The 72,089-nt window shown below is 31.6% G+C and overlaps 1 protein-coding gene across 6 annotated transcripts; it reads left to right on the forward strand.

Moving 5' to 3' along the window:
- The first annotated feature begins 13,114 nt into the window (after nt 1–13,114).
- On the forward strand, nt 13,115–57,057 carry LOC18592805 (uncharacterized). Of its 6 annotated transcripts, XM_088808763.1 has the most exons (14): nt 13,115–13,863; nt 16,969–17,109; nt 18,165–18,308; nt 31,472–31,612; nt 32,413–32,556; nt 33,548–33,688; nt 35,723–35,866; nt 36,837–36,977; nt 37,751–37,894; nt 38,990–39,061; nt 40,649–40,792; nt 41,750–41,962; nt 55,852–55,892; nt 56,763–57,057. In XM_088808763.1, the coding sequence occupies exons 1-14, from the start codon at nt 13,146–13,148 to the stop codon at nt 56,775–56,777; spliced, it is 2,343 nt and encodes a 780-aa protein (XP_088664889.1). In that variant the 5' UTR covers nt 13,115–13,145; the 3' UTR covers nt 56,778–57,057. The 6 variants fall into 6 exon arrangements, with proteins under 6 accessions (XP_088664889.1, XP_088664893.1, XP_088664888.1 ...); XM_088808767.1 differs by lacking the exon at nt 41,750–41,962; XM_088808762.1 differs by lacking the exon at nt 56,763–57,057 and having other exon boundaries at nt 55,852–56,059.
- Nucleotides 57,058–72,089: the final 15,032 nt, after the last annotated feature.

Consider the following 72,089-nt stretch of genomic DNA (forward strand, 5'->3'; position numbering starts at 1 on the left):
ATATAACCAGTAATAATAATAATAATATTCTCTTTCAATTTTTTCTAACTTGTTTGCTTGCATGGCATAGTAGTAAGAGTATGGACTCAAAAGAGCAATCCAAGGTGAAGAAACCAACACAGAAGGCACAATGAACTCTGGAATAGAGCAAGATAAAAAGGCTTTCTCCATAATAGAACAATTGAAAAGGTACCTCAAGTAAAGGGTGAAGTAATTCAAAGAAAGGAAGAGCTAAGCATAAAAATATGACACCAACCATTAAGGTAGGTTCGACTGATAATAAGAAGAGAAGAACCAAGAAACATGCCAAAGAATATTTGAAGGTGCGAAATAGAGAATATGAACTGGTGGGGTAAGATTCAATGCCAAATATGGATATCATAAAAGGAAATTTAGTCATTAGGAGGGAAGCGGAAGAAATATGGGTTCTGACAAAGAAACTAGGTTTAAGATTTTGCGAAGACAAGGAAAATGTGATCAAAAAGATTTTAGAACTAGAGGCAGCTGATTGAGGAGTCAAGTGGCAAGAGACATCGAATTAAGTGTGAAAGTTTTCTAAGTGGATACTTTAGGTTTGGAAATTGAGGGCGATGGTCACTATTGGTGGTAGGAGTTGACATTTAAATGGTTGAGGTCAAGGAGTAGATATTGAGTTTTTGTGCTAGCAACTACTTGGATAGGATTGATATCGGGTTGTGGATGTTTCTAAATGAATACTGAAATTAGTTACAAAGAAGGGTCACGTCAAGTTAAAAGGTAGAGCTACAACCTTTGTGTGATTCTTTCATTACAGAAGTCCAATTGATGTGATTCTTGAACCATTGGAAAGCTAAGAGGCAGAGCTACAACTTTCATGTTACTTTGCCTAATTTAGCTTATAAAAAGTAACAATTGCATCAGAAGTCAAAGTAGTGTAGTAGAGCCTAATATTTCAAGACAAAACAAAGAAGGCCACGGCCATGGAAGGAAGTGGTGTTGTGGTGCCCTGACACTCAAGTTTGCTTCTAGCATGCAAAAGAGTCGGTGCCTTGGCCACCAAAGAGGCAATGTTGCGACACTCAACAGGAAAAAATAAATAAATAAGGCTCGACACTGCAGCGCCCATATGAGGAGTAGACTTTTAGTGCATTATGAGTTCTACTTCGACACAAATTCGAGCCCTATTTAATTCTCTTTTAGAAGCATCTTTAAACAATAATTAAGTTAGGTTTTTCTAAAGAACAGAAGGCATTCAAGCTAGTAAAGAAGATTGTAGATTGAAGGGTTTTTTGTTATCTTTATAGTTTCTTGTTTAGTTTTGATGGTTAAATTTCTTTATTGGATGATATTTTTATACATTATGTTGAACTAAGTTTTTAATCTAGAATCATGATTGAATCCAATGCGTAGTCTGAATTTTTAATATTCTTTTTTGCTTATGATTGATAGTGTTCAAGTGGTTTATTTCAATACTATTCTTAATGTGTCTAAATGCCTGATCACCTATTAAATTGAATTGGAAACCTAAATAGAACTGGAAAAGGGAGTTTAGAGTAAGACATGAATGAAATAACATATGGTCAATATCAATTGAATGAGATGATTGATTTGATTCATATTAAGGTAAGAATACACTTACATATCATATGTAGCCATAATTAGAGTCTAGCTTAATAAATCTTTCTTGATTTAAATTTGCATAGGAATATAGTAAATTGGTTAAGGAAGATACTTTTATAAGAAAATTGAAAAAGAATTATAAATAAATTAGAACTCTAGGTTAACAACTTAAGCCAATCTTATCAAACCCTGTTCTATAAAATAATTACGACGTCATTTACATACTCAATAGAATGGTTACATATTTAGGAAGTTTGAGAAATCGTTAAAAGATGATATTGCCCCTAATGGTATCATTAAGTCGATTAAGTCTCAACTAGTTCAAATAGGAATTTTAAGGTGAAATTAAGAGTGTCACAGTTCAGGAATAACTCAAAATGGTAATTCGGAGTTCGATGATCAATTTGGAGTCAAACCGAAATTTTCACTATTTAAGGGCAAAATGGTCATTTGCCATTTGGGGACAAAATGAGAATTTTTAGAAAAGATTTTTTTTTGGCCCCATTTGACTTATTGGAGTGTGATTTGAGGTTTAGAAGTGAAAAATTTTAATTCTGATATAATTTGGAGTATATGGGTGAAATGGTAATTTTACCACCCCGGGGGTAAATCGGTAAATTTTCACCTCGACATTTGTCCAGACCAAGGGATTTTATTCATCATGGAAATGGATAAACATGAGAAATGTGTGGTGGAGAATTAAAGAATTAAAAGTCAAATATTTAAAATTTGAACCAATAAGGAAATGCCATGTGTCATGTTTTTATTATTTTATTATTTCTTTATAAAAAGGCAAAAAATCAGCCCATTTCTCCCATAGTGATCAGCCAAACCAGAAGAGAAGAGAAACCAAAGAAGAACAAACCCTAGGTGGGAAAAATCAAAGAGAAAATGTTGGAATTCAAGGATTTGATCAAGCAAAGGTAAAATTTCTTTGATTTTGCTAGTGATTTACCTTACCCATGCATTTTCCCTTAATTTCCATGGTTAAATTACATGTTTTCATGATGAATTCATGGCTGGTCAAAATGGGTATGGAGAGAGAATGATCTTGGATTGGTTTGATTTTTAGGTATGTTAGTGTTTTTAGGTGATTAATGATGTGTAGCATGAAAACAAGTGAAGAAAACCACCAAAGGTTTGGAACCCATCAATAGCCGAATTCTCTAAGTGAATAAAGAGGAAGAATGGGATGTTATTCTAGGTGATTTGATTAAGAAATAATAGTTTTTGGTGTAGGAATTAATGAATTATGGAGAGAAAATTAAGTAGGAAAAATTACGGAGTCAGTGTACCGTTATTGGCCGAATTTCTAGGGGAATATTAGCTGATGATCTTGATGTTTATTTGACGAATTATGATGAATAACGATGAATTATGAGCCTAGAAAAAAAATGGGAATTTTTGGAGCAAAAATAAGAATTTTTACCCATTAGGGGTATTTTCGTAATTTGCTATTGAGACTGTTAAATTGAATCTCATTCACAGTCACTAAGGTAATTTAAGTATAATTGGAGTGTAGAAAGTGAGAAGAATTTATTCGGAGTTAAATTGGAGATAATAGGCCGAATTAGGTCAACACCGCATTTAAGCTGTAGTCGGATAAGTTGTATATCATATCATGCATATATACCGAGTCTGAATTGATTTTATAATGGTCAAGGATTGATGTGGTGAATTATGTATTGTACATTGTGGATAGGTGGTGAGCAAATTACACTGGTAAAAGAACAGAGATTGTGCTTGAAGACTGGGATTAGGAGTACATCGACTCCTAGAACTGTGAGTGGACAATTTATCGTCTTAAATATCTATAGTAATTATACTTGTTTGATGCTTTTATTGAATGGTGAGTTAAAATTATAAAATATTATGTTTTCCAATTAAAATGTTTTTAATAAAAATGAGATTTATACTGATTTTGAAATCAAATATTGTTTTGGGAAAATTGAGTATATGGAGACTGTGTTGAAATTTATTATTTTATATGTTATTGAAATTGTGGCTTATGACACTATGGTAGCATGATGGCTAAATTTTTGGGGTTGGCATGAAATATATGAATAGTTTTGGATTGGTCTCGGTAGACTGGATTACATTTTATTCGCCATATTATGCTACTGAAAATTTTATGGGTCTGGTGGTATATTAAACGGTCACTGCAGTGGTGGGGGTTTCCATGGACTGCCTATGAGAGGGGCACGGTAACCCAATTATATACTTACCTCCGAGGGGAGATGTTGGGTGAAGTATCTCCTGAGGTATGATTTGAGTGCACCTTACGTTCGGGCCACCACGTGAGAGTGAGACTCAGCCAACGCCAAGGAACGGCTGTGTGTTAGATGTGAAAACATGTTTATGGGTATGGGTCATTGAACAGCCTTGGCGGTCTTAGTGGGATACCTTGACAAAGGTACCAGCGAGAATGATTCTGGCAGGGGCCAAGTTTAAGAAATTCATAAGCCGGGAAATTTTGATGAAAATAAATTTTTTGGTATAGATTAAAACAAAATTTGTGTTATGAACATTATTGAGATGTAACATTTTTATATTGTCTCCATCTACTCGGCTTTAGATGCTTTTGATGGTAATTGTTTACTCACTGAGATTATGTAATCATAATCTCGCCCCTCTTCCTATCCATTTTTCAGGCTTAGGACAATTTGTTGATAGTTGATTAAGACAAGAATTAATTTCAAAGTTGCATCCTATAAAGTAAGGGTTCGTAGCCCTACAGCTTCTTAGTCAGTTGGGGGCCCACGTGTCACTGTAAAAATAATTTTATTCTTCAGTTATTTGATTTAAAGTATGTATGAATATATTTAGCTTTTACACCATTTTTTGGCGAGTTTCGGTATTTTTGAAGAAAAATAAGGAAAATGCCCCTGTGAGCCAGAAAGTAATATTTTATTGTTTTGATTTGGAGATGACTTATGATTTTTTTGAAATGTGAGATTTAATAACTGTCACTCACTGGGGAGATGCGAAAGCTGATGCTAAGCCTTGCGGGGTTTCGATCCGCATTCGGGGTAATGAGTGCCTATCGGGACGTCGCGGCAGTTGTCACAAGCTCGATAGGAGTTTCGGGTCGTGACAAATCTAGTAAGTAAAAAGTTAATAGAAGAGATTCAGATGAAACATTGAGAGGATATTGTGGTTTTAGACTTTTAGTTGTTTGATTAATTAATTAAATTACTATTTTTACTTTAAGTTTCAATTTTAGTTTTAATTTTAGTTTATTTAATTTTTAATTAATTTTAAATTTGATCGTTTGAATAAGATTGAGTTATTTTAATTTTATATTTAGTAAAAAGATTTGATCAATTTTCCATGAGAACAAATTTTATTTTCATTATATTACTTGTTAATGATACATGAACTTACGTTGTAAATTTGGCAACAGTTATCTCCCACATTGCCTTCTACTTCTTCCTTGTTATTATATTGGGGTTCGCCAATTTCATTACCATTCCATTCCATTCTTCTCTCTGTCTGAATAATAAATAAGGTCAGAGACTACTAAGGGAAGAGGGAAACGATGATGGAAGAAATAGAAAAAAAAAGTTTATTGTTGAGTAAAAATAAATTAGCAATAAATTTTTTTGGCTTAAATAACAAAATAAGTCCTTGAAGTAGAAGGGGTTTTGCGATTGAACGTATATATTTTTATCATACCCAACTGAATCTTTCTTCTTTCTTTGTACCCAATTGAGTCTCATTCTTTTATTTTACCTAATGGAGTCCTTATCTCAATTATGGAAAATATTCTTTTGTTCAATTTATTTTACCCTACCAAAAAATTCACCTTCCTCTCTTCAACAATTATCATCAATACCAAATATGGAAGTTAATTTTATAATTTAATATTATTCTGCACTATTAATTAGAATTAATATTGCCAAGAATTCATGCCTTCTAGAATTTTCTTCAAAGTCAAATACAAAATTTAATTGTATACTAATTATTATATAAGATTTATGTATATTTCAAATCAAAAGATAAGTAAATTGTATAAGAAAATAAAGATATAATACATCTTAAACATTTAATCTCATGATAAATACATGTAATTCTTTACTCAAATTGTTAGATTCGAATTCTCTTTCTACAAATAATAAAAAAGGGTAATTATCATGAATATTTATTAAAAAATAATACAACCAAGTGATGAGCTCATTTTCCTAATAATAACATATTTAAGTTATATGCATCATGATCATGTCATAAAGGGTAGAAGATATCTATATAACATATATTAGAATTGTCCCTAAATAGGTGTGTTAATGACACTTGTCCAGGGATATAGAAGTCTTTTGAACTTATAATAACTGTCTTCCCATTATTTCTCGACTCCAAACCACCCATATAGAACCCACAAAAACGGAACCCCAGATGATGCCTCTATCATATGTTCAACTGGTTTAGAACCCATATACGCTAACACCAACACAAAAAACTTAAAGAGTAAAGACCAACAAGCGCTCTGGCTTGATTGAATTGAGTCTTAGTCCATTCTACTTTCCCATGCAACAAGAAGGATAAACATTCATAGATGCAGCAATCTCCTTCCTACAATCTTCGCAAGGAAGCAAAGTAAAAACCACTCCAAGAGAAAAACATAGTCTTTAAATCCCAATAACACATAAACCAATAATGTGAAACTAGAATCTATCTAATCCCTTTATAATCACTAATGATTACCACCCATTAAAACTAAATCTAACACCTTTTGGAAGAATTAAAAACACCCAGATCAAATATAACACATTAAATACAAAATAAATCAATTCCAGATTCAATTCAGCAAAGAATATTTATTTTTCAGAGCACTTGTCGCAGAAGAAAGAAACATGAATGCTAAAGAAAACAAACAAAACTTAAATTAAATGAGAATTATTGACTTAAAATTAATTGATTTAATGGATTATTAGAGAGAAAGTAAAATATGTTTTTTTTTTTTAGAGAAAGAGAGGTGGGTGATACAGACAGGATAGGTTCCGAGGTATTTATACAGTTTTAAGAGTGAAGGAGACCTTGCACCCCGAGAGGAAGAAAGAAAGGAAACTAGCGGCAGAAGGAAGGAAGAAGAGAAGAAAAGAAGAAAAGAGGAAAGGGAAGGAAAGAGGGTGCCGCCGTCAGAAAGGCCTAAGCTGGCGAATGCGATGGCGCCGAGCACCGAGGAAGGGAGATACGAGAAAGGGTAGGGCTAGTGGGAGAAAAAGAGAGCTAAAATGAAGAAAAGAGAAAACAGGTTGGCTGTTAGGGTTAGGTTAAGATTTTATATGAAGATCAAAACTACGTCATTTTGTTGGATTAAAAAAATGAAGAGATGGGTCGGGTCCACCTAAGCCCAACCCAGATCTGCTTTAGGCTTTGCAGATTGGGACCAACCCAACAACAATTGAGGTATGTCATAACTCACTATTTTACCTTGTAATTATTTATTTTATTTATGCAATTTCTATTTTTTATGCATGAATTAAATTTATGAAATTAATTTAAAAAATGGATAAGAATAAAAAATAAAACAATTTATTGAATAAAATTTAATAATCACTTACCAAAATTATTGGGGGATCCCAAGATTATTTTCACAAGGTGGGTTAATTCTAAATACTTATAAAAGCGTAAAATTAAAAAGTGGTAATTAAAATTTAAGATAATTTACAAAATTTCATCATTAAAATTAAGAAAATTTTAATAAGTGTAATTAATATTTTAATTTATTTTAATATTTTTTATCATATGAATTATGTAGATTATGAATAATTACTTTCTATATATTACATTTTCTCAATTTTAATTTTACTTTGTTATTCAGAATAATTATAATTAAAAAAATATTATTATTTTAATATTAGCATATATTAGGATATAAAAAGATTAAATATTTTCAAAAATTAAAATTTATTTAAATTAAAAATTTTGCTCTAACAACAAGGCATGAATAAAAAATTTTTAAAATGTTGATATTTTGAAATAATTATATTTAATTTATTATTACTACTATTATTTATAATATTTTTATTTTTTAAAAAGCCATAGTATTTTCAAGTTTAAAATTATTCTTTTTTACAATTATTACTTTTATTTATAATATTGTGCAATTTAAAATTATTTTTTAACATAAATATTTGGAAAAAAAAAAAAGAAAAGACACCCAAGTGAAGCGAGGGCACTCCTTTAGTTTCTAATAAAATGAAGTCAAAGTTGATAAAGTTTTAACCTTTAAAAGTTGAACTTAGATCATATTTATGGAACTGAGAGAGTATTTTTTTTCTTATACCCTTCACATGCATATAATTAAAGATTCTTAGTTAATTAAGTTTAAATATTCATGCTGAATTTGAGAAAGTTAAAATTTATTATGTTGAGATAATTGCTTTACATTTTATATTCTTTTTAAAGTTTATGCGATGAGTGTGATATGTCAAAATTTTTATAAGGTATTTTTATGAATAAATTGTATTAGATATTCATGATTTTATGTGATATTTTGTTTTTCATCTATGATTTTTAAAACTCAAATTTTCTATTTATTATTTTTCCAAAATATTTTAATTTTCTCAATTTCATTAATTGTCACTAAAATTTTGATAAAATCAAATTTTATATTTATAACTTTTTAAAAATATTTTAAATTTCTCAATTCTATAAATTGTCACTAAAATTCTAATAGAATCTGATACCTCAATATCATGGGAATACTTGAATATAAACATGATAAAAAAAAGTGAACTATTTTAATTTTTTGGACAAGGCAGCACGTTTGGCAGGGAAATAACCTGTTCCTAAGTACCAGTTTTTCCCTTTGATTTTTGGTGTGAAGAATAGCCATTCTTTCATTGCCCTTTCCCTCTAATGGTATCAGGTATTCAATTCCAAAGGGAATTTGGTTCAAATCCCTTTGGACTAAAATGGCCCTACCTATTTTAAAAAATTACTAATCTATCTAGTATAAGTACTTTGTTTTCTCTCATCTTCTCCCTTTTCTTTCTCTCTCTTCCCATTCTTACCTTTGTCCTCCTCTTTCTAAATTCCCTCCACCCCACCATTGGAGGGCGGTGACAGCAATGGCAATGGAAACAGTCATGGAAAGCATCAATCTAACACTTCTCGATTAGATCCAATTGAGGAGCTGATGGATTTAATGTCCATGGCCAAAATTGGCTGTAAGAAGCGTCAAATGAACATTACCCCTCAAATCCTTGTGATCATATTTCTCACTTTACAGTTAGATCTGATCACGAGAAATGCCAATCTAGCGCCATAATAGTCAAATTATGCCACATAGAGCATCGGATAAGTGTTCTATTACTACATCTTTGGTGGCTGACTAATGAAGAAGAAAAAAGAGTAAAAAGAAAAGAAAAAAAGAATTTAAAATAAATAAGTTTAAAGTTTTAATTAAAAATTATAAAAAATTAATATTTTAAATTTAAAAATTAAATTAAATTTTTATTAGAAAATATTAATAGTTTAATTATAATAATGTTTAAATTATAATAAAATATTAATATTTTAAAAATGTCAATATTTAATATTTAAAAATATTAATATTTAAATTATAAATTAATCATAATAATGTTTAAATTATAAACAAAATATTAATGTTTCAAATTAAATGAAATAGTCATATTAATGTTTAAATTATAAATCATAAATATTTTAAGTAAATTATAAATTATTAATATTTAAAAAAAAATAAAACAAAGATGAATAATTATGTTAAAGTTTTAAATTGAAATTTATTAGTATTTTTTATAAATTGTTAAAAATAAATATTTTAGATTAAAAATCAAATATTATAATAAAAGATAATATTGTGGTTTTATTATTTATTCATTGATTATTTTAAATTATTCTTACCAATCAAAATTATAATAATAATTTTTATCTTACTTTATTTCATGAATTAAATTACATAATAATAATTTTATGTTATTTTTATAAAATAATTATTTTATTTTTTTATTTCATTTCATAAATTAAAGTTGCCGCAAATGTTGGGTAGCGTTAAGTTGACTCGGTATTGCCCTCGCAAGACTTCAACGACTGCTGACAATAAAAAACGGTGCACCTGGGCTGGTATGTGGGTCCCTTGAACGTGAAATGCTGATCCCTGTTAAAGCAATGCTGCCATTCAGTCAAAGTTTATGTTCACCACTAGCTCAATGGTTTTTGTGTCTTGGATCTTTCAAGCGTGGGCCTTAGGGGAACTATTGCTGCACCTCTCTTTTCTATTTGCTCGGCTTTTGGCAACCCAAACAAAAGATACGTCATATATGTGGGTCCCTTGAATGTGAAAAAGTTGGAGCTTTAGTTTTACCTAAACAAAAAATATTTTTAGATATAATTTTTAATCACAAGTTAAAAAAAAAAATCTTTTGACTCGGTTATCAGTTGTCATTTTAATGTTGAAATAAAAAAACTAACGAAGATCTTTTAACTCAAACAATACGTTATAATTATAATGACATGATCACATTTTACCATGTATCCCAAAAAGCAAGTTTCAAGTTGCATTTTTGTTGATTCAATTGTTTTCAAGAGATTTCACAGTTAGACTTAGAAAAAGTCTTACTTGAGCTGTCTTCGTAATATAATTATATGGGCCATAGCTTTCTTTATATTGGTGAGGCTGCCAGGACATTGACAGTTCTCCCACTAGGGGACAGCTTTAACATATTGTTACTGTTGGTGAGAGGTATGGGTAGACTATCATCATCAAATTCTACCCTCTAATCCAAATAAGATATTTCGTAAATAGAAATCAACCAAATACTGATAAAAGGGCAATTCACTTAGTAATAATAAGCTAATAATTTCATGGAAAAATTTAAATACCAATAATCAAATAGACAAATTTTTATAAAATTAATAATACTATTTCTTTTTTGGATAGATGTTCATGGTAATACCATTGAGTTATTCTGGTCTCGATACAAAATTTATTAAAAGAGTATTTTATTTTCCTTTAGTAATGTGAAAAACATGTATACTAGTAAATAATTTTATAAAAAGTTTAATCTCACTTAAACTTGAACGACAATTAATTTTCATGTCTAAATCATGCATAAGTCTTCAGGTCTTTCTTTTATTATTTAATCACAAAGACGGGGTCTATGATTGGTACAGTCCACAAGAAAAATTTTGCACCTTACCGCAACAAATTCTATTTCCATCATAAAATAATGATAAATTTGAAATTTAGTGCAAAGATCAAAAAATTTCAAGTCAATAATGTAACCTTAAAATATAAAGAAACAAACAGAAAAGAAATTGTTACTTCGTGTGTACATCGTTTTCAATGATCATCTCAATTTCAACTGATTTTTTTCTTTTTTTTTTGCATTTTATGTAAAATAAAAAAAAGGAAGGGGAAAAATAAATATGAAATGCAAATATATAATTGATCATAATTAAAAAAATTATTTTTTACTTTGATTTATTTTGATTTCTTTTATTCCTCCTCTCTTTATCTTTCATTTCCTTTTTTAAATATTCAAAAAATTACGACTTTTAACAATTTATAAAAATTGAGTTGGGAAGCTTCATGGGAGTGCCATGAGGGAAATAAGAATAAATGACCCTGTTGCAAATTAAAATATTTTTCTCCTTTTAATTTTTTTAGATATATTTTTTAATTTATCAAGTAACTTTAATTTAATTTTAAAAACTATTATTTTTCATAAAAATTTTATAATAATTTTTAAATTAAGAAAACCAAACTAAATAGGCTCTTAGTGAAAAGAAATACGAAGAAAAGAACTTTAGCTTTTGCATTGATAAAAAAGCATATATCTTTGTCTAGATAGTTGAATCTTAATTTTTTTATTTAAATAAAAAATAAAAAAATTGTGAAATAAAACTTTTATGACGTTAGTGACATGTAATCTCATTTATTTTTCTTCTAGATAAACCCGTTGATTTGCCCAACCAAGCTTTTCTCTGTCTCTGTCCTTTGCTTCTTTCGTCCAACAGATTCCTACGCAAAATTGAAAAATACAGTACTACCGCGTCAGGGAGGAAAATGGACCGTCTAAAGCCTGCCCGTTCATTCCACCATCTTATATTGCCCGAGATAAATCGTTTCTGGCAAAGACTTAAATAAATCTTCAATACACAAAACGTGTCACATACACCAATCAAAAGTTTGTACTTTTGATGCTTTTACAAATTCAATGACTTAAACACACATTTGGACAAAATTTCATGAGTAAATTAAACATTATCTCTTTACTTTTCTAATTGAAAAGACGTTTGGACTGTGATCGATGCGGTCCACAAGGAGAAAATTATGCGCCACGTGGCAAGAAATTCTATCTCCCTACAAGTCTAGTGCGGAGACCAAGAACTTTAAATCAGCAAAATAATCTTAAAATTTAAAAACAAAAGTTTAAAACACGTTAAATGAATATGGAAAAAGATGGCAGAAAAAAATGATTATATTACATATTAAAATATTTTGCTTCTTTTTTAACTTTTATCTTGGTGTTTAGATATTACTTTAAAAATATTATGATTTCAAATAATTAAAAAGTTTTGATAACATTTCTCATTATAAATAATTTGTCACTCCATTTATATTACTTTTAACTTAAAAGAATATTGCGATTTGGCTAGCGGAGGATTCTCTAATGTGTGCGTGTATAAAAAAGAAGAGTCATGCATATTTGTTGGATCTCATTCTCCCAATGCACCTTGGACCTGGACATGTCCCCTGCAAAGAAGTAAACAATAACGAAATATATCAAAAGAATACTTAAAAAAGGGGATTATATGGTAAGAAATTATGCGCCACGTGGCAAGAAATTCTATCTCACTACAAGTCTTGTGCGGAGACCAAGAACTTTAAATCAGCAAAATAATCTTAAAATTTAAAAACAAAAGTTTAAAACACATTAAATGAATATGGAAAAGGATGGAAGAAAAAAAATGATTATATTACATATTAAAATATTTTGCTCCTTTTTTTACTTTTATCTTGGTTTTTAGATATTACTTTAAAAATATTATGATTTCAAATAATTACAAAGTTTTGATAACATTTTTCATTATAAATAATTTGTTACTCCATTTATATTACTTTTAAACTTAAAAGAAAATTGCGATTTGACTAACGGAGGATTCTCTAATTTGTCACTCCGTCTTGGACTTGGACATGTCCCCAGCAAAGAAGAAAAAACAATAACGAAATAAATCAAAAGAATACTTAAAAAAGTGGATTATATGGTTTGTTAGTAGTAATACTTGTGGAGTAGATAAGTGCTCAAAAAATATTAAAAAAAAACCAATAATTAAATATAAATATTTAAAGAAATGTTGATGTAATAATTAATCCATGATTTTTGTTACTGTTAAAAATTATGTCCTAAAGATCTGTCAATGTAAAATGAATATTAATGTCATATGTTAGAAAAGTCATACGTGTGGGTCCCTTAAATATGGAAAAGTTAGACTCTATTTAAGCAATGCTTAAGTTCCTAGTTAATTATTCCTCCCTTTCATCAAATTTAAGTTTCTTTTCTCTTACTCTTTGCCTGATGAGTAATCCCACGCTCATGGACAATATCAAATTTCATTTTTCTTTTATATTGCCAATACAATGTTTATTGATTTGCCTTACTATGAGTACGAGTACGAGTCTGAGTAATCTCACCACAGATCAAGCTACACTTCTTGAATTCAAAAACCAAATCCTTGATCCTCATGATGTCTTGGCCAATAATTGGTCCAAAACTAACTCAGTTTGTCATTGGGTGGGTATTTCTTGCACTGCGCGCTATGGAAGAGTCTCTGTCTTGGATCTTTCAGGCATGGGTCTTGAGGGAACTATTGCTCCACACCTAGGGAATCTCTCATTCCTAGTCTCACTTAACTTGAGTGGCAATAATTTCCATGGCTATCTACCCAAAGAATTGGCCAAGTTGCGTCGCTTGAAACTCATTGATTTGAGTTACAATGCTTTTAATGGGGAGATTCCTTCATGGTTTGGAGCTTTACATAAAGTTAAATACTTGATCCTCAGCAACAATACTTTCACAGGTACAATTCCTCCAACTCTTGCTAACATGTCAAACTTGGAGACCTTGGACTTGGGATACAATTTGATTCAAGGAGAAATTCCATATGAGATTGGTGATCTTCAAAAGCTGAAAATGTTTCGTGCACGAGACAATCAACTTTTTGGCTCTATACCTTCAAGTATCTTCAATCTATCCTCATTGAAGTTGATTTCTTTGGCAAATAATAATCTATCTGGTAATTTCTCTTCACTTAAGATTTTTCATTTTTTGGTTTTAAACTCCTACTACAAAAAGATATATACGTTAATTCTTATTACAATTCAAAAGTACTTTCTACTTCTAATTAATAAAAAAATGCAAAAAGAAAATATGAATAAGAATTAATAATAATAATAATAATAATAATAATAATAATAATAATAATAAAGGTATAGCATAATGGTATTAGGTAGTAAAATTTGTTATATAAAAGTTTTTTTGCGTGCATTTTTTTCAATATTTATCTTCACCAATACTTAAATGTTAAAAATAGTCAAATTTTAAATCAATTATTTTAAACATCATATTTTTTAATAGTTCTTAATATTAAAAATTAAAGGATAATGATACAAAAAAAATATTTAATAGATTTTTTTCCATTCACTCTTTGACTAGTAATAAAAATTTATGAAATTATTTAAAAATAATATTATTTTACATTCATCCTTTTTTGGTTCAATTTTTCACTTGACTTTATTTATTTATTTTTTATTTACGATTGACAAAAAGATTATATATTTTATTTATTTATTATTTTAAAAGTTATATTGTTAAGATTATATTTTGGTTTTCATTATTTTCTACTGAAGATCCAATTTTTTGTTTAAAATTCTTAGTACAAGAAGTTATACTAGTGTGATATTTAATGAAAAATTTATTTTTGTATTATTTTCAAAAAAGGAATAACTAAAAATTTATCTATGAGTCAAAAATTTTTTTGGTGGAAACATTCTAACTTGTATTTTTCTTTTCTCCTAAAGTAAATTACCATGCATGAGCTTGGATTCTAATCTTGAGGTACTTAACTTAGGGAGTAATTATCTTAATGGAAATATTCCTGATTGTATCTCAAATGCTTCGAAACTCAAAATTCTAAGTTTGAATCAAAACTCGTTCTCTGGCCTTGTTTCGAATATACTTGGCAATTTCAATTTCCTTAAGGAGCTACGCCTTTGGTCAAATCATTTAACCACAAAAACTCCAAATCATGAGTGGAGCTTCCTTTCTTCATTGGCAAACTGCAAGAATCTAAGTGTTTTACAAATTTCGCCAAATCCATTAAATGGCATTTTTCCAACTTCTATCTCGAATCTCCACATCACTACAAGATTTACGTGTCATGAATTACGAAATTAAAAGTACCATTCCTATGAAAATTGGTAGCTTAAGCAACACTAGAATTTTGGTGCTTGCTCAAAATGAATTGAGGGGATCTATTCTAAGAAGTATTGAAAATTTAACTAGACTTGAAGAGTTAGTTCTGGATTATAATAGTTTGGAAGGTAAGATTCTACAGAGAATTTGTAAACTTATATATTTGGTATCATTATTTGTTGCTTAAGATTGTCCATTTTTTATTTAAATTCTTACTACAAGAAGCTATATACAAATGTTAATTCTTATTATAACTGGAAAGTACTTTCTCAACGATTTTGACTTGGATACTTGGATATCCAAGTATCCAAGGGATATCTCCATTCAATACTTAAATGTTAAAATTAGTCAAATTTTAAATTATTTTACCTTTTAAAAAAATTTAAAAAAATGGTAATTATTTTTATAATATTTTAATCTTAAAAATTAAAAGATAACTATATAACAATAAATATTTAATAAATTTTTTACTTTCACACTTTATCCTCCAATAAATTCCGCCTTCCGTCTTCAACATTTCTTCATTGAAATATATTGGCGTCCAAAGCAATAGCCTATCTGGTAATTTGCTCAATAACATTTAATTACCATTTTAAACGTAATTTATGTTTGGAGTAGAAAATAAACTAGTTCTATTTATATGCACCCACTCACTGCATAGGTGAAAAATAAACTAGGTTTAATTTTTTAAAATGCACTAAGTTGCTATTAAAAATTAAATGTTAAAGATTTATTTCCTTCATTACTTAATTGTTAAAATTGGTTGAATTTTTAAATGCATTATTTTTAAATATCATAATTTTTTATAGTTTCTTAGTAGATTTAGCAACAGATATTTAATAGTTAGTTTTTATGTTCACAATTTTCATTTCAATAATTTGTGAAATTATTTAGAAAATTATATGATTTCGCCTTCATCTTTTTTTATTCAATTTTTTCACTTTAATACATTTAATAATATAGATATTGGTATGTAAATATTAAAAATTTGCTAGAACTTTATAAAATTTTATCAACAGTTTTAAATGAAATATTTCCTTGAGAATAACTATAAATGTTGTAACGATCCAAGTCCAACCACTAGTCCAGTAACTTTTTGGGCCTAAACCACAACGCCCCAGTCCGATGTGAGCTTTCACATTACTCTGGTGAGATCTTGGTCCTGTGGATGTGATGTGTGGCCTTGATGAAGATATCAAGGATTTGAGTGGGTGAAATTATGATACCCAACATCCCACATCTAATGTGAATGTGATTGTTAAAACCTATATAACAATCCAAGCCCACCACTACTAGCAACTTGAGCATAAGTTTTTAAGGGCCATGTGGTTTAGGCCCAAAAAGTTGCTGGGCTAGTGGTTGGACTTAGATCGTTACAAATGGTATCAGAGCTTGTGCTAGTTCGATGTGAGTTTTCACATTGCTCTGGTGATATCTTGATCTTGTGGATATGATGTGTGGTCTTGATGAGGACATCAAGGATTTGAGTGGGTGGGATTGTGATACCCAACATCCCACATCTGATGTGAATGTGATTGTTAAAACCTACATAACAATCCAAGCCCACCACTGCTAGCAACTTGAGCTTAAGTTTTTAAGGGTCATGTGGTTTAGGCCCAAAAAGTTGTTGGGCTAGTGGTTGGACTTGGATTGTTACAAAAGGTCTTAACAATCACATTTACATCAGATGTGAGATGTGAGAATCACAAATGTAACAACAAACTTCATATAATCTAATTTTGAATGGGCATAACTTTTTATTAGGTCTTGAATTAATCACAAAATATTTTAGTTTTACTTTATTTGTGCACTATTTAACTAAAAATTTAGGTGTGCATCTCTTTAAAAAAGGAAAAACAAAAATTTTATGTGTGCATCCTAATTTTTTTGTGGAATAATTCAAACTTGAATTTTCTATTCTTTTAAGGTAAATTACCATGTATGAGTTTGGATTCAAATCTTAAGGTGTTTCGGCTACAAGGGAATCATCTCAGTGGAAATATTCCAAGATGTATTGGAAATTTAACTAGACTTGAAGAATTAGATCTGGATTATAATAATTTGGAAGGTGAGATTCTAAATGGTATTTTTAAAGCTTATATATTTGGAATCATTATTTTCTGCTTAAGATTTCCCTTTCTTGGTTTAGAATTCCTACTACAAAAAGTTATAATTAATCAAAAAGTTACAAAAGAAAAATATGAATAAGAATTATTATTATTGTAGCATAATGGTATTATGTAGTAAAAATTTTTGATTATATACAATTTTTTTTGTAAAATGTTTTTTCGTGTACTTTTTTTAGGATCCATCAATACTCAAATGCTAAAATTAGTCAAAATTTTAAAACGTTTTTTTTTAAATATCATAATTTTTTTTTATAATTTCTCAGTGTTAAAAATTAAAGGATCATGATATAACAACAAATATTTAATAGATTTTTTTACATTCACTCTTTTTATGTTTCAATAATTTATGAAATTATTTAGAAAATTATATTGTTTCACATTCATTTTTTTGTTCAATTATTGCACCTGACTTTATTTTTTATTTTCAAATGACAAAAAGATTTTTAATTTTATTTATTCTGTATTTTAAAACATATAATTAGATTTAATAAAGTCATGTCTTTTATTTTATTTTATTTATTGAAAAGTTCCAAACGAGTCAAATAACCTCAATAATGATTTTACTCTTTGCAACTTTTTCTTTTTTTTTTCTTTCCTTTTCATATGTGCAAGTGCAAATAACATAACTCGAATCTAAGATCTTTACTCAAAATTTACGTAACACAACTAAACCAAAGTGACTTTTGCCATTATCATTTAGCAACTATTTGAAAAATAAAAACAAATGGTAAATATATAAAAAAGAAGATTGATCTAATTTTAACAAGGTAATATTATAGATGATATATATTACCCTCAAATATAGAAAAATATAGCAATCTTCAAATTTTACGTTATCATATAATGGAAATTTAACCAAGCTGAAGAAGTAAAATGTATTTATTCCTTTACATTCCTAAAACTTCAACAAAAGTAGAATTTTCATATGTAGGTGATTTTGATTGCAAATAGATTTTGATATTATTATTGCAATTTTCTTTTCCCACTTTTGCAGGTAAAATCCCAAGTGAGATTGGGAATCTTATTTTATTGGAGATATTTTATGCAGCTGAGATGCACTTAAGTGGGCAAATTCCACCTTCCATCTTCAACATTTCTTCATTGAAAAATATTGGTGTCCAAAACAATAGCTTGTCAGGTAATTTACTCGATAACATTTATTAAGGAAAATAATCTATACAATAAAGATGAATTGCCTAAATCAAGGTTAAGTCATATGATTAAGCTTATAATTAAGGAAAATTACAGCAAATTAGAATCACTAAGTCAAACCAAATCATATCAAATGAGATGGCCTTCATTACTCCCCCTCAAGTTAGAGCATGCAAATTAGAAATGCCTTACTTGATCAGTGAGTCATGGTACCGATTCCGTCTAAAGGTCTTAGTGAAAATGTCTACCAACTAAAACTGTGGTGAAATTGACCATGGAGCAAAAGTCTTAGACTGGATATGTTGTCTGATAAAATGACAATCTATCTCGATATGTTTGGTACACTCATGAAAGATCAAATTTACTGTAATATGGATTGCAGCTTGATTATCCCAAAATAATGGAACTTGTGTTGGATGTGAGACATGTAGATCTACCAATAGCCTGACAAGCCACACAATCTCACTTGCTATAGTAGCCATGGTTGTATACTCTGCTTTTGTGGAGGAACGAGAGATAACTAATTGTTTTTTGGACAGTCATGAGATAGGAAAGGAACCAAGGAAAATGATGTGTCCAATAGTGGACCTATGTGTCGTTGGGCAACTTGCCTAGTGTGCATCATAGTAAGCTCAAAGGGTTAACTGACTATGAGTAGAGAGCAATAAACCTTGGCCTAGAGACCTTTTCAAGTATTTAAGGACACACAAAGCTGCATCTAAATAAGGTTGACGCGGGTAGTGCACAAATTGACTTAACATGTGAACTGCAAAACTGATATTAGGTCGTGTAATTGTGAGATATAACTGTCGTCCAATCATCCTTTTGTACTGTCTTAGGTCTAAACAAAGAAGGCTTACATCAAGATCTAGCTTGATTTGTTGGTCCACGGGTGTTGATGCAGGCTTGCAACCAGTGAGTCCACTGTTTGCCAATATATCAACCATATATTTTCGTTGGCTTAAGACAATACCATACGGAGATCGTGCTGCCTCAATTCCCCAAAAAAATTTCATTTTGCACAAATCTTTAATACAAAACTCATGATCCAAGTGAGTTTTTAGTTGAGAAATCTTAAGTGCGTCAATCCCTGTTACTATAACATCATTAATGTAAATTAATACCACAACAAATGATTCCTTAGCTGAGCATGTAAATAAAAAGCGATCGACATGAGATTAGACAACACCAATGACCAGTAAAGAATTAGTGATTTTTTGGTACTAGTTTCGTGATGCTTGTCGAAGCCCATAGAGAGATTTCTTGAGATGACAAACTCATTGCTCCCCCTCTTTTGTAAAGCCCTGAGGTATTTTCATATAGATTTTTTCCTTTAAATCACCATGTAAAAAGGCATTGTTAACATCTAATTGGTGCAACTCCTAATTATGTATCGCGACAATCGCCAGAGACAACGTACCATGTCTAATTTCGCAACTGGAGTAAAGGTCTTATGAAAATCCACCTTTTCCATCTAAGTACATCCTTTGGCAACTAGTCATGCTTTATAATGTTCCACTATTCCATCTGGGTTGTATTTGATTTTGTACACCCATTTAGAATCAATGGCTTGCTTCCCTAGAGGCAGAGATGCCAAGATCTAAGTATTGTTTGCTTCTAATGCAGTTATCTCCTTAGCCATAGCATCACACTAGTGTTGAGATTTAATTGCCTGAAAAAATGACTTTAGCTCATTGATAGCAGAGATGACCACTAGAAATACATCGTGAGCTCTAGAAAATTTGGAATAAGAAATATTGTGAGATAAAGGATATATTGTCGAGTTTGTCGTAAAACGTGAAAAGTGCGAAGCAGGAGCAAGTAAGGGGGCAATGTATAATCATAACAAGAAAGTTTCTTTGAAACTTGTCATTGTCATTTGGCAAAAATAATGTTGTGTTGTTTTCCATGTGTTGAAGGGACATTAACGTCTTGAATATCTGTCCTTGGTTCAACCATAGGAGAAATTGGTTTATCAAGAATTTGATTGAAGTTATCTTCATTATGACTTAAAATGGGACTCTAGATTGGGATTGAAAGCTCGTGTCTTAGAGATGAATCATGTGGAGTCTTTGCCCTCAAGTCTGGGCTATTAACTTTGCAGCATATTAGTGTTTCTTAGGCATGTATCAGTGGTATAACATCATGTTGGGCCAGCCTAGGCTCTTGGGCTTGTTGTGGACTGGCTGGTGATGATGGGTTGTTAGCTTATTTTTGCTGTCTAATATTTTCAAGATCTAAGTGTCTTGGTGGTTCATCAAATGGACTAAGAGAAGTGATATGTGATGAGATGTCTATTTGACAGTCGAATTATTAACCTTTTCATCGATCTTGCCAAAGGGGAATATTTCTTCCCAAAACTGCACGTCTCATGAGACATAAATCCTTTTGCTTTCAAGATCATAGATGCGATATCTTTTATGTCCAAAAGGATAGGCTTTTTTGAAAACACTGTAACCACTCACTTGGATAAAGCATGCTTAAATCTCTAACACTTTTCAATGAACACTCAACCTCTCAATAGGCAACTTGTCCAACAACACTTATCCAAGATTAATCTATTGTTAATACCTTGATCTTTAGGCATAACTTTCATCATTAACCATAAATCCTTTTACTAACTTCTTCTCTCAACCTCAAATCCTTGAAAACTAACATTTGAAGTAAAAATAAAAACTTTAGAATTTTAGAGAGCTTTAAGATGAAAACTCATAAACTTTAATGCTGGAAAACCATTTCCTTACCCTAAAAATGTTGAAAATCAAGGTTAGATACTTGGAATCATGTTGGACTTGAAGAAAAATGGGTTTAGAGATTGAAAAAGAGTTGAGAGAGTGAAAAGGGGGTTTTTAGTGGCTCGAGAAGGGTAGAGACTATTAGGTCTTGAAGTTTTGGCCATATTTATAATGTGGGATATGAAAATACCTTTTTACCCCTTTTATTTTTGAAATTTAACGTTGACGTATTGATACTTTGGCCTAAGTCTTGATATGTTTGAAATAGAATGGTTTTGTTTGGGTATTTTGGCTAGACGTCTCGATGTTTTTTTGGGAATTTCATAAGTCTTGATGCTTTTGCATATGGTCTTGAGACTTTATTCATTAATATATTTCCAAGCAAAAAGTGTTGATACCTCCCAACAATGTCTTGATACCTTGGCTCTAAAATTCCCTTTTCAAGTAAAAACCAAGTCCTTTGACCTTTTCTAAGCTCCAACTTTAGGACAAACTCACTTGCCAACCAATTATAAATGTTTAAAAATGTCATTAGAACTCAAAGTTTACATGCTCACCAAACTAAGTTATGACTTTAACCTTATGGAAAGGTTGCGGTTACACATTCTCTCCCTTTTACAAAAATTCATCTTTGAATTTAAATCAATAGTTACTAACCTCAGTTTTGAAACAAATGTGGGTATTTTGTTCAATTCTCATATTTAGCTTCCCAAGTCACCTACACACTAGAGTGATTGGGCCATAAGACTTTCACCAAAGCTACTTTTTTTGAACAAAGTTTCTTGACTTGTCTATCCAAGGTCTTTATAGGTATTTCCTCGTATAACAAGTTGTTTTCTACTTGAATCTCCTCTTGTTGGATCACATAGGATGGGTCGGGGTTGTACTTGTTGGTGGCCACTTGAATCATCCTCGGTCAAAGGAGTTCCTGTTCACTGACCTTAAACTAAACAATGGGCAATCTACACTTATGCCCATGCAAAGCCTTATATGGTGCCATCTAGATATGAGCTTGATAACTATTATTTTAAGCAAATTCCACTAAAGGAAAATGTTGATTCCAAGTGATTCCAAAATCAACGACATAAGCTCGTAGCGTATTCTTTAAAGTCTATATAGTCCTCTTAGACTACCCATTTGTCTGAGGGTGGAATGTCGTGCTAAAGTTGAGCTTAGCTCCCAAAGCTTCTTGAAGCTTACCCTAAAATCAGTTAGTGAATTGTGTACCTCTATCAAAGACTATGATAACCAATACTTCATGCAATTGCACAATCTCAAAAATATATAGTCTCGTATATTGTGCTGCTCCATAGGTGGTTTTCATTAACAGGAAGTAAGAGGACTTAATCAATCTATCCACAATCACCATAATGGAATCACATCTCTTTCTCACGCAAGGTAATTTTGTCATGAAATCCATCGAATTTTGTTTGGGTACCGGTAAAGTTTGTAATTACCCTGTAGGTCTCTGATGCTTTGCTTTGACTTGTTGGCATACTAGACACTTAGCCACAAACTCGGCTACATCTCTCTTCAAGCCTTCCCACCAGTATGCCTTTCTCAAATTATGGTACATATGTTGGTCCCAAGGGAGTGTTAGAGGGAGATAAATAGCACTTAAAAAAATATTTTGAATGTAGCTCTTGAGCTTGGAAAATTTTTTGTATAATTTTGAAATAGAAGGTTCAAAACTTGTTGAAGTTAAAAGGCACCAAGTAAAGAAAAGGTAAAGAAAAGTGAACGAAACACAAATATTTATAGTGGTTCGGTCCCTTTGACCTACATTCACTACCTTGATCTCCCAATCAAGGATTTTCAACCCAACTTCACTAAACTAGTGGAATTAACAGTTTCTATTAAGCTTTTACAAAGTGAGCTTCTAACCCAAGCTTTAAACCATTACAAGAATCCCCAAGCCTTCCAAGCTTAGTCTACCCCTTAGAGTGCCTCGCACATTCTAAGTAAATAAGAAATGGAAAAAAGATGAAGTACAATTGATCACCTAGCTGATCTACGATGTACAAAATTTAGCTCAAACACTTTTACAAAAAATAGGAGTGAAATACAAATGTAAAAAAAAAGGTTTTTGTTATTCTATGGTCAAAATCACTCTTGGTAGCTTTTCTTACTCATTTTTGACCGTTTGAAACTCTATTTAGACTTGGAGGATGGTTTCTAGCCGTTAGAAACAGTTTTGGAGTAGAAATAGCCGTTCTTTTATCTTTCAGCGACTATTTTCAAATTTGTTGGCAGTGCCATGTTAACCGGTTAAAGGTGAACGTTAACTGATAGTGGTTTTTTTTCAAATTTGTTGTTAATTGGTTAAAGATGAGCATTAACTAGTTAAAGCTTTTTTGTCTAGTAGTCTACTTCATTGTGTTAACCAATTAAAGGGGGCTTTAACTAATTAAGAACTTTTTATCTTTAGACTCCATTAAGCACTGTTTTTCACCAACTTCCTTTTAATTGATTAATCCTCTATTTAATTGATTGAAGCTTCTTTTCCTCCAACTTTAACTAATTAAAATAAACTTCAATTAAAAATTCTTCGAATTTGAATATTTTCATTTTGGCGACCTTCAATGTTTAGCTTCATTTTGAATTTGAATTTTGATGCTTTTTAGGTAATTCAAGTTTGACCCTTAATCGATTAACCCCTTTGGTTAACTAATTAATAACCCTTTGTTTTGCGTCCAATACCCTTTTAACTAATTAAACTTTCTATTAACCAGTTAAAACCTTTCTGCTTGTCTTTAATGTAGCACCAAAAATTGCTTTGACTGATTAAAGATTTGTGTTAATCGGTTAAGACTGATTTGTCTTCATTAAAGCTCTTTTTTCTTTACTTGTTTAACCAGCTAACCCATTTTGTAACTGAATAGGCATCTTGACTTGCTTTCAAATAACAAATATATTAATGGATTTAAAAGTTTTTTTACACACTTAAATAATATGATTAGACACCAATAAATGAAAATGTTTTGTTATCATAAAAAACACATGGAGTCAACATTCTTTCTCTCATTGTTGATGATGACAAAACACTCATAGATTAAGAGTGCAATGCCTATGTTTATATTTTATATCTATGTGCATGTGAGGGATTACTCCCCCTTAATATGTGCACAAAAAACAATTTCAAGATTTTCCTTTAATCTTTAAATTAGACTTTAATGAATAAGGAATAATAAGCACTTATACAACTAAGTCATACAAGCTTATAGATATAGTTCAATAACTTCAAGATTCAAGCTTGTAACTATGTAAGAACAAATGTATGAGAGTTAAATCATTTCAAGAACTTGTCAAGGATCACTTAAATAATGTTTAAGCAAATTTGATCATTTTGTCATAATCAAAACTATAATAATTTTAAAGCTAACAACATCTTAGTGGTTCACGAGTGTACAACATAAGCAAATAAATTTTCCTCCTTTAGAATCTTTGTCTTGAGACCATCTAGGTTCGGCATATATATTCTCGCTCCATAGTGACGTAAACCATCGAATTCTCTAACAAAGTGTTCTCCTTTTCTCCCATGGGTATCTTCTACGGCCTTGGTCACCTATTCATCCTTATCATAGGCTTCTTTAATGTGGTCAATTAGCATTGACCTAACCCAAAATTGTGTTAATAAAGCATTGGTCTCATTGACTGTAAAATGCAATCCCATGTCTCTAAGATCATGGATATCTCTTACCAAAGGTCTTCTACTAATGGATGTATGGGCTAAGCTTCCTATGGAATTTTGGCTTAAAGCATTCATCACCACATTTACTTTGTCAGGATGATACAAGATAGTATGATAATAGCGCTTAAATAACTCCATCCATTGATGTTGCCTAAGGTTGAGATCTCTTTGCTCAAATATGTACTTAAGACTCTTATGATTTACATAGATCTCATATGTCTCTCCATAAAGATAGTGTCTCTAAATCTTAAGTGCAAATACAATAGTAGCCATCTCTAAATCATGGGTGGGATAGTTTTGCTTGTGCCTTTTCAATTGTCAAGAGGCATAAGCTATCACCTTGTCATGCTGCATCAACACGTATCCTAAACCCACATGTAAGGCATCATAATAGACTGTGTATTTGCCCATGCCTTACGATAGGCTAAGTACCAATGTTGGAGTAAGACAAGCCTTGAACTTTCCAAAACTCTCTTCACAAGCCTTGTTCCATTGAAACTTCACGTTTTTCTAAGTCAATCTAGTTATTGGTGCGGCAAGTTTAGAAAAGTCTTTGACAAATCATCGGTAGTATCCGACCAATCCGAGAAAGCTACAAATCTTTGTCACTGACGTTGGCCTTAGCCATTTCTTTATAGCCTTAATCTTCTTTGGGTCTACCTTAACTCCATCCTTGGAAACCACATGACCCAAGAAGCTAACACTATCAAGCCAAAGCTCACACTTAAAAAACTTGGCATGCAACTGGTGCTCTTTTAACACTTGTAATATAATTTTGAGATGTTGCTAGTGTTCCTCTTTACTCTTCGAGTACACCAAAATATCATCAATGAATACCACCACAAAGCTGTCAACGTATGGTTTGAGCCCCCGTTTCATCATATCCATGAAAGTTACCAAGGCATTCATAAGACCAAAGGACATAACTCAAGAACTCACAATGTTTGTACTTAGTTCGAAATGAAGTCTTAGGCAAGTCCTTTTGCCTAATCTTCAATTAGTGGTAGTTGGAGCTCCCTATAACTAGTCAAACAAGTCATCTATTTGTGGAAGGGGATATTTGTTCTTGATCATTACCTTATTTAGTTATCGACAATCAATACACAACCTGAGTGATCCATCATTCTTCTTTATGAATAAGACTAGTTTACTCCATGGTGACACACTAGGGCGTATGAAACCCCTATCTAGTAAATTCTTTAAATGATCCTTGAGCTCTTTGAGTTGTATCAGAGCCATATGATAGGTGGTATGTATATAGGTCTAGTATCCTGTATTAGATTGATACAAAACTTAACTGCACACTTTGGGGATAAATTTGGTAATTCTTTTAGAAACTCATCAGGGAACTTTACAACAATTGGCACATTTGCCATGTTACCTATCTCCATTTGGGTATCCATAACCAGAGCCAAGTACCCAGGCAACCTTGCCTTAATGACCTCCTTGCCACCATGGCGGATAACACATTGGTCGGTGCCACACTACGGTCACCTTGAATGGTAAAAGATGACTTTATTGGGAAATCAAATCTCACTGACTTATGATGGTAGTCCACACGAGCATAATTTGGAGAAAGCCAATCCAAATAAAAAATAACATCAAAATCCAATAAGTTTAACAAATTCAAAGTAGCTTAGGTGTCTTTATCCTTAATTCGGCCTATGTAAGCTACATACTCATGTTTTGCCGCAAACACCTCCTTTGAAGGTGTGGACACTGCAAGACACTATTCCATCCTAGTGCACTCTCTACCCATATGTAAAATATAGTGAAATAAATTAACGTGAAGCACCCGGATCATACAATGCTCTAGCATTAATAGAACAAATAGGTAGAATACCTACAAAAATTACGTTAAAGGTTTAAGCATCCTATAATTTCAGTGCAAAAACACTAGCCTACCTTTGGCTTGTAACGATTTGTTGTGTAGATCTAGATGGTCTACCTTGGGAAATATTGGCTACGCCTTTACCCCTAGCTGCCCTAGTCTCTTTAATGGCTTAAGTTACTATGGACAGAGTTGGTAAAACAAGCTAAACTATTCTGTGTGAAAACCCTTAAGACGAAATCCTTGAGCAATCCATCATCATGTGCCTTGACCGTGTACATTTAAATCAAAGTCCCGTAGCATGGTGACATGAACCTTTGTGGAACTTTTTGCACAAAGGGTGGGATGAAACAAAATAACCACCTTAGCTAGAGGCATGCTGCCTTGCTGATGTAGTAGTCCTTTTATCTTGTCTGTTTCTAGTACTAAAGGACTTACTCCTCTACTAGGAGCCTTGTGCTTGAGAAGTCCTCTATTGGTTATAACGGTCCACAAAAGCAGAACCTCTACTAGCACTACCCTCTTTCGTACCCTGCTAGCTCTTTCTTCTAGCTCTCTTAGTCCTATTTCGAACGACTTTCCATGTTCTTACGCTCCATCATCAACGCACACTCAACAGTAGAAGGATAGGTGCTAAATCTCTAGGGCACTACAACTTTATATAATGAGTCCAATAACACATTGACAAAATGCTTCACCTTCATCCTTTCAGTGACACAAGATATGGCATAAACCTTGACAACTATGTGAAGCATGCACCATGCTCAAACATCCTCAAAGTCCATACTAGATCCTCAAACTCTTGAGCTTTAGCATTTTATATCATCTCAAATAGAAATCTAGTCATGAAAGTTACACATAACTCATCCCAAGTAAATGATAACAACTTTTATGGTTTACCTTTAATATGAGACTGGAACCACTAGTGAGCTACACTCTACAATCTGAATCTAACTAGCTCTACTGATCTCTCACTAAAGCACTTTAAAGCTCTGCATATCTTTTCCATCTCATCCATGAACAATTGTGGATCCTCTATCACGTTTGATTTTATAAAAGATGGAGGCTTCAACTTAATAAAGTCATGAAGTGAAACCTTTCCCTTAATTTGTACCATCTTATTTTGTTAGTGATCCTCTTACTCATTAATGTTAGAGGGAGCATTTCAAACTTGATGCCTCTCAATCTATTTCTTCATTACATCCATCTGGTTAGCCATCATTTCCATGACTTTATTAACCCTTGTAGTCTTGTAGCCAAGTCCCCAATAGTAACGACCATAGTTGGGTGCTTACCCTCATCCACAATAGGTTGTACCTCTGAGTATGTGTCTTTAGATGTCTTTGCCCTCGCAGATCTAGTGGCCTTATCGTGCCTACCATGGCTTCTAGTAACAGGCACATGTGGCCTAACTAAAGTCTCAATAGAAGCATCCTGTTCTATCGTACCTCTAGCCATTGCTCTGGTCTGAGGTATCATCCTTACTTGGACAAAAGAAAATGTTATACTCAATTATCGACTCACGATCAATAAAAAAGGTTTCTAAATAATCATGGGACTCTATGTGGTCTCCTATTTATGAAATGTGTCACGGTTTACAAATCATAACCAAAATTTCACATAAGTACTTGACAATCTGCAAGACAGATAGAAACACTTAGGACTTAGACAAACTTAGAGCTTTGATACCAACTTTGTTATGACCCAATTCCAGAACCATGATTGATGCAAGGGTCTACATAGATATAGCCTACTAGACTTGAGTATGCCTTTTAGTGAATCATTTAGCGTATCACATAATCAAAACATGAGAGACGTATCTCCTCATGTACATGTTTATATTATAATTTATCCAATATCCCATGGATAACATAACATTTAATATTCAAAACAATCCAACTTGATTGTACTTAACTAACCACATAAATTTGTAATTATAGCATAACCAAGATCTTAAGCCATATAGTGGCCAATACTAAATACTATATTAAGTATAAACATTTAATAGTAGAAGACTCGACTAGCGGATTTACATAAAGTGGGAAACCTTAACCAAATTGGAATGTCGATGACCACCTATCAAGGGGGATGGAAGGACGGCTCTTCAACAATGCTAATCAAATGTTTACTGATCTGAAACAAAACATAATTTACGTGTGGTGAGATATAAAATCTCAATGAGTAGAAACGAAAAGGGGGAACAAACTAAACAGAGGAGTATTTAAAAAATATCATGTAAATAAAAATGTACATTTTCACAAATCTATGCTCAATCAACCATATATTCTATACCTTAAGACACCACAAAGTCCATCCAAAACCTCTCAAATTTTAAAAGAGATAAACTATTCATAATTTAGTTCAAAACCTCCACATAGGGTGAAAATTTCCAAGTCTGTAGCTAAGTATCGATAACTTTACTCAAGGAATCGAGACTTTTTGTCCAAAATGCTTTTCCTAAGCATTCTATTACACAAGTATTGATAATTTCTTAGTAAGTATCGATACTTTCTCACTTGTAGCCCATTTTCCAACTACTCTTAAGTAAATTTCAAAAAGGAATTCAACCCTTAACTTCCCAAGTCGGTTCCAAACATCATTCAACCAAAATACATGTTCAAACATTAGATCCGAACAATTCATATTAACCCATTAAAATGTAATATTCACATATCATACTCTATGTATTATGCAATACGTGGCATGCTCTTTTAATGATGTTTTCAAAACATGTTTCCAACATGTGATCCAAAACATGCAAATGCATGTACAAAGCATGACAAGGCACATAAGTTCAAAATATGGTGAGGCACATAATTTCAAAACATGTTAGGGATATGTAATCCATCAAAACGTGGCATGGTACCACACAAAACATGTTAGGGACATGTAACCCATGATGATGCTGATATTCAAAGTGAGTCATGGTGATGATGCACTCATGATATGCTAAACATTCAATCCACATGGTAGCCATTCAAAACATACGAAAAGTATGTGATTCCAATTACAATTCATGTAAATTATATTCTAGCTCGCAAGCTAAATATTTAACATACGAAACATGCGAAAAGAATGTGATCTCATTCATCATATTCTCGAAACATCCTAACGCATGTAGTTAAAACACCATCCATGATCCAAACTTAATTCGCATTGTCAAGAGTAAAAGCATTGAAAAGTTGCTCCCAACAAAACTTTTTTTTTAATCATATATAGGTACATTCACTTAGCATATATGAATTTCAAAACCATATTGAAAACATCGTAACAATCATCATTCAATCCACAAATTTGGATTTTTATCAAAAGCATTCCCAATGCTATTCCAAACATCAAAAGCATTCCAATGCTATTCCAAGCATGCTTACATATTTATATATGAAACTACTTTGAAAACGTCATGAGCACTCACTTAGACGAAGCGTGCTTAAATCTTTAGCACTTTTCGTCGAATGCTCAACCTCTCAATAGACAACTTCTCTAACAACACCTATCCAAGATTAATCCATTGTTAATATCTTGTTCTTTAGGCATAACTTTCATCATTAACCATAAATCCTTTTAGCAATTTTTTCTTTCAACCTCAAACCCAAAAATTAGTAACTCAAAGCCAACTTAATTATGAACTATGCTTCAACTAGTTAGAGGTTTAGGCAACTTTCTTACAAAGTTGGAAATCTATTGAAACTTAACATTTGAGGTAAAAATCAAAACTTTAGGATTTGACAAAACCTTAGGATGACAACCCATAAACTTTAATATTGGAAAATCATTTCCTTACCTCTAAAAATGTTGTAAATCAAGGTTAGATGCTTGGAATCATGTTAGACTTGAAGAAAAATGGATTTAAAGATTGAAATAGAGTTGAGAGAGTGAAAAGGGGTTGCTGGTAGCTCGAGAAGGATGAAAACTAATAGGTTTTGAAGTTTGGAACATATTTATATTGTGGGATGTGAAAATACCTTTTTACCCCTTTTATTTTTGAAATCTGATGCTAAAGATTTGATACTTTGACTTAAGTCTTGATACTTTTGAAACAGAATGGATTTGTTTGGGTATTTTGACCAGAAGTCTCAATACTTTTATGAGAATTTAGCAAGTCTCGATACTTTTGCATTTGGTCTTGAGACTTTATTCATCTATATTATTTCCCAGGAAAGAGTATCGATACCTCCCAACAAAGTCTCGATACCTTGGCTCCAGAATTCGATTTTCAAGTAAAATCCAAGCCCCTTGACCCTTTTCTAAGCTCCAACTGATTTGGCAACCAAAACACCCTTTTTCAAGTTGTAAATGTTCAAAAATGTCATTAGAAATCAAAGTTTACATACTCACCAAGCTAAGTTACGACTTTAACCTTATGAAAGGTTGGAGTTTCACATGCTTCTTGAAACTATTAATAACCCATTCTCATGTACTAATACGTCTTGGGTTTGCACCAAGCGGAATGCCAAGGTAAATGAAAAGAAAGAGCCCATTGCACAATTGAGAATGTTAGAAGATTCTTGGGCAATATCATTTGAAATACACACTAGATAAACATAAGACTTATGCAAATTGATGCTAAAACCAGACACCACCTCAAAACAACATAAAATGCGTCTAACATTAATAGCTCTCTGCAAGTTCGACTCAATAAATGAAATATTTTCTTATGAATAACCATAAATGTAACACCAAACTCCCTATAATCTAATATTTTATGGGCATATATTTTTATTTGGTCTCAAACTAATAACAAAGTATTTCAGTTTTACTTTATTTGTGCACTACTTAACTAAAAATTTATGTGTACATCATTTTCTAAAATAGAATAACTAAAATTTTATCTATGCATCATAAATTTTTTTGTGGAATAATTAAAACTTTTATTTTTCTTTTCTTTTAAGGTAAAGTACCATGCATGAGCTTGGATTCAAATCTTGAGGTGCTTCGACTATGGGGTAATCATCTCAGTGGAAATATTCCAAGAAGTATTGGGAATTTAACTAGACTTGAAGACTTAGAACTGGATTATAATAGTTTGGAAGGTGAGATTCTACATAGGATTTCTAAGCTTATATATTTGGTATCATTATTTTCTACTCAAGATTTCCCATTTTTAGTTTAAAATTCCTACTACAAGAAGTTATGTGTCTTAATTCTTATTGTAACAAAAAAGTACTTTCTACTTCTAGTAAATAAAGAAATACAAAAAAAAATGAATAAGAATTATTAATATTTATAAAGGTGTAGTATAATGGTATTATATAGAAAAGGTTTTTGATTATATACAACTTTTGCTTTTGTTTTTTGCTTTTCTTTTTTATATGTGTAAGAGGGAATAATGCAACTTAAATCTAAGAATCTTTATTGAAAATTTATTTAATCCGTAACACAAGTAAACCAAAGTGACTTTTGCCGTTATCTTTTAACAACTATTTGAGAAATAAAAACAAATGGTAAATATTTAAAAAGGAAGATTGATCTAACTTTAACAAAGTAATATTAAAGGTGATATATGTTACCCTCAAATAGAGAAAAAAGTAGCAATCTTCAAAACTTTGCGTTATCATATAATGAAAATTTAACCAAGCCCAAGAAGATTGGTCTGTGATATTTTTAATCTGTTTAAAAGGAGCTATTTTTAATCTTATTGATATATATATATATATATGTATATTGATTTTTGGAGTTCCATTTGCTTTTACTCTAACTTGTGACTGTGCAAAAAGTATTTATGTCTTTATAATCCAAAAATTTTGAGAAAAGTAGAGTTTCCTTGTGCAAGTGATTTTGATTGCAAATAGATTTTTATATTATTATTGAATTTTTTTTTATCATTTTGTAGGTGAAATCCCAAGCGAAATTGGGAATCTTATTACATTAGAAATATTTTATGCAGATGAAATGCACCTAAGTGGGCAGATTCCACCTTCCATCTTCAACATTTCTTCATTGAAATATATTGGTGTCCAAAATAATAGCCTATCTGGTAATCTGCTCAATAATATTTAATTGCATTTTTAAATGTATTTTATGTTAGGAGTAGAAAATAAACTAGTCCTACTCATATGCACACACCCACTGCATAGGTGAAACATAAATATAAAATAATATTTTATCGTGTAAACAAATAAAAAATTGTAAACAAAAAATTTTACGATTTTTATCATCGTGTTGTCTTATAAAAGAGAAATATATATATACACACACATAGGTGTATGTACTGTACTGTAAAACAATATATATGCTAGATAAAAAACTAATAGAAAAGAAGTAGAAATTGAATAAATAACTAACTAGGTTTAAGTTGTAAAACTATTTACATAAAAGAGCAATAAGAGTAAAAGAAGTATAAATGGAAAAAATATAATTACATGATAGAAAAATAAGAATAAAAGATATAAATGGAATAAATAACTAACTAGGTTTACTTTTTTAAAATGCACTAAGCTGGTGTTAAAAATTAAATGTTAAGGATCCATTTCCTTCATTACTTAAATGTTGAAATCAGTTGAATTTTTAATGAATTATTTTTAAATATCATAATTTTTTATAGTTTCTTAGTAGATTTAGCATTTCAATAACTTACGAAATTATTTAGAAAATTATATGATTACGCATTCATCAGTTTTTTATTCAATTTTTTCTCTTTACTGCATTTAATAATATAGATAATGGTATGTAATATTAAAAATTTGATAGAATTTTTTAAAATTTTATTAATAATTTTAAATGAAATATTTTCTAAAGAATAACCATAAATGTAACATCAAACTCCCTATAATCTAATTTTGAATTGGCATAACGTTTTATTAGGTCTTGAATTAGTAACAAAATATTTCAGTTTTACTTTATTTGTAAACTATTTAACTAAAAATTTATATGTGCATCTCATTAAAAAGGAATAACAAAAATTTTATCTGTACATCCAAATTTTTTTTGTGAAATAATTCAAATTTGTATTTTTCTTATTTTTTAAGGTAAATTACCATGCATGAGTTTGGATTCAAATCTTAAGGTGCTTCAGCTACGAGGTAATTATCTCAGTGGAAATATTCCAAGAAGTATTGGAAATTTAACTAGACTTGAAGAATTAGATCTGGATTATAATAATTTGGAAGGTGAGATTCTAAATGGTATTTTTAAAGCTTATATATTTGATATCATCATTTTCTGCTTAAGATTTCCCATTTTGATTTAAAATTCCTACTACAAAAGATTATAATTGATTAAATTCTTGCCTGCTCCTCTTTGACTTTGTCACTTGAGTGCTGTGATTAAGTCCCCTCGGGATCGGAGGTGTATAATGCATAAAGGGTTGCTCGAAGTGGACATTTTACTACACGATGTGGTTCATTGCATAATAAAAAAGATAGAGGAAGTCGTGATCTGAAGCCCTATGTTCTAGTTGTCCTTGGTTGAGGTGTATCCCTGATTTTGGCAAAAACTCAAAAAGTTTAAAATAATTTTTTTTTATTTTCTAAATGTTTTGGCAAAATTTGAGAAATTTTGAAACAAAAACTTTCTTAGTTTTCTCAATGTTTTGGCGAAAACAAAAAGAACTTTTTTTGAGCTTTACCAATGTTTTGGCCAAAATCTAAAATTTTTTTAAAAAAATACTTTTCATGATTTTCCCAACATTTTGACAAAAATCAATAGTGTTTTTAGGAAACTTTTTTCTAAGCTTTCCCAATGTTTTGACGAAAATCGAGAAATTTTTAAAGATAAATTTTCTTGATTTTCCCAATGTTTAATAAAAACACAAAAAGCTTTTAAATAACTTTTCCTCTAAATGATCTATCTTAAGTAGCTATAAATTTTTTATTTAAGATTTATTTTTCTTATGATTTAAACCTATTTGTTGTATTCTATTTTCATGATTTTGCTATTTTAGACTCTTAAAATTTATTTTCTTAATTAATATTCTACAAAATAACATAACTTTTAAAAAAAACCAAGAATAAAAAAACAAGTGAATAAACAAACAAGTAAATGAGTAACATAGACACAATTAAAGAACTTACTATTATATTTTTATTTTTCCTTGGTTTTTTAAGCTTTTAATATCTAAATTTATGTGCATATGTAAAGTAATTAACAACTAATTTTTAATAAATAAAAATATTAGAAAAAGGAAAATAATAAAAAAATAAAAGAAATGAAAAACCTTACCTCATTGGGTTTAAAAATACCCAAAACGAAAAGCCGAAACTACTGGGCTTTAGGACCACGCCAGACTGGCGCTCGGTTGCAAAGCTTCTTCCTCCTAGACTCAAATTGACATCATTTCGTGCTTGACGTATTAAACCCCCTCTTCCTCAATGAATTGGCTTCGTTTTCCAAGTTGTATAAAATGATAAAGTATCTCTCTTTCTTTACTCTCCACTTTCGCGTCTTTCTCTATAATGGCAGCTTTTCTCTCAAAACTCTTTATCCTCCCTCTCTATTAAGAACTTCGGTACCGGACCGTCCTGTGTCGTCAGCCGTCGACCACCTGTGTCAGAATCACATCAAACTTCACCTATAAACTCTCAAAAACTTCCTATTAATTGGAAGTTTTTCTCAAAAACCGCTCAGATTTTCCTTAATCTAAACTAGAAATCCCAAAAGTCCAAGAACTTATTTCTATCTGCTGATTGCTCTTTCTTGATCTTTTGCTTCTTGATTGTGTGTATGTGGCTGTTGATGGATGGGTCTCTATGTACCCATTGTGGTTGAATTTGTTTTAAACTTCTTTTCTTGAATTTTAGTTTAATTAGGTTTCTTTAGAGATGGATTAGGGAAGGATCGGTTTTCTTCTTTTCCTTCGTTTCTAATCATTATATCTTTTTTGTTTTTGGGTATTTTCTTGATCTTTTGATTTTTTTTAATTTACAAATTTTATTTTAATTATTAAGAAGACACTTTGAACAAAATGAGGGGTCTACGATATATGTCATCCTCAAATATAGAAGAATGCAGCAACCTTCAAAATTTCAAAATTTTGCATTATCATATAATGGAAATTTAACCGGAAGATTGATCCAAGTTATTTTCAATTATATATATATATATAAATGATTTTTTGCTTTTCATTTGTTTTTACTCAAATTTGACACTGCAAAAAGTATTTTTTTTATATTATTATTGAAATTTTTTTTTTTAGCATTTTGCAGGTGAAATCCCAAGCGAAATTGGGAATCTTATTACATTAGAGATATTTTATGCAGCTGATATGCACCTAAGTGGGCAAATTCCACCTTCCATCTTCAACATTTCTTCATTGAAATATATTGGTGTCCAAAATAATAGCCTATCTGGTAATCTGCTCAATAATATTTAATTGCATTTTTAAATGTATTTTATGTTAGGAGTAGAAAATAAACTAGTCCTACTCATATGCACACACCCACTGCATAGGTGAAACATAAATATACAATAATATTTTATCGTGTAAACAAAAAATTTTACGATTTTTATCATCGTGTTGTCTTATAACTTCTAAATATATACACACACACACGTGTATGTACTGTACTGTAAAACAATATAAATGCTAGATAAAAAAATAAGAGAAAGGAAGTAGAAATTGAATAAATAACTAACTAGGTTTAAGTTGTAAAACTATTTACATAAAAGAGCAATAAGAGTAAAAGAAGTATAAATGGAAAAAATATAATTACATGATAGAAAAATAAGAATAAAAGATATATAATGGAATAAATAACTAACTAGGTTTACTTTTTTAAAATGCACTAAGTTGGTGTTAAAAATTAAATGTTAAGGATCCATTTCCTTCATTACTTAAATGTTGAAATCAGTTGAATTTTTAATGAATTATTTTTAAATATCATAATTTTTTATAGTTTCTTAGTAGATTTAGCATTTCAATAACTTATGAAATTATTTAGAAAATTATATGATTACGCATTCATCAGTTTTTTATTTAATTTTTTCTCTTTACTGCATTTAATAATATAGATAATGGTATGTAATATTAAAAATTTGATAGAATTTTTTAAAATTTTATTAATAATTTTAAGTGAAATATTTCCTAAAGAATAACCATAAATGTAACATCAAACTTCCTATAATCTAATTTTGAATTGGCATAACGTTTTGTTAGGTCTTGAATTAGTAACAAAATATTTCAGTTTTACTTTATTTGTACACTATTTAACTAAAAATTTATATGTACATCTCATTAAAAAGGAATAACAAAAATTTTATCTGTACATCCAAATTTTTTTTGTGAAATAATTCAAACTTGTATTTTTCTTATTTTTTAAGGTAAATTACCATGCATGAGCTTGGATTCAAATCTTAAGGTGCTTCGGCTATGGGGTAATCATCTCAGTGGAAATATTCCAAGAAGTATTGGGAATTTAACTAGACTTGAAGACTTAGAACTGAATTATAATAGTTTGGAAGGTGAGATTCTAAACAGTATTTTTAAAGCATATATATTTGATATCATCATTTTCTGCTTAAGATTTTCCATTTTTGATTTAAAATTCCTACTACAAAAGGTTATAATTAATTAAATTCTTGCTTGCTCCTCTTTGACTTTGTCACTTGAGTGCTGTGATTAAGTCATCTTGGGATTGGAGGTATATAATGCATGAAGGGTTGCTGGAAGTGGACATTATACTACATGATGAGGTTCATTGCATAAGAAAAATGATAAAAGGAAGTCGTAATCTGAAGCCCTATGCTCTAGTTGTCTTCGGTTGAGGTGTATTTTTGATTTTGGCAAAAACTCAAAAATTTTAAAATAAATATTTTTTTTATTTTCTTAATGTTTTGGCAAAATTCAAAAAATTTTGAAAGAAAAACTTTCTTAGTTTTCTTCTTTTCCTTTTTTTCTAATCATTATTTCTTTTTTGTTTTCGGGTATTTTCTTGATCTTTTGATTTTTTTTTAATTTACAAATTTTATTTTAATTATTAAGAAGACACTTTGAACAAAATGAGGGGTCTACGATATATGTCATCCTCAAATATAGAAGAATGCAGCAACCCTCAAAATTTCAAGATTTTGCATTATCATATAATAAAAATTTAACCAGAAGATTGATCCAAGTTATTTTCAATTATATATATATATAAATGATTTTTGGCTTTTTATTTGTTTTTACTCAAATTTGACACTGCAACAAGTTTTTTTTTTATATTATTATTGTAATTATTTTATCACTTTTACAGGTGAAATACCAAGCGAGATTGGAAATCTTATTAAATTGGAGATATTTTATGCTGCTGATATGCACCTAAGTGGACAGATTCCACCTTCCATCTTCAACATTTCTTCATTGAAATATATTGGTGTCCAAAACAATAGCTTGTCTGGTAATTTGTTCAATAATATTTAATTGCATTTTTTAATGAAGTTTATTTCCAGTGCTACCACACACTCACTACATGGGTTATAAATAAATATAAAACAACATTTTATGGAGAAATTGATGAAGAATATTTATTAAATAAAATTTACAAAACCTTTAAAAAATAAATTTTACAAAAATTATAATTTTTCTCAATGTGTTTTCTTATAAAACAATATATATATATATATATATATATAAATAATATAAAACAATATAAATGTCAGGAAAAAAAAAGATTAAAAAGAAGTATAAATTGAATAAATAACTAAATAGGTTTAAACTGTTAAACTATTTACTTTACTGAAAAAAAGAGTTAAAAGATATCAATTGAATAAATAATTAACTAGGTTTGAATTTTTAAAATGCACTAAGTTGGTGTTAAAAATTAAATGCTAAAGTTCCATTTCCTTCAGTACTTAAATGTTAAAATTAGTTGAAATTTAATGAATTATTTTGAAATATCATAATTTTTTGTAGTTTCTTAGTATTAAAAATTAAAAGAAAACGATAGAGCAACAAATATTTAATAGATTTTTTTACATTCACACTTTACATTTCAATAATTTAAGCAATTATTTAAAAAATTATATTATTTCATATTCATCTTTTTTTTCGTTCAATTTATTGCATTTAATATGATATATGGTATATAAATATTAAAATTTAATAGAATTTTATAAAGTTTTATCCCCTTTTTAAATGAAATATTTTCTTAGGAATAACCATACATATGCAACGTCAAACTCCCAAAAATCTAACTTTTAAAGGTCATAACTTTTTGTTGGATCTCAAACTTATAACAAATTATTTCAATTTTACTTTCATTAATTAAATATTTATATATGCATTTATAAAATGGAATAACTAAAAATTTATTTATGCATTAAAATTCTTTTTCATGGAATAATTTTAATTTGTATTTTTTTAAAGTAAATTACCATGTTTGAGTTTGGATTCAAATCTTGAGGTGCTAATTATCTTAGTGGAAATATTCCTTATTGTATCTCTAATGCTTGGAAGCTCAAAAGTCTAAGCTTGGCTCAAAACTCGTTCTCAGGCCTTATTCCAAGAAGTATTGGAAATTTAACTAGACTTGAAGGATTAGATCTGGATTATAATAATTTAGAAGGTGAGATTCTAAATGGTATTTTTAAAGCTTATATATTTGATATCATCATTTTTTGCTTAAGATTTCCCATTTTTGATTTAAAATTCCTACTACAAAAGATTATAATTAATTAAATTCTTGCTTGCTCCTCTTTGACTTTGTCACTTGAGTGCTGTGATTAAGTCACCTTGGGATTGGAGGTATATAATGCATAAAGGGTTGCTCGAAATGGACATTATACTACACGATGAGGATCATAATAAAAAAGAGAGAGGAAGTTGTGATATGAAGCCCTATGTTCTAGTTGTCCTCGGTTGAGGTGTATCCCTGATTTTGGCAAAAACTAAAAAATTTTAAAATAAATTTTTTTAATGTTTTGGCAAAATTCGAAAAGTTTTGAAAGAAAAACTTTCTTAGTTTTCTCGGTGTTTTGGCGTAAACTAAAAATTCTTTTTTGAGCCCCAACGTTTTGGCAAAAATTTAAATTTTTTTTAAAAAATATCTTTCATGATTTTCCCAACATTTTGACAAAAATCAATAGTGTTTTTAGGAAATTTTTTTCTAAGCTTTCCCAATGTTTTGACGAAAATCAAGAAATTTTTAAAGATAAATTTTCTTGATTTTCCCAATGTTTAGGTAAAAACACAAAAAACTTTTAAATAATTTTTCCTCTAAATGATCTATCTTAAGTAGCTATAAATTTTTTATTTAAAATTTATTTTTCTTATGATTTAAACCTATTTGTTGTATTCTATTTTCATGATTTTGCTATTTTAGACTCTTAAAATTTATTTTCTTAATTAATATTCTACAAAATAATAGAAATAAAATAAAATAACATTAAAAAAACCAAGAATAAAAAAACAAGTGAATAAATAAACAAGTAAATGAGTAACATAAATGCAATTAAAGAACTTACTCTTATATTTATATTTTTCCTTGGTTTTTTAAGCTTTTAATATCTAAATTTATGTGCATATGTAAAGTAATTAACAACCAATTTTTAATAAATAAAAATGTTAGAAAAAGGAAAATAATAAAAAAAATAAAAGAAATGAAAAACCTTACCTCATTGGGTTTCGTTTGACTTGGGTATAGGGGCGAAAAAAGAAAAAAAAACCTTGATTGTGTGTATGTGGCTGTTGATGGATGGGTCTCTATGTACCCATTGTGGTTGAATTTGTTTTAAACTTCTTTTCTTGAATTTTAGTTTAATTAGGTTTTTTTAGAGATGGATTAGAAAAGGATCGGTTTTCTTCTTTTCCTTTTTTTTAATCGTTATTTCTTTTTTGTTTTTGGGTATTTTCTTGATCTTTTGATTTTTTTTAATTTACAAAATTTATTTTAATTATTAAGGAGACACTTTGAACAAAATGAGGGGTCTACGATATATGTCATCCTCAAATATAGAAGAATGCAGCAACCCTCAAAATTTCAAGATTTTGCATTATCATATAATGGAAATTTAACCAGAAGATTGATCCAAGTTATTTTCAATTATATATATATATAAATGATTTTTGGCTTTTTATTTGTTTTTACTCAAATTTGACACAGCAAAAAGTATTTTTTTATATTATTATTGTAATTATTTTATCACTTTTACAGGTGAAATACCAAGCGAGATTGGAAATCTTATTAAATTGGAGATATTTTATGCTGCTGATATGCACCTAAGTGGACAGATTCCACCTTCCATCTTCAACATTTCTTCATTGAAATATATTGGTGTCCAAAACAATAGCTTGTCTGGTAATTTGTTCAATAATATTTAATTGCATTTTTTAATGAAGTTTATTTCCAGTGCTACCACACACTCACTACATGGGTTATAAATAAATATAAAATAACATTTTATGGAGAAATTGATGAAGAATATTTATTAAATAAAATTTACAAAACCTTTAAAAAATAAATTTTACAAAAATTATAATTTTTATCAATGTGTTTTCTTATAAAACAATATATATATATATAAATAATGTAAAACAATATAAATGTCAGGGAAAAAAAAGATTAAAAAGAAGTATAAATTGAATAAATAACTAAATAGGTTTAAACTGTTAAACTATTTACTTTACTGAAAAAAAGAGTTAAAAGATATCAATTGAATAAATAATTAACTAGGTTTGAATTTTTAAAATGCACTAAGTTGGTGTTAAAAATTAAATGCTAAAGTTCCATTTCCTTCAGTACTTAAATGTTAAAATTAGTTGAAATTTAATGAATTATTTTGAAATATCATAATTTTTTGTAGTTTCTTAGTATTAAAAATTAAAAGAAAACGATAGAGCAACAAATATTTAATAGATTTTTTTACATTCACACTTTACATTTCAATAATTTAAGCAATTATTTAAAAAATTATATTATTTCATATTCATCTTTTTTTCCGTTCAATTTATTGCATTTAATATGATATATGGTATATAAATATTAAAATTTAATAGAATTTTATAAAGTTTTATCCCCTTTTTAAATGAAATATTTTCTTAGGAATAACCATACATATGCAACGTCAAACTCCCAATAATCTAACTTTTAAAGGTCATAACTTTTTATTGGATCTTGAACTTGTAACAAATTATTTCAATTTTACTTTCATTAATTAAATATTTATATATGCATTTCTAAAATGAAATAACTAAAAATTTATTTATGCATTAAAATTCTTTTTCATGGAATAATTTCAATTTGTATTTTTTAAAGGTAAATTACCATGTATGAGCTTCCATTCAAATCTTGAGGTGCTTCAACTATGGGGTAATTATCTTAGTGGAAATATTCCTGATTGTATCTCTAATGCTCGGAAGCTCAAAATTCTACACTTGAATCAAAACTTGTTCTCTGGCCTTCTTCCAAGAAGTATTGGAAATTTAACTAGGCTTAAAGAATTACTTTTGGGAGAAAATAGTTTGGAAGGTAAGATTCTACATTTCATTTTAAAGCTTATATTTTAGTTTTTATTATTTTTTACTAACCCAAATTTTGGTTTAAAAATTGCTTTGGATTTTATAATTACATGTAGAATTTAAAAGTAAAAAACCCCTTGTAGCTAAAAAACCTAGATTTAGGAATGTTTAGGTACATCAATGTATCATTGGTTCTTGCTCGAACTTTACGATCTTCCTTTTGGGCTTGTATTGTCCGAATCCTTGGAACACAATAATCTACATTTAACTTGCTAACCTTAGAGTCCACTTAGTTGAGGGTTTTCCATAATAGAGTCCTACCCCAACTTTGCTTTCTCAATTATATTCAAATTCAAATTCAAAATAGAGATAATTCCATATTATCTATTTACTTATTTAGATCCCACCATCCCCATGATTGTGTGTGTCAACTTCCTCATTAACTTCAAACTCCTTTTGACTCATATGATTAAAGTGTAATTGTGTTTCAGTGTCCAAATCAGGTCATGCAGTTTTCTTATCTAGATATATGTTGTCCGAATCCTACATGAACCTTACTTCCATAGATAAAGTTGCCACCATTAGAGACCAACTAGCTAATAGCATATTTGGTAGCAAGAATGATTAAGCTATTACCCCTTTATTCCCTTTTATTATTTTTTCAAATGTTTGGTTACCTTTTGGATGGAGAATAGCCATTTTTTGATAATGGCTATTCCCCAAAATCTTGGCTTAACCATTCCACACAATTCTTGTGATATTTTCTATTCCATACTTACTAAAGTTATAAAACCAAAATGCCTTTACTCATTTAGAAAATTACAATTAAAAGACCTTGAAGTAGTTTATTTCCTTCTCATTTTCCTTTTTCTTTCTCTCTTTAAATTTCCTCCACTTATCACTAGAGGGCAGTGGCAGTGACGACTTTAAGGCCAAATTTATATCTCCTTGGCCCGATTCGGTAAAGGAAACGCTGGATTTGGAGTCCATGGCCAAATCTGGTTGGGAAGTGTTAGATTGGCACTCCACAGACAAATACAGTCGCAAGAAGTACCGATCTAGCATCGTAAATATGCCCATAAGGAATGCCTATTGGCTAAGCGTTTCGTTACTTATGGCCGACCAGAGGAGAAGAAAAGAAGAGAAAAAAACAAAACAAGAATTTAAAATATGCCTCCATCAGCAACTCTATTCAAATATTTGGAGTAATTCAACTTCCCTTCCAACACCTTCTTTAGCTAGCTAATCAACTTCCATATTCCTTTCCTTTAAAACATATGTAACTTTCTAGTCTGTAATAATTTTTTGCAAGTTCTTTAACTAGACCAAACATTGTCTAAATCTCCATGGAGTTTCACGAGGCTTGTTAGTTCAATTTACAACATTCAAAGAGTCACTCTCCATTTAAAGATTAACATGTTCACGCCTAATAATTTCACTAAAAAGAATAAAAGCTTCTCTAATTGCTTGCACTTCAACATCGTTTGAGTCACTTTGCCTAATTGCTCTGGAAAATTTTAAATGGTGGACTCTACATTATCATGCAACGCACCCCCTATTCTTGCTAGTCCTTGCTTTTCTACTACCGCACTGTCGACTTTGAATTTCACCCAACCTTCTTGAGGAGCTTTCCATTCAATCTCCTACCTTGCAATGGTTGATTTCTGCACTATGCATACTAATTGTGGGCATTTAAACATATTTTCTACATTTTCTAACATCTTCAACCATTTTGCTTTACTCCATAAGGCAACCCGTAGCTTAATTAATCAAATAGCTTATTAGCATCCCAAGTTTTCCCTTAAAGACAACCTCATTGTGAGATAGTCATATGGATCATGTAATCACATAACATCATAACCTCCAAACCTTATGTTTCTCTCCATTTGAACACAACATTCTCTAAGATAAGAAAGATGACTTTGGATTTTCGTGAATTACCCAATTAACATCCCAATTTGTACACGACATCCCCTTATACACCCCAAGTCTCCACACATAACAAAAAAATAGGTGTTGCACTTAGGGGTGTGCAAACACAAACTGAATCAAAGAATCGAATTGAATTGAGTTCAATTTTTTTCATTCGGTTAGTTCAATTATTTTGAGTAATTAAGTTCGATTGAAACGGTTAAATCGGTTTGTTTTCAATTGGGAATTTTTCCAATTGAACTAACCAAATTTAAATATACTTATAAAAGGGAGTAATTTGGGGTTTTCCTACCGAAGGGAAATAAATCCCTAATTCCCTTTTTGCCGATAGGCCTCCTCTACTCTAAGTCCTTTTTACTTCTTCCCCTTTTGGTTTCCCTTCTCGCATCTCACTCTCACCATCACTTCTCTTTGACCTCATCTTGTAATTACCATGTCTTATTTCTTATATATTGGTCTCGTTTTGGCAATGTACTTAATCATCTCAATTTAGGATTTTGTTACGAGGAAATTTGATTTAGAACAAGTAGATTATTTGGCGCAAGTTGCAAATAGACTATCAATTAATCTTTCTTTTTCTAGTATATTTGTATTGGTTAAAGATTAGAATCCGTGCTTATCTTTGTTGTTCTATTTGAGAGCCTTCAAATGTTCTATCATAGGTTGTTGATCGTGAGTCTTGCTTTGTATCATTGAATGCAAATTGTAGTAGAGAACTACTTTTTGTACTCCTTAGATGTAGTTGATTGATTAAACAGGTTGCCTATTAGCTGTTATAGTTCATTTTGCCTTTGAAAATCAAAGATTAGATTATTGGAGTTATCTACTACTTAGGTGTTTCCCATTTGCTTGGTGTGAATGATGGAAAAACCTCAACCATGTTGCATAGGAGCTGAAATGTTATTAAATCTCCAACCCACCTTTTTAGTTTCTAATTATCGTTTGGTTTTCAATAACCGAGCTAAACTAACTAAATTACTTTGATTTTCAGTTTTTTGGTTATTATCATAACTTGGTTCAGTTTTGGTTTTTTTAAAGAATGAGTTCAGTTTTTTTGATTTTGAGAATTTTAAAACCAAAAAGACCGAACTAACTGTTTGGACACTTTTAGTTGCGCTGTTTCATGCTGTTGTTTTCAAAGCACACAATTTGCTTGGTTCTCCTTTATTAACTTTTTAACTACCGTCATTTTCACACCAATACATTCCCACATTAATTGCCAAATAAATAATTCTATTCTATATGGGGCATAGTTAAGCCAAATTTGCTTCCATAATTCCTTGCCTTTAGTCAATTGATTACTAACAAAATGACAGAAGGATTTGGATGAAAACTGACCACAAGTTATTGCTTTCCATATTAAGTCATCTTCGAATCCATCACCCAATGTGTATTCTCTTAGGAAGCTCCATAGCCTTGTCCACTGTTTAAACTCTCAACCAAAATGTTATCTTCCAAGCTCAATTTTCCATTGCCATCCATGGTTAGTCCACTCTCCAAACTCATAGTCTTCCTTGTTTATTGATTGTTAATGAAAATAGCTAAGGATCATATTTTCTAGCCACACATCATGCAAAAATTGTATTGGTTTACCATCACCTTCAATAACTCTCAAATTAACTGTTACCTGTAAGAAAAATTTATAAGTAGGGAATTGAGGAGAAATAATATTTTTCCATGTGTTTGGGCATTTACTAGTAACAACAGCTTTAGGTAAAAGGGCAAAAGGTTCATAGTCATTCTTAGCAGCCACAACTTGCATCCATAAGCCCTCTAGTTCATTCCCATAACACATAACCATTTTGTTAGAAAGCCCTGTTCATTACTTCTAGATCAACAATGCTCAACTTTCCATTATCTTTAGATTTGTAAATGTTTTCCCATTTCACATAATCCACCCCTTTATTATTGCTAGAACCCGCTTACAAAAATCTTATTTGAAGTCTTTCCAATTTTTTTTTTTAATTTTACTAGTCATTTTAAATAAGGACTTCAAAAAGATTGGCAAGCAATTAATTATAGACTTTGGTAAAGTTACCTTCCCTCCATGAGACAATAATTTAGTCTTCCAACTTTCTAATTTTGCTTCCACCCTTTTAATCAATAGTTTCTATATTATCAATGATGATTGATTAGTTCTAAGAGGTAAACCCCAATAGGTAGTTGGTAGAGTTTTAGTCTTGCAGTGAATCTTGGGTGCCTAATTCATCACCATCTCCTTATTACTTCTTTTTTTTTTTGAAAGTTACTAATGTATTCATATCAAAGGAAACCAAATTGGTTTATCTCTGGGAAAAACAAGCAATTCAAATCTGTTACTCTTCAGTTAAAAGGTAACCTCCTTGACTCAACACCTATGCCTTGTACCCAAAAATCCATACAAAAAAGAGAGGAATCCTTGCCTCCCTATATCTCTCCAGTAGCTTTCAAAAGCAATGAACATCAAAAACTTTCTGTACGCTTTCAAAAATAAGCATAACCTCTTAAGCCTAAGAATAAAGTAGGCAATTGACTATCCAGTACACATTATATTGATACTCTAAACAAAAAGGAAGTCGAAAAACATCAATCTCTACAAAACCCTAGATCACATTCAACCATTAAAAGGTCTTCCTATCACATTCATCCCAACATAAGGATGTGAAAACGAAAGAGCCACAGATCCTAAAAACATACAAAATCAAGAAAAAAACATCCCAAACCAGATAAAATCTGCCACTGTAGCATCATGAAAAAGTATCCAAACAAAACTTTCACATACTTATTCCCATTCACTCTAGTCTAGCACATTGATAAGTTCCTATACATGTTGAATCCCTACTTTGGCCAGTTTATCAGCCAACTGATTATTCTCTCTAAATGTATGATTAACCTGCTAGCTTATCACATCTCTCTTCAACCTCTCAATGTGAAGGATCCACTTCCATAACCTCTATGGCCCTTTGGTTTGCTGATTCACCCATTTGATTGCATTGCTTGAGTCGCTCTTAATAATCAACGACTTTGTTTTTCCCCATTTGGAAGCTATACAGAGAATGAACGCCTCCCTTATAGCTATGATTTCAGCCAAGTTAGCATCCACCACCTTTATAGATTTGGAAAACACAATTTTAATGTGTTCATGTTCATATCTCATCACACTCCTTATTCTAGACTCTCTAATGCTGCCTTTCGTCGCTCCATCAACATTAAATTTCATTTTCCCTAGAGCTGGTTTAGCCCATCTAATCACCTTTCTACCTTGTTTTAGTTGTGTTATTGCTACCCCTAGTGAAGGGTTTCGATACGTGTCTATTATCTAACCATACTTATGAGGCCATTTGGCTTTAGCCCATACCACAACTCTCAACTTGCTATTTTCTCAAACTTGGATACCATCCCAACTAGTTCCTCTAAAAACAACGTCTTTCCTTTGAAGCCGTACTGACCAAGAGATTGCATAAAACGCTATTGCCCACACTTGACTTTCACCTTCCCTAAGTGCAATGTTCCAGATTTCAAAGAACTCTCTCAATCTGTCAAGAACCACTCAACAAACTCCCCATTCAGCATTTCATCTCATCCATACTTGCCACATCACCTCATAGTGAAGAAATAAATAGTTGATCATCTTTAGGTCTTTTTTGTAGAGGACACAGCCAGCTGTTTCTTGATTAAGTAGCCCTCTTCTCAAAAGTTCGTTCTTAATTGCCACCATCTCATGCAACATCTGCCAACATAACATTTCAATCCAATGAGGTGCAAGATTAGACCATATTTACTTCCAAATATTGTCTCTGCTGCCTTGTCACATTAGTTAAGCTTGCAGAATGATTCGATAGTATGCTGGCTTGAAGGTGCTCCTTTCCAAGCGAGAGTATCTTCAAGCTTTCTACTCAAGTGATATTCCTCAGTTGCTTGCTTAAACCAAGACCACTGTTCCTCTTCCCATCCAAATGGCTGTCTTCTTAGTTGCACCTCCCATACCCACAACTCTTCATCCCATTTACCATAATCTTGAATGTACCCCTCTTTATTTATGGCTAGCGCATAGATTCTTGGGAACCTAACTTTCAAGGGTTGCCTTTCCATCCAGTTGTCTTCCCAAAAGAGAATTCGACTACCATCCTTAACAACCAATTGAACATTAGAATAATCTTGCAAGAAAAAAATCGTTAGTAAAAACCAAAGGCTTTAAGATATTAGTCCAAACTCTCGAGTTCCTCCTATTGGTATTAGCATTCGAGAGAAGATTGGTGGGATTCCCTCTTACTTTCACAACAATAACCTTTTTCCATAAGTTTTATCTCTCTCTCTTATATCTTCAAAGCCATTTATTTAGGAGTGCTCTATTTTTCAGCTCAAGATTGATAACTCCCAACCCTCCGTTTTCCTTAAGATCACACACTTTGTTCCACTCCATATAGTGAATCTTCCTTTTCACCTCGCTCCCACACCATAGGAATCTTTTTTCAATTTTTTCAAGCTTTTGTATAACTCCTTTAGGCATTTGGAAAATAGACATATAAAGGATCGAGAGACTATTGAGAACATACCTTAAGAGTGTCCCCCTACCCCTTATAGATAGAGTTTTTGCTTTCTATCCAGCAAGTCGGGCTTCAAACTTTTCGACAATGGGTCTCCACATTGTAATAACCTTTGGTTACCTCTCAATGGCATTCCCAATAAATTAAAGGAAGCTCGCCTACCATACAAGCGATTCTCTCAATTCCCTCTTTGGTAACTTACTAATCAGTCCTTACTCTTATCAAACTGTTTTTACAAAAATTAATTTTTAGCCTTGACATTGCTTGGAAACACCTTAAAATTCGCTTGGTGTTAATAAGACCCTGAACCTCCAATTTGCAGAATATCATCGTATCATTAGCGAACTGCAAATGTGATATCTAAAGCCCATTGGAACCAATAGAAATTCATTTGCACAACCCTAGTTCCACCCTTTTATCCATCATTAGGTTGATTGCCTCTACCACCATATTAAAAAGAAAAGGGGACAATGGGCGTCCTTGCCTCAATCCTTTACCCATTTTAAAGGGATCATTAGCCACTCCATTCACCAAGACAGAAGCTTTTGCATTTATCACACATCCCATAATCATTTTCTCCACTTTTCACCAAACCTCATTTTAGTCATTATAAAATGCAAAAATCCCCAACCACATAGTCATACGCTTTTTCAAAATCGACCTTTAGCATGAATCCTCCTTCGTATTTTTCAGTAGATCTAACACTTCATTGGTAATTAAAACACAGTTAGTGAGCTGTTTCCCTTTAACAAATGCAAATTGTTTTTCCACGATCACCTCCCCAACCACCAATCGAAGCCTATTTGCTAAAAGTTTTGAAATAAGCTTATGCACACTACCTACCAAGCTAATAGGTCTATCTTTGAAAAACCTATAGGGTTGGTTACCTTAGGGATGAAGGTAATAAAGGAATTTTTAGCCCCTTCCTTTATTATTCCGTCTATGAAGAATTTCCTCACACAGCCCATAATGTCATCTTTCATAACCATTAACTAATTTTTAAAAAACTCGAGATTATACCCATTAGGCCTCGAGGCCTTATTACCATAATAGCTGCATATCATATCCCAAACCTTTTCTTTTGTAATTTCTCTCTCAAGAATTATAACAGCTTCACAACTTAATTTTTTAAATGGACAATTAAACCTCTTTACCTTCATTACTTTTTTTTCCTTGTAAAAGGTGGTGAAGTGATTGACAATAGCCTCCTTAATTTTCCCAGGTTTGGTAATAACTTCATCCTCTACTTTCAGTTGATGGATGAGATTGTTCCTCATTCTCGCAGAAGCTAAAGCATGAAAATATTTGGTATTACGATCACCCTTAACAACCCATTTAGATCTTGACTTTTGCTGCTACTCTCTCTCTTACACCCTATACAGCTCTCAAAGCTTAACCCTTTTGCTGACTGCCTCACGGTTACACTCACTACCCCCTTCCCTTTATTGTATTTGCTCATTCAAAATCTGTAGTTCAGATTTCAGTTTGCTTATTCTCTCTTGCACACTACCAAAGACCCTTTTTTGCCACACTTTCAGTACAATTTTCAATCCTTTCAGCTTTGACCATAGCCTGTTAACATTTTGGCTGTCACTGTCACTTTGACCCCAAAAATCCTACACAACTAATTGGAAACTTATCTCCTCTATCCAAAAATTGAAGAGCTTGACAAGTGTAGGACCTCAATCCACTTTTCCTAGTTTTAACAATACTGGGTTATAATTTGATATCGATATTGGTAAGCATTTTTGGATCATGTCATTTCTTAGTTCCAATACCTCAACATCCACAAAAAAATAGTCAATAAGACTAAAAGTTATCCCTTTTCTATTATTACTCCACGTAAACCTCCCTCCCACCATAGAGAGGTCCATTAACCCCACCTCGTTTATAAACTCATCAAATCTTTTAGCTGTTCTGCTAATATTTCCCTTGCCAATTCTTTCCTCCTCCCTCTTGATTGCGTTGAAATCCCCTCTTAGCACCCATATGACCCTCGAACCTCCCATGATTTGCTTCACTTCCTTTTATACAACACACCTCTCCCCCTCATCATTAGGCGAGTACATATTGCCAAACCCACACCTAACATTACCATTTCTCAACTCACCAATCAACATAATATAATTTTTATGTAGAATACATTCCTCCAATTTGAAAAAGTTATCTTACCAGATACTAATCAGTCCTCCAAACTGACCTTTTGACTCCACTGCTTTAACACACACACACACACACACTCTCTTGGCCATAATTTCTCAAATATCTCATCGTTAACCTTGCTTAATTTAGTCTCTTGAATGAATACCATATTTGGTTTATTCAATTTAATTTGCCTTCTCATAGCTCTGTTCTTCTGCCTCCTTCCAATCCCCATAAAATTCCAAGTAAATAAAATCATGGAGAAAAAACACTCACTTGATTCCCTGAAACGTACCGCCATCACTCGCTCCTACTTGATGTTTCCTTCCATCTCTTGATCCATGAATGCTTTGATAATTGTCTTTCTCTCCTAGAAATTCCAAGCATAAGTTACTGCTTACATCCACCTATCTTCGGTCTTTCTTTCTGTTTCTGAATTAGTCTTTACGGCCTTTCTTTTACAATTGTTATCCATCCCACCTTCTTTGGTTTCCTTCAATAATCTCCTTAATTTCTTCTTCATTCTTTGCTTTCTTTTAGACTTCCCCTTTCTTTTGATTACCTCCCTTGGCTTTGAATCTTTACTCCCAATTACCCCATTATTCTGACAATACTTTTCACCGTGATTACTCTCTTGAGTCTTTACCACCTAAATCCCTTTCGTTGTGTTCTTTTGTACTTTTTATTTATCCCTGTTATCCCCTTGCTCTTCTATACCCTTAGCCGCTTGTTTGTTGCAGACTTTTTTAGTTGCACCTTGGTTTTCCACTTTGATTTTCTTTTCTTACTGCTGATAAATTCCTTGACAACCATATCGCTAGATATTAAGAGACCAGGATCTTTTAGCCTCCTTCTTAGTATGCTTCCCCCTTGTAATTCCACTTCATACACGAACCAATCTCCTTCCTCTTCAGACGTTAGAGTCTTCTCAATATCTCTGCATTGCCCATCATGAAAGTTCTGTCTCTCTTTTGTAATTTCGCACATTCCATCTTTCTTTCTATTTCCAAGTGCCCTAACTCTTCCCCCATTAGCCCATCTTTCTTTTTTCTTCTTTTAGTTACTACTCTCCCTTGGCCCTATGCTTGCGCTGTCCTCAAAATCTTTTATCCCTTTTTTTTTTCCCTGTTAAACCCCCTTTGCTTAGCCCAAGTAGCCAGTCCACTTGTTCCTTATTAATTCTAATACCAAATAAACTACTCTTCTAGAAGTTTATCTTCAACCCAAATACTATTTGGAAGGAATGTAACATTTTCTTCATGTTTATCAATTCGTCAAAATTTGGCTAGCATGTGTCATTTGTAAATTGTAAGCGTGTAATTTTTAACCCATTGTCCCTTATTAAGATGCCACTACAAATGTTCTCCTCCTTTGCATTTAGCATCATGCAGCTAAACATTTTAGCAACCATATTAAAAAGAATAAGAGATAAAAGACAACCTTGCCTTAACTCCTTTTATAGCTTAATTATCTGGGCAAGAGACTTATTTATTACACAGATACTGAGGCAGTAGTCACACATTTCATTTTGTGAACCAAACATGCTGTAAGAGTTTTCTGTGATGGAGTCATGTTTTAACTTTAATTTCTCTTTATTTGAATTAAGGAAAGTTCTGGCCTCACCCGCCCACAATAATATGCACTGAACCTTATTAAGTTAGAGCCCCTTTTACCTCATACGATTCTAAAAAAATCATATTTCACTTTTATCACATGTCCAATCAAAAATTTGTAAGAGTCTTAAACTCCTTTATACTCCCACCTTCATCTATATATTTGCTTCACTGTTTGCTTCCCTCGATACATGAGTTACCATCCAAGTCAGGATTGATTTTTACATGCTTTCTTTCTAATCAAACATTTTCTAAATCTCCAAGAGGCCTTTTAAGGTTTCTTTATCCATAACACTATATTCTTGGGATCACTTGCTATCCATAAATTAAACTGTTTGTGTTCCATTATATTAATGAAAATGCAAAACACGTCTTTGATTGCCTAAATTTTTGTAAGGTTCAAATCTCCTTCACCAATTGACTTTAAGTACTTGACTTTGATTGAACCTTTATGATCCCTTAGAAGTCCTCCAATACTTGCCTTTCTTGGATTGCCAAAAGATACACCATCAATGTTGAATTTGACCCATCCTTTTTGTGGAGCCATCCATTTAACTTTCAGTCTCACAACTCTAGTTTTGTCCAACATTTTCACCTTGTATGGACATTTCGATATATGCTTCGTCAATTATGTTAATTTGAGCCACTTTTTCTTTGCCCATACTACAACACGAAGTTTAATTAGACCATAAAGTTAAGACATATCCTTTATCTTCTTATTAAAAAATCACATCATTCTGAAACAACCATATTGGCCATGTAATTGCATAGAAAGCAAGCATCCAAACCTTTTGTCTATACCCACTATCAAACATTGTTCTCCATGACAAGAAAAACAATTTTGGATCGTTAAATATGATCAAATTTATGTTCCATTCTAAGCATCACTTACACCAAACCTTTCAAGCCTCACAACATGTAAAAACAAATGTCTAATAGTTTCCGAACTTTACTTACACAACACGTAAAAAGTCTGTTCAGCCCTAATTAAACTGTTTTTTCTAGTTTAGACTCAACTGCTATCTTTTTCCACATTAGTTGCCACACAAACCTTAACTTTGTAAGAAGCATACCCAAATCTTTTTCCACAGATCGTTGTTTGCATCATGGGAGTTTAATACAAGTTTACCAAAAGATTTTGAGGAGTACCTTCCACTAGTTGTAGCTTTCTAAATAAGCTCGCCATTTAAATAATCACTCAAGGTGTATTCTCAAAGGTAACTCCATAATCTTGTCCACGCATGAAATTCCCAATTGAATAATTGATGCTTGAGCTCAATTTTCCATTGTTAGCCATTATTTTTCCATGCCCTATAATCACAAAGCCTTTCTTCCTTGCAAAAAGAATTTGTTAATAGGCATTAAAGGAGATATGATATTTTTTTAAGTGTTTGAGCAATTACAAGTCACAGTAGCATTAGGTAACAAGGCACACAAATCATAGTCCTTCTTTGTTGCCATGATTTCTCTCTATAGACTTTTCGGTTCATTCTTATACCTCCACAACAATGTAGTAAGAAAGGCTTTATTTTTTTTCTAGATTAACCATCCCAAGTCCCTTTTCTTTGTAGTTATAGACATTATCCTATTTAACAAAGTGCACTACCCTTTTGATTATTGCCAACCCAAAGAAATTGTCTTTGTATTTTATTCAATTCATCCCTAATTCCTCAAGGCATCTAAATAAAATGACATAAAAAAAGATAGGTAAATTGCTAAGTACTAACTTCAACAGTGTAACTCAACCTTCATAAGATAACAGCTTTGATTTCCACCTTTCTAATTTTGCCTCCACACACGCCACCACTGGTAAACCTAACATTGATTATGACCTCTAAATTTTCATCGAAGCTTGACTAGCCCTTAATGGTAAATCCTAATACGTAAATGGTAGGACACTTACCTTACAATGAACTTTAGTAGCCCAAGTTCCTAAGATTTCAATGTTAACCCTAACACACATAAAGCTACATTTTTAAAAATTTATCTTTAATCCTCACATAATTTGAAAGCATTGCAGTACTCTTTTCATATTTATTAACCACTCAAGTTTAGGTTGACAAAACGATAAGGTATCCTTAGAATATTGCAAATGAGACAACTGCAAACCTCTAGCACCAAAATAGATTTTGCTACAAATGTCCTCTTCTTTGGCTTTACCCATTAGACAACTGAAGACCTCTACAACCATGTTAAACAAAAAAGGAGACAATGGACACCCTTGCCACAATCCCTTTTGCAATTTAATTGGTTTCGTGGGTGTCGCATTTACAAGAACATAAATTGAGATAGTTGAAACACATTCCATAATCCACTTTCATCATCTCCTCCCAAACCCCATATTTTCCATTATCAACTTTAAGAACTCCCAACACATACTATCATAAGCTATCATCTCATTAGCTATAAAGGCTAAATCTAGCAATTGCCTAGCTTGTACAAAGGCAAATTAAAGTATCATAAATCTTTTTATAGTTTCTTCATATTAAAATACAACAATATAACATCAAATATCTAATAGATATTTTTTACATTCACACTTTACCTTTCAATAATTCATGAAATTATACAAAAAATTATATTATTTCACATTGTTTTTTTCTTTGTTGAATTTTTTCACTTGACTTTATTTATTTTTATTTGATTTCTTTATTTTCAATTAACGAAAAGATTTTTACTTTAAAATTTGTAATTTGGTTTAACAAAGTTATATATTTTATTTTATTTATTTAAAGCACTTTTAAAAAGAACTCTTCCCAACAATTCTTTTGTAAGAAATTCCAACTGAATAACTCAATTATGATTTTACTCTTTACAATCTGCTTTTGTTTTTCTTTTCTTTTTCATTTGCTCAAAAAGGAACAATGCAGCTCAAACTTCATATCTCTACTCAAAACTTATGCCACTTTTACCACTTAAGTTAAGTCCAAGTGGCATTTGCTTTTGTCTTTTAGCAACTTTTTAAAAAATAAAAGCAAATAGGAGAAGTAAAACGTAAATATATAAAAAAATTAATAACCAATATGAGTCTAAATCATAATAGCACTAGACCCTAAACTTAGCCTCTAATTTATGCAAATCAAATAGTTTTTTTTCATTTTTTCAATAAGAATGAAATTCTTCCTATGAATATTTTTTGGTAATTTAATTAATTTTACTTATAATTTCATAAATTTAGAGCAAATAGTTTCACTAATTATGAATTGTATTAATATAAGAAAATAATTATTAAATAAATGAGGTCATGCAATTCGGTTTTAATTATGTTTGCAAGTGGTTAGATCCATTGGGAAATGAGTAGACAGTCTTTCTTTGGAGACATTTTCTGTAAAAAATAGAAGCCTCCTTATTGGTCCAATTCAGTACAAAGTAGTATTGTACGATGATATATGTCACCCTCAAATATAAGAGAATACAACAATCTTCAAAATTTTGCATCATGTAATGAAAATTTAACCAAGTTCAAGAAGATTGATCTAAGTTGCATTGATTTAGAATGTATGGTATTATTTTTTATTCCTACTCAAACTTGTGGCATTACTAAAAGTATTTATTACTTTATAATTCAAAAACTTCAACAAAAATAGAATTTCTTTGTGCACGTGATTTTGATTGCAAATAGATCTTTATATTATTATTGCAATGTTAACAAACCAAGTAGGCTCCTTTCTTTATTTTTTTTGCAGGTGGAATACCAAGCGAGATTGGCAATCTTATTAAATTGGAGGTACTTCATGCCCCTCATATGCACCTAAGTGGGCAGATTCCACCTTCCATCTTCAATATTTCTTCATTGAAAGTAATTTTGCTCCAAAACAATAGTCTATCTGGCAATCTACTCAACAACATTTAATTCCATTTTTTAATGTAGTTTATTTTAAGAGTAGAAAATAAGCTAGTCCTCCTCATATGCAGACACCCATTACATACATGAAAAAAACATATAATACGTTTTGTGGTGAAATGGATAAAGAATATTTATTAAATAAATTTTGCAAAAAAATAAAAAATTAAAATTTTGATCATTGTGTTGTCTTAAAAGAGCATATATATATATATATATATATATATTATAGTGTAAAACTATATAAATGATAGAAAAAATAAAAGTAAAAGAAGTATAAATTGAATAAATAACCAACTAGGTTTAAATTACAAAATTATTTACATTACAGAAAAATAAAAGTAAAAGAAATATAAATTCAATAAATAACTAAGTTGGTGTGTGTAACGACCTTCTTCCCGATCGTTACCGGTGTCCGAGACTTGTGAGAGAACTCGTCAAATCTTGAACAAGCCTTAGTTGAGATTCCTGTTAATTAAACTGAACATTCTAACACATACGTGAGTCAACTTGGATTTTATTATAACATTCCACTTGTAATGTCCATTAAAAATTTTGCTAACTTGTGTTAACACTATCATTTGCTTAAACTATATAGTCAGCGGTAATCAAGAAGTAGCAATTAGATACCAATAACCAAATCTAGCAAACTCCAAGATAATTTCAACATCACACTTAGTATTCATTACACAACCTCAAAGTTTTAGCAAATACATTTCTAATAAACTATTAATGATTTTATAAATCTTACAGTTTTACGGAACATGACCCCTATGCAGCAGAGCGACTTGGAGTGGAAGTCTAAGAGATGCCATTACCTACGTCGCAGCGAATCAATATACTGAGGCAATACACTTGGGTTGATCACTTATCTGCAAAAAAGAAAGATAAGGGGGTGAGTCTCAAACTCAGTAATTTTCGGCTCCGTGAGCAGGGCATAGATGGGAGACAAGTGAGGGACAGAAGATTTTAATATTAAAACATAAGAGCATATACAAACAAGATAACTCAAAAGGAAGATTTGTGCCTTACATGTAAAACCAATGATTTTAATGCAACGTAATCATTCAACAATAAACGTATCACAACTAGTGTAAGCAAAAGATTTCTACCTTCGAAATCATTTAACAACTTTACTCAAATCAATCCAACATAAACACGCATGCTCCCGTGAAATCAAATAATATCAAAGCTTGTTCACAAGCTTGCAAATCACCTCATTCCCGAGGAGTTAAATAAAAAGTCATGGTATAAATAGAGGAGTTGCAGAAAAACTCGTAATTCTCACCATGCAAAAGAATATATGTTTGAAAACCCAAAGAGATGTCACTCTCGAGTAAGTAATCGTAGTAATCAACTCGTGGACCCGCTTCCACATAACAACATCCGAGAGGCCCCCTTCCACCAGATTCCCACAGCCATGGCAATCTCGACGATATTGGTTGACATCGAAGAAATCATGTGGTCGCAACCACGTATAACAACTTATGGCCTAGCCACATATATCATCCTGTGACCTTGCCACGTATATATATCATAGACCATGGCCTAGCCACGTCTAATAGCCCATCAGCGACTCAAAGGTTCTCTAGCTAGAGCTCATTTATGCACAAGGGTCACACTATCCTGATGTGACATTCAGCCTATTCTCGAATCTCCCGGTTTGATGAAACCATTTAAAATCAAGTTGGGTTTTCAAAAGCTTATTTTAAATACATTTCAAATAATAATCATGGTAGCATGATAAAACCCCTTGTAAGACTTTATAATGTAAAACCTTTGCATGAGGTTTAATATATCAAAACAACATGGTGAACATATAATTTATTCATGAATGCACATCACACAAACATATAAGGCACATTTTGACATAAACCATGGTAAAGAGCTTGTTTCCTAGTTTCTAAAACCTTTTACATATATAGCCTTGAATATATATATTCAAAACAATTTCAATAGTCATGGCATCCACAATTGCCTGGCATTTCTACCAACTCATGCTTTACACAATGACAGTTTATAAATCTTTCACGAATAGTAGCTTATGAAACATCATAATACATATTACTAAACCCTTTTGAAATAGACACCCCCTGCTCACCTCACAATAGTAGGATGCTATGTCGCTATCGATTCGGGTGCCTCTAGCTAATTTTAACTGTCGGTCGCTCGTTACCTCCTTCGGTACGCCACCACGACAAACCTTCTTTACTCATATACTTCCTAGCAGCAAGTTAAACTCAATATGCTTAATTGTACACACATATGAGCAGTAACTTAATTAACAAATCCTTAATGTAATTTCATATTTTTCATCCTCATCATTCACAATAATCTAACATGCAATCTATGAACTTTCAACCAACCAAATCCAATAGAACATAATGTACTCACATTGCATGCATACCTTCCAGTTTTTATCTTGAATTCTACATATAGCTCACAATCTCTTCACATCCTCGGTCACCATTGCTACCACAAGCATAAACAATGAATACACATCTCATTTTTTGTAAAGCCCAACCTTATAAAATACTATTCATGACATACATGTGATGATAGCATGATTGCATGCTAGGAGAGTCCCAAAAAAATTTACAAAAGTCGGTATTGTACCTAGAGGTATAACAAAGTTTATTTAATCCTCGAACTAGATCAAATAGGAATTTTAAAGTGAGATTAAGAGTTCCACAGTTCATGGATGACTTAAAATGGTAATTTGGAGTTTGAGGATCAATTTGGAGTCAAATCGAAATTTTCACTAACTAAGGGCAAAATGGTCATTTGCCACCTGGGGACAAAATGGGAATTTTAAAAAAGAATGTTTTGGCCTCATTTGACTTATTGGAGTATGATTTGAGGTTTAGAAGTGAAAAATTTTAATTTCGGTATAATTTGGAGTATAGGGGTAAAATGATAATTTTGCCACCTCAATGGCAAAATTGTAATTTTCCACCACCAGGATATTTTTTCCAGCACATGGTCTTCCTTTGTATTCATCTTTGACCCTTGACTAAACATGTGGTGGAGATAAAATGTTTAAATTTTTAAAATTTTAAAAACGGACCAATGACATGATGCCACGTGTCATGCCTTTATTAATTTATTATTTTCCTTTTTAAAAGGCACAAAAATCAGCTCATCTTCCACCCCATGACCAGCCAAACCAGCAATATAAGAGAGAAAACAAAAACAAAACCCTAGAGAGAGAAAATCAAAGAAAAAGTGTGAATTTTCAAGGAAATTAAGTTAAAAAGGTGAGATTTTTCTATTAAGCTTGAGTTTTCTTATTCCCAAGCATTTCTCTTTATTTTCCATGATTAAATTACATGTTTTCATGATGAATTCAATTCTGAAAAAAATGGGTTAGGAGAGAGAAAGTTGTTGGATTTATTTGATTTTAATTTATGTTAGTGTTTTTAGTTAGTTTAGCATATTTAGAAACAAAACAACAAGAAAAGAATTTATTTTCTCCCCCAACCATTAATGGCTGAATTTACCATGTAGTGAGTGAGGATGAGTTTGATTTTATTCTAGGAGAATTGGTTAAGGAATAATGAATTATGAGCCTAGAAAAATAATGGGAATTTTCGGAGCAAAAATACGAATTTTTACCCACTAGGGGTATTTTCATAATTTGCTGTTGGGACTGATAATTTGCACCACACTGAGGGACATTAGGTTAATTTGGGTGCAATTGAGGTATAGAAACTGAAAAGAATTAAATTGGAGTTTAAACGGACGCGTTAGGAATTTAATCGGGTGATAAGACGAATTAGGCCAATACTAAGTTTAGATAGTTACCAGTGCATTTTTGCATTCCATATCATGCATTGGTAGCTGAAATTAGTTTAATTTTAATTTAGTACCAACTTGGTGAAATTCTCGATTTTGTACTATGTCAAGGTGGTGAGTCCTTCGATAAAGGCAAGGAAATTGCATCTGAGGACCAGTAGACAGAGTGCTTCGAAAGTCTGCATTCTAGACATTGTGAGTAAACTTACTGTCATTTTAATTATCTAGAGTGGTTTTTAGATGCTTTCATGAATTCTATGGAAAAAGGAATTTAAAAAGATAAATTTTCATGTTTTATGAATAAATGAGTTTCAATGAAATTAAATTATAAATTGTTTTGAAATTAATAGGGATTTTGAAAAATAGAGTATACAGAGACTGTTAATTGTGGCAATTTGATTGTTTAAATTAACTGGCTTATGATAAATCGAGCATGATTGGCTAGTTGGCAATTGTATTGAAATGCGAATTGTTTGGTTACCTTGAAAAACTGCGAATTACAAAATTGCCATATCATGTTATTGAGTTTTATTATATAGTGGATTATATATTAAATAATCACTACAGTAGGGGGTTTCTGTGGACCAGCCTTTTAGAGGAGCACGGTAAACCCCATTATATTCTTACCTCGAACGGAGAGGCGCGTAGGGTATCTCCTGAGGTAAAGTTTAGGGTTCACTTCACGCTAAACCACCACGTGAGGGGGAACTCAGCCAACGCCAAGGAACGGCTATGTTTTTAAAACAAAAACACGATTTATGTGAAATGTGAATTTTAATAGCCTTGACGGTCTTAGTAGGATGCCTCGGCCAAGGTGTCCCCAAGAATGGATTTATGGCACAAGCCTAGATTTTTATGAGATTCATAAGCCTTTTTACGTATTTTGAACGAGATGTGTTCTAATTGTATAACCCAGTTTATGATGATTTACTTTATTGTCTCCATGTACTCAACTCTAGATGTTTATGATGATGTCTGTTTACTCATTGGGATTTTATAATCTCACCACCCTCATTGACACTCATTATTCGAAATGCCAACCGGAACCCCGCAAGGCTTACATATCAGTTTCTTTCCTTTCCTGTGAGCAATCATTGTTAAATATCGAGTTTTTAGAGAATATATAATATTTTAGATCAAAAACAATCAAAATAAAATTTTCGCCACACAGGGGTATTTTAGTCATTTTTTTCTCAAAAATTTCGAAACTGGCTAAAATGTAATATAAAAGTACAAAACACATAATTCATATTCAAAATGAGTTTAAAAGTCTAAAATCTTCATTTAAAACGAAATTACGATTATTTGAATATAATAAGAAAATAAAAGAAATATTAAGGAAAATATTCTATTTTCTTATAAAACAATATTTATAGAGTTATACGTGAATAATTTTTTTATAGCGTAAAAGCTAAATAAATTTATGCATACTGAAATACAGTAAGCCAAAATATTTAATTTAATTTACAATAACAAGATGGCCCCCGAATAAACAAAAGTAAAGAGGACTGTGAACCTACGGTTTGGAAAATGCATATCCAATGGTAGTCCTCGATGAGATCAGCTATCTACAGTCTATACTGAACCTGAAGTGGGTGGAAAGGAGGGTGGTGAGATTATAAAATCCCAATGAGTAAACAGACATTATCATAAATATCTAAAGGCGAGTAAAATGGAGTCAAGTTTAAACAACAAATTTCAACCCATTTCATAATGTTTTCAATTTTTTTCTTAAACGATAAAATATTTGTAATTTACCAAAACAGTTGTTAAGGCTTATGTCTTTTATTAAAACAAGGCTCAAGCCAAAACTAATCCTCGGGGATACCTTGGCCGAGGCATCTAACCGAGTCCGCCAAGGGTGTTAAAATATTCACACGTGAAACACATTTTTATTTTTAAAACCAGCCGTTTCTTGGTGTTGGTCGAGTTACACATTCACGTGGGGGTTCGACGTGAAGTGAGCTCTAATACTACCCCGGGAGTTACCCTCCTCGCCTCTACAACCGGAGTAACTATATAATTGGGTTTACCGTGCCCCTCTAATAGGCAGTCCACGGAAACCCGTCACTGCAGTGACTAACCCACCAATTTTAATAAAATTTCGACAGTATAACGTGGCTTTTATTTATTTATCCAGCCTGCATAGTAAAATCAACTTACATAAATTTCCCAAATGCACTCACAAAATATAGCCACATATACTCATTTCTCATAAGCCATTCCTAGGAAAATATATATATTTCACGTCAATTTGCAGCCTCCAATTACTCAATTTCATATTCAATACAATATATTTCTATTTGTCACATTTATTCCTAAAACATCAAAAATCCCGTTTTAATCTCGTTCTCATTTCATAAAATACATAAAGGGCATTTAAAAATAAACTCTAGATAATTTACAATAATAAGTTTACTCACCGTTTGTACAAACTAAAAGCTTTCTAAGGGCCCTGATCACTACTCGTCGGGTACGACTTCTTTGCCTTTTCCGGAAGGCTCTCCTCCTAGACACATTACAAAAATTTACACAATTCATCACATTCATGCTAAATCACTATATAATTAACTTAAATCCTATACTAATGAATGGTATGAAATGCAATAGCCTAAAACGGCTTAAACGCGATATTAACCTATTTTTGACACTTTGCCCGATAAATTGCTAACGCGCTCCATTTTAGCTCTAAATCATCCCATTCTGTCTCCAACATTTCTAACCATTAAATATCAGCCAATAACCTTCTAAAAACAACAAAATCAGCTCACTCCCTTTCTTGGAAAATTCGGCCAAAAATGGGACATTAACTCGGTTAATTTTCTACTTTGTTTTTCTATCACGTTTAATCGTTTTTCATCATTTTGTCTTCATTTTCCTTAGAATAAAATCAATTCATCATCATTGTACAGCATTGAGCATCCAGCCAAGAGTGGGTATTGTGAAAATTTAATGATTTCTTGCCCAATTTAATTTCTAAACACATTTAACTAGCTAAAACTATCAATTTAACTAAAAATCAAAACCTAAAAATTTCAATTTCTCTCCCCTAGAATTTCGTCCAGACCTTGATATCACTTTTTGATCTCTCTCCTCAAGCATGCTAAATGGAAATAAAGGCATAGGAAAGGTAGAAATCAAGCTAAAATCGAAAAATCTTACCGTTAGACGCGTAAACGGTCGAAAACCGTGAATTTCCCTTTGAATTTTCTTGTTTCTCTTTGGTTTTTCTTTTTTTCTTCCTTTCCTCTCTATTTCCTCTCTTGTTCTTCCTTATGGCCGGCCAGCACTTAAAATTTGGGTTTAAATGGGCTGATTTTTCATTAAAATAATATTATATCATTAAAAAAATGCCACATGTCACTTTCCCATTGGCCCATTTTTAAAATTTCATCCATTTGTTTTCAAATTTTCACCATACACTTGTCTCATATATTCGTAGCTTAGATAAAATTATCAGACTTATCCAAAGTCTCGGTGGAGTAATTTTTAAAATTTACACTTTTACCCCCGTAAAAGTCAAAAATTACATTTTTGCCCCAAAAATTGAAAAATTGCCCATAGACATATTTTTCATCCCTTATACTCATACCATTCTCCAATTTTTCAAATTTGATCTAAATTCTCTCAAAATCTCAAATTTTGTCTGTGGGTGGTAAAATTACGATTTTGCCCCTACACTCCAAAAATCACCAGAATTAAACTTTTTCACTTCCTATCATTAAATTATACTCCAAATAGTTAATCTTGGTCAAAAATTTCACTCCATGATCAAATTATTATCTTAGGTGGCAAAATGACGATTTTACCCTTGAATATCAAAATTTCTAATTTTACCCCAAATGAACCCTCGAACTCCGAACAATCATTTTTAGTCATTCCTGGACTATAAAATATTAAATTTCATCCTACAATTCCTATTTGAACTAGTTCGAGGTTAAATCAATTTAAGTGTACCGTTAGGTACTATATCAAGTTTCGTCTATTCTTAGGTGCTTTTCTAGCGTAATAACATGCTACTCAATGCATGTATGTCATGACATGTATTTATAGGGTCGGGTTTTACACCTGCATTATGTTTTCATTGTGGTTAGCCGGGTCATATTAGGAGTAATTGCCCACGGTTAGGACGAGCCACTATAGCTGCATCATCTCCACCAGCTCGCACTGATATGTAGATGAGAGATTTTTCTGGGTTACCACCGAGACAAGGAGTAGCCATACGGTCCGGTGTGGAGAGTAATACCCCGGCACATCCACCTTCGAAACCATAGACTCGTACTTCGACAAGAGTTTTCGTTGTGACGAAAGATGAGACACGGGTCCGACCTGGAGCAGTGACAGGAATTATGTCTTTATTTGATAAATATGCTTATGTTTTGATAGATTCTGGCTCAGATAGATCTTATGTGAGTACGACATTTGCATCAATTGTTGATAGAAACCTGTCACCATTAGAGGGAGAAATTGTAGTGCATACCCCTCTAGGAGAACAGTTGATTAGAAATACTTGTTATAAAGACTATGGGGTAAGGGTAGGTGAGGAAGAATTTAGGGGTGACTTAATTCCTCTAGAGATCTTGAATTTTAATTTAATATTGTGTATGGACTGGTTAACTGCACATCAGACGAACGTGGATTGTTTTCGAAAAGAAGTTGTTCTTTGGAATTCGGAAGGAGCAGAGATTGTGTTTGTAAGTGTCACGACCCGGAACCTCCCTCGGGCCCATGACAACCGCCGCGACGCCCCAATTGACACTCATTACTCAAAATGTCAATCAAAACCACGTAAGGCTTACATATTAGTTTCTTGCCTTTTCTGTGAGCAATCGTTTTTAAACATTCCATTTTAAATAATTTCCAGTAGTTTCCTGCTCGAGTAAATCAAAAGACAAAAATATTTTAAAAGGATTTATAGATAAATATCACTATTCAAAATATTAATTAAAATATAGCATTTTTTTATAAAACAATATTTATAGAAACACGTGTAAAATTTTTTTTGTAAAGTGTAAGTAAAATAAATTCACACATACAAAAATTTACAAAGTTATAATGTACAATAATGGTTACAATGACAAGTGGCCCAAAATACACCCAGTGTTGGTGCTAGAAACCTACTGTCTATGTGGTAGAGATGTCAACTGGAATCCTCGACAAAATAGGGTATTTACAAGCTACCACAGCCCTGAAATGTTTGGAAAAGAGGTGGGTGAGATTTTGCAATCCCAATGAGTAAATAGACATTATCATAAATATCTAAAGGTGAGTAACAGGGAAGCAAGTTTAAACAACAAATCCCTAACCATTTCATAATATTTTCAATTTATTTCTTAAACCATAAAATATTTGTTATTTACAAAAACAATTGTTAAAGCTTATGTCTTTTATAAAAGAAAACAAGGCTCAAGCCAAAACTAACCCTCGGGGATACCTTGGCCGAGGCATCTAACCTAGTCCAACAAGGTTGTTATAACATTTACATGTGAAACACATTTTTATTTTTAAAACAAGTCGTTCCTTGGTGTTGGTCGAGTTACACATTCACGTGGGGGTTCGACGTGAAGTGAGCTCTAATACTACCCCGGGAGTTACCCTCATCGCCTCTACTACTGGAGTAACTATATAACCGGGTTTACCGTGCCCCTCTCATAGGCAGTCCACGGAAACCCTTCACTGTAGTGACTAAACCCATCAATTTTAATAAAATTTTGACAGTATAACGTGGCTTTTATTTATTTACCCAGCCTGCATAGTAAAAACAGCTTACATAAATTCCAATGCAATTTATCAAATATAGCCACATATACTCATATTTCATAAGCCATTCATAGGAAAATATATATTTCAAAATAATTGGCAGCCTCCAATTACTCAATTTCATAATCAACACAATATATTTTTATTTGTTACATTTATTTCTAAAACATCAAAAATCCCGTTTTCATTTCATAAAATACATAAAGAGCATTTAAAAATAAACTCTAGATAATTTACAATAATAATAAGTTTACTCACCGTTTGTACAAACTAAAAGCTTTCTAGGTGCCCTGATAACTACTCGTCGGGTACGATTTCCTTGCCTTTACCGGAAGGCTCTCCTCCTAGACACATTGCAAAAATTTACTCAATTCATCACATTAATGCTAAATAACTATATATTTTACTTAAATCTTATACTAATGCATGGTATGAAATGCAATAGCCAAAAAAGGCTTAAACACGGTATTAACCTATTTTTGGCACTTTATCCGATAAATTGCTAACGCGCTCCATTTTAGCTCTAAATTGTCTCATTCTCTCTCCAACATTTCTAACCATTAATTATCGGCCAATATTCCTCTAAAATCACCATAATCAGCTCACTCTCTTCCTTGGAAAATTCGGCCAAAAATGGGACATTAACTCGGTTAATTTTTCACTTTGTTTTTCTATCACATTTAACCATTTTTCATCATTTTCTCTTCATTTCTCTTAGAATAAAAATCAGATCATCATCATTGTACCTCATTGCAGATTCAGCCAAGGGTGGGTATTGTGAAAATTTAATGATTTCTTGCCCAATTTAATTTCTAAACACATTTAACTAACTAAAACTATCAATTTAACTAAAAATCAAAACCTAAAAATTTCAATTTCTCTCCCCTAGAATTTCATCCAGCCCTTGATATCACTTTTTGATCTCTCTCCTCAAGCATGCTAAATGGAAATAAAGGCATAGGAAAGGTAGAAATCAAGCTAAAATCGAAAAATCTTACCATTAGACGTGCAAACAGGCAAAAAACGCGAATTCCCCTTTGAATTTTCTTGTTTCTCTTTGGTTTTTCTTTTTTTCTTCCTTTCCTCTCTATTTCCTCTCTTGTTCTTCCTTATGGCCGGCCAGCACTTAAAATGGGATTTAAATGGGCTGACTTTCCATTAAAATAATTTTATTTCATTAAAAAAATGCCATGTGTCACTTTCCCATTGGTCCATTTTTAAAATTTCATCCATTTGTTTCCAAATTTTCACCAGACACTTGTCCCACATATCCATAGCTTAGATAAAATTCTCAGACTTATCCAAAGTCTAGTTGGAGTAATTTTTGAAATTTACACTTTTGCCCCCGTAAAAGTGAAAAATTACATTTTGCCCAAAAAACTGAAAAATTGCCCATAGACATATTTTTCATCCCTTATACTCATACCATTCTCCAATTTGTCAAATTTGATCTAAATTCTCTCAAAATCTCAAATTTTGTCCGCGGGTGGTAAAATTACGATTTTGCCCCTACACTCCAAAAATCACCAGAATTAAACTTTTTCACTTCCTATCATTAAATTATACTCCAAATAGTTAATCTTGGTCAAAAATTTCACTCCATGATCAAATTATTATCCTAGGTGGCAAAATGACTATTTTGTCCTTGAACATCAAAATTTCCAATTTTACCCCAAATGAACCCTCGAACTCCGAACAATCATTTTTAGTCATTCTTGGACCGTCAAATTTTCCAATTTGAGGACTACCGTTGGATCTGCATTTTCCAAACCGTAGGTTCACAGTCCTCTTTACTTTTGATTATTGAAGGGCCCTCTTGTTATTCTAAATTAAATTAAATATTTTGGCTTACTGTATTTCAATATGTATAAATTTATTTAGCTTTTACGCTATAAAAATTATTCATGTATAACTCTATAAATATTGTTTTTGTCACGACCCGGAACCTCCCTCAGGCCCATGACAATCGCCGCGACGTCCCGATTGACACTCATTATCCAGAATGCCAACCGGAACCCCGCAAGGCTTACATATCAGTTTCTTTCCTTTCCTGTGAGCAATCATTGTTAAATATCGAGTTTTTATAGAATATGTACTATTTTAGATCAAAAACAATCAAAATAAAATTTTCGCCACACAGGGGTATTTTGGTCATTTTTTTCTCAAAAATTTCGAAACTGGCTAAAACGTAATATACAAGTACAAAACACATAATTCATATTCAAAATGAGTTTAAAAGTCTAAAATCTTCATTTAAAATGAAATTACGGTTATTTGAATATAATAAGAAAATAAAAGAAATATTAAGGAAAATATTCTATTTTCTTATAAAACAATATTTATAGAGTTATACGTGAATAATTTTTATAGCGTAAAAGCTAAATAAATTTATACATACTGAAATACAGTAAGCCAAAATATTTAATTTAATTTACAATAACAAGAGGGCCCCCGAATAAAAAAAAGTAAACAGGACTGTGAACCTATGGTTTGAAAAATGTAGATCCAATAGTAGTCCTCGATGAGATCAGCTATCTACAGTCTATACTGAACCTGAAATGGGTGGAAAGGAGTTGGGTGAGATTTTGCAATCCCAATGAGTAAACAGACATTATCATAAATATCTAAAGGCGAGTAAAATGGAAGCAAGTTTAAACAACAAATTTCAACCCATTTCATAATGTTTTCAATTTGTTTCTTAAACCATAAAATATTTGTAATTTACCAAAATAGTTGTTAAGGCTTATGTCTTTTATTAAAACAAGGCTCAAGCCAAAACTAATCCTCGGGGATACCTTGGCCGAGGCATCTAACCGAGTCCACCAAGGTTGTTAAAATATTTACACGTGAAACACATTTTTATTTTTAAAACCAGCCATTCCTTAGCGTTGGCCTAGTTACACATTCACGTGGGGGTTCGACGTGAAGTGAGCTCTAATACTACCACAGGAGTTACCCTCCTCGCCTCTACAACCGGAGTAACTATATAACTGGGTTTACCGTGCCCCTCTAATAGGCAGTCCACGGAAACCCGTCACTGCAGTGACTAACCCACCAATTTTAATAAAATTTCGACAGTATAACGTGGCTTTTATTTATTTATCCAGCCTGCATAGTAAAATCAACTTACATAAATTTCCCAAATGCACTCACAAAATATAGCCACATATACTCATTTCCCATAAGCCATTCCTAGGAAAATATATATTTTTCAAGTCAATTTGCAGCATCAAATTACTCAATTTTATAATCAATACAATATATTTTTATTTGTCACATTTATTCCTAAAACATAAAAAATCCCGTTTTAATCTCGTTCTCATTTCATAAAATACATAAAAGGCATTTAAAAATAAACTCTAGATAATTTACAATAATAATAAGTTTACTCACCGTTTGTACAAACTAAAAGCTTTCTAAGCGCCCCGATCACTACTCGTCGGGTACGACTTCTTTGCCTTTTCCGGAAGGCTCTCCTCCTAGACACATTGCAAAAATTTACACAATTCATCACATTGATGCTAAATCACTATATAATTAACTTAAATCCTATACTAATGCATGGTATGAAATGCAATAGCCTAAAACGGCTTAAACGCGGTATTAACCTATTTTTGGCACTTTGCTCGATAAATTGCTAACGCGCTCCATTTTAGCTCTAAATCATCCCATTCTCTCTCCAACATTTCTAACCATTAAATATCAGCCAATAAGCTTCTAAAAACAACAAAATCAGCTCATTCCCTTTCTTGGAAAATTCGGCCAAAAATGGGACATTAACTCGGTTAATTTTTTACTTTTTTTTTCTATCACGTTTAATCGTTTTTCATCATTTTCTCTTCATTTCCCTTAGAATAAAATCAATTCATCATCATTTTACAGCATTGAGCATCCAGCCAAGAGTGGGTATTGTGAAAATTTAATGATTTCTTGCCCAATTTAATTTCTAAACACATTTAACTAACTAAAACTATCAATTTAACTAAAAATCAAAACCTAAAAATTTCAATTTCTCTCCCCTAGAATTTCGTCCAGCCCTTGATATCACTTTTTGATCTCTCTCCTCAAGCATGCCAATGGAAATAACGGCATAGGAAAGGTAGAAATCAAGCTAAAATCGAAAAATCTTACCATTAGACGCGTAAACGGTCGAAAACCGTGAATTTCCCTTTGAATTTCTTGTTTCTCTTTGGTTTTTCTTTTTTTCTTCCTTTCCTCTCTATTTCCTCTCTTGTTCTTCCTTATGGCCGGCCAGCACTTAAAATTTGGGTTTAAATGGGCTGATTTTTCATTAAAATAATATTATATCATTAAAAAAATGCCACATGTCACTTTCCCATTGGCCCATTTTTAAAATTTCATCCATTTGTTTCCAAATTTTCACCATACACTTGTCTCATATATTCATAGCTTAGATAAAATTCTCAGACTCATCCAAAGTCTCGGTGGAGTAATTTTTGAAATTTACACTTTTGTCCCCGTAAAAGTCAAAAATTACATTTTTGCCCCAAAAATTGAAAAATTGCCCATAGACATATTTTTCATCCCTTATACTCATACCATTCTCCAATTTGTCAAATTTGATCTAAATTCTCTCAAGATCTCAAGTTTTGTCCGTGGGTGGCAAAATTACGATTTTGCCCCTACACTCCAAAAATCACCAGAATTAAACTTTTTCACTTCCTATCATTAAATTATACTCCAAATAGTTAATCTTGATCAAAAATTTCACTCCATGATCAAATTATTATCTTAGGTGGCAAAATGACGATTTTGCCCTTGAATATCAAAACTTCTAATTTTATCCCAAATGAACCCTCGAACTCCGAACAATCATTTTTAGTCATTCCTGGACTATAAAATATTAAATTTCATCCTACAATTCCTATTTGAACTAGTTCGAGGTTAAATCAATTTAAGTGTACCGTTAGGTACAATATCAGGTTTCGTCTATTCTTAGGTGCTTTTCTAGCGTAATAACATGCTACTCAATGCATATATGTAATGATATGTATTTATAGGGTCGGGTTTTACAGTTTTATAAGAAAATAGAATATTTTACTTAATATTTCTTTTATTTTCTTATTATATTCAAATAGCCGTAATTTTATTTTAAATGAAGATTTTAGACTTTTAAAGTTATTTTGAATATGAATTATGTGTTTTGTACTTGTATATTACGTTTTAGCCTGTTTCAAAATTTTTGAGAAAAAAATGACCAAAATACCCCTATGAGACAAAAATTAATATTTTATTTATTTTTAGTTGGAAACAGTTTAAAATCTTTTAGAACACGATATTTGACAATGGTTGCTCGCAAGGGAAATGAGAAACTGATAGTAAAGCCTTGCGGGGTTTCGGGTTAACATTTCAGGCAATGAGTGTCTACCGGGACACCGCGATGGTTGTCACGGGCTCGAGGGGAGTACCGGCTCGTGACAATTCAATTGGTATCAGAGCCTTGGTTTTAAAGATCAAAGTTTTTAGTTTTAAAGTTGTTTTAAAAATTTACAATATCAGTGTGACCCCGGATTAAGTTAGGTTAGGTTAGGTTAAATAGAATGCATGCATATGCATATAGCGCCTAAGGTTACCTAAACTTGCTCGTATTCTTTTATAGATTATAATGCCTCCTCGACGCGGACGCCCACCTCTCACTAGATCGGTTGGGAAGGGAAGAGGTCGTTCCCAACGTCATCAGCCAGATACAGTAGATGAGGAATCAGTTGCATCCACCATTCGGGCAGCACCTGCTGTTGAGCAGGCCGAGAGTCCTCCACATCCTCCACCTCCTCAGCCACCTACTAGTATTCCAGCCATGCCTACCGAGGCAGCACAAGCATTGGCATCTAAGTTTGCAAATTCCTGTTACCTATTCATTGCAACAAGTTGGATTCTTCCATATATATATCATTTGATGCTCTCATTTTATCAACTATATACAATTAAGTATCTTTTTTTTTTTTGTTTTTGTTTGTAATCTTGATACATCAACCAAATTTAGCAGACATGATGAGAAAGAATAGTGATATAGGCATTTTCAAGCTTAAGGAACTTTGATGTTTTATGTAATAGTCGGCACCCTCGTTGGATACAAATAAGACCTTATTGATCAAATGAATGATCGTTTGATGTGAATTGACGTGCTAAAAAGCAACAAAGGATGAAAGGAATGTTCAAGAATAAAATGCTTCGCGTAGGTAAAAACAATAATTAAATAATAATATTTTCGTTGGAGAAGAATTAGTAAGCTAAAGGATGATTCGGAAGTAAACCGAGATGTAATGATGCATTTCGGGACCAAAGAAGGCAACTGAAAATTTTTGAAATAAAATAATATTAAAATATTAATATTTTATATGTTGTCGGAATTAGTCATGAAAAATGAAATATGACTAATTTAAGTGGGGGAGAAGAAGTAAAGAAGAATTTTAAAGGAAAACGATGATAATTGTGTCAGCGTGATTTATTAAATCGAGCTAACACGGGTAAGTAAATATTTAAATATTATGGTGACAACGCGTT

The sequence above is a fragment of the Theobroma cacao genome, chromosome 8, assembly GCF_053813885.1.
Source record: "Theobroma cacao isolate CCN51 chromosome 8, ASM5381388v1, whole genome shotgun sequence".
NCBI lineage: Eukaryota > Viridiplantae > Streptophyta > Magnoliopsida > Malvales > Malvaceae > Theobroma > Theobroma cacao.

Excerpts from the sequence above, each read along its gene's own strand:
- LOC18592805 (XM_088808762.1), top strand. The coding sequence starts at position 13,146 with ATGAGTAATCCCACGCTCATGGACAATATCAAATTTCATTTTTCTTTT. Across the intron at positions 35,867-36,836 it reads CCAAAATAATAGCCTATCTG|GTAAATTACCATGCATGAGC; the intron begins GTAATCTGCTCA and ends TTATTTTTTAAG. Across the intron at positions 41,963-55,851 it reads GGGAGAAAATAGTTTGGAAG|GTGGAATACCAAGCGAGATT; the intron begins GTAAGATTCTAC and ends TTTTTTTTGCAG.